Source organism: Cibotium barometz, chromosome 49 (genome assembly GCF_041138505.1).
Source record: "Cibotium barometz isolate CiBa-2024 chromosome 49, ASM4113850v1, whole genome shotgun sequence".
Classification (NCBI taxonomy): Eukaryota; Viridiplantae; Streptophyta; class Polypodiopsida; order Cyatheales; family Cibotiaceae; genus Cibotium; species Cibotium barometz.
In genome coordinates this window covers 1,269,389-1,341,477 of record NC_141094.1, presented here as the reverse complement: position 1 = coordinate 1,341,477, position 72,089 = coordinate 1,269,389, and the positions used below count along the sequence as shown (strand labels likewise).

Here is a 72,089-nt window from a genome sequence, read left to right as displayed (position 1 = left end):
CTTCTTATAGCAATCTGCCTGCACATGCCCAGGCTTACCATCGTAAAAATAGTTTCGTGTATCATTATGCTGCCTTTGCCAAATTACCACGACCTTGTTGACTCCCCCCTGCCTCTAAGCTGGCGTCTTCCACCTTTATGTTGTTGTTGTGAATCCTAGGACTATTGCTGCTCTGCTAACCATACTTTTGATTACCTGTTCAGCCACCTTGGCCACGTCCACGCGGTCTCTACCTCGTCCTCTACCTGCACTTATGTAGAAGGCCTATTGCTCTGAACTGTTTTTGTTTTGCGAGACAAAGACTGTTGATCTTCACCCAAGTTCTTCTCTTCAATGATCAGCATTGACACCAAATCTGTGAAGTTGGGAATGTTCTCCCGAGTCTGAATAAAGTCTTGAACGCCTTGTATTGTGGCTCGAGACCATGCAGACACACTTCCACCTTATCATCCATCATCAAAACAGAAACACTAATTGATGCAAGGGATTCCACAATGCCCTTGATCTTCAAAGCATAATCATTCGCAAACATATTCTTCTTTTCCACAGTATGAAGCTCATTCTTCAACTGAATTTTTCGTGCCTTGGTGTTGGTTTCATACAGCTTAACCAAGGTGTCCCATGCCTCCTTAGGTGTATATGCCCAATCATAGTGTCCTGTATGCTCATAGAAAGCCATACATGACTTTCCTTGCTCCTTGATTCCAATCCTTGAATTATTTTATATCTGTAGTAGTTGGATTAATCTCCGGTATCTTAGGTGCCTCCTCATGTTCACCTTCAATGTAGTCCCCCAACAGTAACCTTTTCCCATCAGTAAATTTGTCAATCTAAACCTCCAAGCATGGAAGTTGTTCTTGTCAAGCTTCTCTGCAACAATCTGATTTATTCCATCATTCGATATCTTTTCTGCAACACAAATTTACCAACAACAACACTCTTGCTTGACCTTCACAAATTGATGTATTCTCTGCAGCGGTATTATACTGCACCCAAACTGTCACAACCAATGACCTTATTTGCATACATACACCTAATGGAAACTTTGAGACCTCTTTACAACAACACACACAATGTCTGCACAACCAATCACTCTTCCTGCAGTTCCAAAAATAGAGTTCTGCGAAACTTACCGCAGTGCTTGTGAACGCTCTGCAAAACTGAAAAACAGAGGTCCTTTGGGTTGAGCTAGTACACAACCAATTGCGAAAATAGAAGTATCTATATGGAAATAAAAGACTATTTCCCAATTGGGGGATTCCAAAATGGGAGCACTTGCCAATGTTTTCTTAAGAGTATCATATGCTTGCTAAAATTCCTCTATCCATTCAAAAACAACCAAGAGCCCCCATAAAGAGGATGAGCTATGTTGGCATACATGAAAATGAGATGTCAGTAATAACCAACATGCCCCATAAAGAGGACGAGCTATGTCGGCATATATGAAAATTAAATGTCGGTAATAACCAATATGCTCCTTTAAAATTGGTAGGGGGTGGCAACTCAAGAATGAGTTGCACCTTGCTGTCATCTATGAAAATGCCATTTTTTGAGACAATGTGTCACAAGATAACTCCATGTCAAATCCAAAATTGGCATTCCAAAGGGTTAAGAGAGATTTTGTAGAGTCTACATCTCTCTAGCACAAACACCATGGATGTGCTCTCCATGTAGAGTTAACACACAAGTCATCCATAAAGACTTCAAGGAATTTCCATAGATACTCCTTGTATGCTATGCACATAACGCATTAGAAAGTTCCTGGGGCATTGGTTAAACTGAACGGCATTATGGGGTATGCATATATGCCCCATTCTTTGGCAAAAGCCGTTTTATGCTGATCCTTTGGGTCGATCAAAACTTGGTTGTAGCTTGAAAATCCATCAAGGCCTCCTTTCTTGCTACATGCTCCAGCACAAGAAGTGTAATAGTGATCTCGTATCATGATTGCATTGACCTTTTAGAGATCCATACGCACTGTTTTTCTTGTGTACTATCATGATGGGTGAGACCCATTCAGTGTGCTCTATTTTCTAGATGAACCCAGCATCTATGAGATAGTCAATTTTCTCACAGGCCATCTTAGAGTAGGATTCATAGGATACACTCTTTGATTTATTGGCCTTACCCCTTCACATTTGAGAGCTGGTTGATCGGCCACCAAAATTAAAGGTAATTGGAACCAAGTGGGTGTGGAAAGCTAAGTATAAATCTGATGGTTCATTGGAGAAATACAAAGCTAGGCTAGTTGCACAAGGTTTTTCACAGGTTGAAGTTTTTGATGTTAGTGAAACTTTTTCCCCAATAGCTTAAATGACCACTATTCACACAGTACTTACCTTGGTTGCTGCTAAAGTGGCCATTTTTTCAAATGCATATAAAATCCTCTTTTCTGAATGGACATCTCAAGGAGGAGGTGTATGTCACTTAGCCACTAGGGTTTTGGCTGCCTAGATTAGAAAATAAGGTTTGCAAGCTGAAGAAGGCTTTATACGAGCTGAAACAAGCCCCAAGGGCATGGTGCCAACAAATAGATACTTTTTTTAAAATTTTGGTCTTTCTAGAAGTGCATCTAATTCTAACTTGTATGTACTTAGAAAGGATGGTAAATATGTGATAGTTGTTCTCTATGTGGATGACCTGATTATCACAAGCAACCATAAAGACTCGATTCAACAAACATAAGAAAGGCTTGGCTTTAAGTTTAAGATGACGGACTTGGGGCTCTTGCATTATTATTTGGGGATCAAGTTTTGGCAAGAGTCTAACAAGATCTTCATTTCTTAATAGAAGTGTGCAACAGAGATCTTGAAGGCATTTGGTATGACAAACTGCAAGCCAATAAGTACACTGATGGAGGTAAACTCTAGGCTTTCTTCCTAAGGACACTTCACCTTTGTTTGACATCAAGACGTATAGGGATATTGTTTTTCACTTGGATCAAATGTGTTCTCTTAGCCATCTAGTGATTCTGCTCATGGTGCAAAGCTTATTCACAAGGTAAAGAAGAGCTTGGTGGTCAACAAAGAAAATAAACTTAGTAGCTAGAAGGTAACGACAAAACGTTTTTACAGTATAGAACATGGCCAATCCTTCTCTTTTTGTGGTTGTGTAATTTCATTCTACTTCGTTCAATTGACGACTAACAAAGCTAATAGAAAGTCCCTATTATGTTCTTTGGGTTGAGCTAGTACACAACCAATTGCGAAAGCAGAAGCATCTATATGGACATAAAATACTATTTCCCAATTGGGGGATTCCAAAATGGGAGCACTTGCCAATGTTTTCTTAAGAGTATCATATGCTTGCTAAAATTCCTCTATCCATTCAAAAACAACCAAGAGCCCATAAAGAGGACGAGCTATGTTGGCATACATGAAAATGAGATGTCAGTAAAATAACCAATATGCCCCATAAAGAGGACGAGCTATGTCGGCATACATGAAAATTAAATGTCGGTAATAACCAATATGCCCCATGAAATGTCAGTAATAACCAATATGCTCCTTTAAAATTGGTAGGGGGTGGCAACTCAAGAATGAGTTGCACCTTGCTGTGTCATCTATGAAAATGCCATTTTTTGAGACAATGTGTCACAAGAGAACTCCATGTCAAACCCGAAATTGGCATTCCAAAGGGTTAAGAGAGATTTTGTAGAGTCTGCATCTCTCTAGCACTTTTCTCAAACACCATGGATGTGCTCTCCATGTAGAGTTAACACACAACTCATCCATAAAGACTTCAAGGAATTTCCATAGATACTCCTTGTATGCTATGCACATAATGCATTAGACAGTTCCTGGGGCATTGGTTAAACTGAATGGCATTATGGGGTATGCATATATGCCCCATTCTTTGGCAAAAGCCGTTTTATGCTAATCCTTTGGGTCGATCAAAACTTGGTTGTAGCTTGAAAATCCATCAATAAGAAGTGTAATAGTGATCTCGTATCATGATTGCATTGACCTTTTAGAGATCCATACGCAATGTTTTTCTTGTGTACTATCATGATGGGTGAGACCCATTCAGTGTGCTCTATTTTCTAGATGAACCCAGCATCTATGAGATAGTCAATCTCCTCATACTTAGGATTCATAGGATACACTCTTTGATTTATTGGCCTTACCCCTTCCACCATGGGGATGGTATGTTTGACCACTTCAGAAGGTACACCATTCATATCAGTGTACACCATCCATGCCTAGACCAGTCCCATTAGCTCACATTTAGTGAGAATTAGCATTAATTAGGTCTCATTTGCCTAATTTTTTCTCTTTTGAGTGGGTTGATTAGAGACCTAATTAGAGAGATTAATTAGGAATGACCACATCATTGGGTTAGCCTAAACATTGCTAATCCATCTATCAAATTCCATGCGCTCTATCACCCTGAGGCACCCATACACATCATCTCCCTTTGTCAGTGCCTCACATGGACCCTAAACCAATTGTGCATACTATTGATTCACCTGTAATAACAAGGAAACCATCTCTTTGATGTTTCCTCTACTAGAGGGACCCCATGGGGTGGCTGAATGTCCTCAAAAACAATGCTTGCCAATGACACCAGAATGTCATGGCTATGGAATCGACCATTACTGCAATAAGTTCCTCACTCCATGGTCGAAGGCATGCCATCCCCTCAATGTGTTGTTCAACATGGGAAGATATCCATTGTCCCATTGAATGTTGTCACATGGTTAATGCAAGCCAAACTCAATAAGGCCAATACACCCAAGCAATCCAACACCTTAGCTACTGAATGTTCCCCCTCCAAAAAGAAACAATGCTCTAAGCACATTGGCCAAGGTGAAGATCGGGTTAACATCCACAGTGGCTAAATAAAGACCACATCCTCCTCCTCTAGGAGTGATGATCGTATGCTGAAGTGCCATGCCCCCATGTAGCCCTCCAAAAACTAACCAAACAACAAAAACGACTGGCCGCATATCCCAATCCCATCCTCGAGAAGCAACATCTTTAGGAGGCCTAAGCACTGGTAGAGCTCTACCTGGCTCAACTTGAACCACCGCTCGTTTTTGCATCCCTTGAATCAATACCCGAGTGCATGCAGCCCCCCATAATTACTTGATGTCCAGGATGAGAACCTGAATTTTGGCATTAGGTAAGGTAGGAGGCCCAACTTACGCTCAAGGTTGAGGAAAATCCATTTGCAATCATGACGTTGACAAACAAAGATCTTGCTCCACCTTTGCCTCCTAATCCTCTAATTCCCATTCCACAGGCGGTCAAGCCCAAATCCCATGTTCACATTGAACATTGTGATGTGAACAGTGACACAGAGTCCCACAAAGACTCACACGGTACCCACACAAAATTTGCTCGCATCTTTTACCCTCCTACGGCACCTAGACCTTGACCTCCACCCCCGTCAAATAAGGACCACATTGAAGTTCCATATACCATTTCCTATCCACCCTATGAGCAAGGCCATGCACATGAGGAAGCTCCTCATCAACGTGACCTTGCCAGCCTCTCAGCCTTTCTTTCCTCCCAAATCCAAATGCTCGTTTAAAAGGCAATCCAAATTTATGGAATGACCTTAGGGATTGGATGGAACAAAAACTACAGGCTTCCGTAAGAGGAGAGAGAGAGAACTTAGATTTCTCGGATGAATATGAGCCCCATCATCTTGAACTACTCCATCACCACAACCCACAACCCAAAGGCGTATTGACAATTCAAGTAAATGCGCTAGGCCACTACTTTGAAGGTGATGACACAAATGCATCCCTGCCCATTTCCTACGATGGACAAGAGGTCAGATGCATCCTAGATGGGGGTGCTGGTGTAAGCATTTGCACATGAATGTGCTAGGAAAATTGAGGACAACCACCCCTAGATCCCACCCAATTGAGGATACGGCTTGCCGGACGGGACATCTGCACACCCCCTTGGCATAGCAAAGAACCTCAAGGCTAGAGTCAATGACATGACCTTTAAACTCACATTTGTAGTCATGGACTTTTGGCATGGGGTAGCTATGATAGCATTCTAGGAAGACCCTTCATGAGACAAACACGACTGGTCCATGAATGGGACACAAATCATGTCTACCTATACAAAGGGACTCAAACTCTCAAAGTGAATTTACATACCTGGCACACACATCCCATGGTCAGAGGTCCCTTTACCAAAGATTATGTGACCACTGCCAAAACCGATGATCTCTTTGTTTGCGATACCTGTTATCAAACCCTGGTGGATGACATGCGCGGGAGCCATCAACACGCTTCTGGGTCAATGATGACGAAGTTGACCATGACTAAATGAACATCCTTGCTACAATTGATACACTCTCCAATCGTCGCAAACTTGAAATGCAATTTGTGATCCCAACTGGCCAGTACCTTCATGAACCCTACATGGCCTTTGCCTTGCTTAACACCCTAAGTGTAAACGTTGCCACCAACACAAAATAACCACCCTTCGGGTATGGTTTGTTGAAATTAGAGCAATGTGATGAGCTATGGTGGATCAAATACTAGAATCAACATCATTAACAAAGTGATTAGAAAATAATTAAGATGTAATTAATGATTAGCAAATAATTAAGATGTAATTAATGATTAGCAAATAGCTTAATGTAGGCATGGATAATAAAAAACCAGCAAATTCTCATTAGGCCAATGCCTCAATTTATAGAGTTTACATCCAAGCATCTAATCCCACTGATTTCTCCTTGATTCTCTCCACCTCTCCCTGAATATCTCCACCTCTTTTGCTTGATTCTCTCCACCTCTTCACTTTTCCCAGAATATCTTCACACTTCCTAAATCTTCTCATGCTACCCTTTATTCTCTCCTAGTAGATTCTTCTCACCTTTTCACAGGTTCTTTCACATTTACACATTCTCTTTTACAGCCTCTAACCAAGGGCTTGTTCCCACACACACCCTATTCATTTGTATATTTCAACACCTCCCCTCAAGTGAATACTCCTTGAACACCTAGACCCTATACCAAGTTTCTCTCTTACTTGCGCAACCAGTGTCTACACCTCCCCTCAAGTTCAACCAGTGTCTACACCTCCCCTCAAGTTAACTTAGCACACCTGGACCCTATACCAAGTTTCTCTCTTACTTGTTTGATAGCCCGCGACCAATGCCTCAAGTCCCTAAACTCATAGTCCTTGACACACTCTCTCTCTCTCTCTATGTGTCCAAGGCTACTACAAGTGCCCGCGACCTTGACTAAAGTGCTCACACATACATCTATCTACCACATGGCCTACATCATCGGTGGCTCAGAGGTGGTTTTACTTTGTTGGGGCAGGTTACATTGGGTTGTGGGGTCTCTCTCTCTCTCTCTCTCTCTCTCTCAGAGATTTTCACATGGCTCCTCACTCTTTGGAGCCTCACATCTTCTCTTGTCTTCAATCTTCTTGTCGTGGCAGCTTCTCTCCACGTGTCCATGTCTTCCTTTTCCTTCAGTCTTCTTGTGGCAGCTTCTCTTCTCATGTCCATGTCTTCCTTCAATGCTTCCTCTAGATCTTCTTCGTGTGGATCTTCCTCTTGGAAAGAGATGTTCTCTTCTTTCATGTGGTTGGGGCCATGAGCTTATTTGTCAGCTCTTGCTCCATGTGAGCAACATGTTTAAATGTTTTGTTGACAGTTCTTTTGGGCTTTTGATGTTTATCTTGTGTCATTATGCAATGCAAACCCAAATTTATGTGGGAGGTCTTACCTCTTGCCTTATTCTGGACAAGGGCAGTGTCTGATCCCATATTTACACTGATGTAATGTGCCCAATACATAATGCATATAGCATTCATTCTTATGCACATTCCCAAATGCAACTCTGGCTGTGAATAATCTTGAATTTGAGTGAGATTTACAGGCATTGACCAAGGGTTAAATGCAAAATGATGATTATCACAAATTTATCAGCACAATTTTACCAGAAATTACATTAACCAATTTGTATGGAATGGTTGGAGTATCAAACCAACTCCGTATTGTAATCTGAAGTTATAGGGATCTGTATCAGATATCTAATGGTTAATTTTAACCCTCAATTGTACCAAAATATAATGATTAGGACTGATTAATCATTGATTATAGCAAATTAATCCACTATTTTGTGTGCAAAAAATAGAGTATGCGAGGAGTCCAGATCTGGTGCCTTAGACTTCAAATGAGCTCAAATGCTTTCAAGGCCATCAATAGCAATGAGTCTAGTAGAGGATTAAGCTAATAAACACAAGATTTAACCAAATATTGAATGCTTAATCTCTGTTTTACGAAAGTCACCTGCTGCTGTGCAGATTTGATGAAGAGCTTGAATCTCACTGTAGACTTGATCAAATTGAATTTTGACTTCACCAACTTATAGAGCATGCTTGAAAACACTTGGGGCTAAGAGAAATTAGACCCATTTGAACTGTGGAAGTGAAGATCTCAAATTTTCTCCCATAAATAGGCACCTGGTAAATTTGTGATTTCTCTTGAACGCGTTGGTGCCGATTTGCTGCGCTGATTTGATGAGCTTGAAGAGTAATGAGATAGCTATGTTGTGCTAGAAGGGTTTGGGCTAATTTGATGTGTGCCAGGAGAGGGTTTGGGCTAATTTGATGTGTGCCAAGAGAGGGAGCTCCTCCACTGGCTGGGGGTGTAGAGGTGAGTTGAAAAATAACTAAAAATTTTATTAATTTTTCATTATCTACTAATCTTAATTAATTAGATAATAGGCTCATAAACCTGATGGATTCTAGGCATGGCTCTGATACCATGTTGAAATTAGAGCAATGTGATGAGCTATGGTGGATCAAATACTAGAATATTTTTTAAAGTAAATTTTTATATTTACTAAATAAAGATATTATTTTATTGGTTTGTTTTGGTGATTTTGCATGTGGATTCTTGATATGGAGATTCGAATGCGTGTTACTACTATTCAATGGACGAAACGACATTGCAAGGAAATTTTGTGAGTTCAATGTTATTTTTTTCTATTTTTGTGGTTTAAAATAAGCATTAATGGAAATTTTTACTAAAATACCACATAATTTACTGTGGATATTTTTGGTAGAATGGATTCCTTGAATTTTTAAAATTTTTAGAAAATTTTTTCTAATTTTTTAGAAAATTTTTGAGCATTTTTATGGTTAAAATGTATTTTTAATGATTTTGCGGGTTTTCCACCACCACGGGTATGTTTTCCATTTTCTGCCAATTTTTTGGTCTGAAAAGCAGTGTGGGTAGTCAATTGATGCATTGGGTTCTCTCCTGTGTGTATAAAGTTCTCCTCTTCCCCAAAATCTAAATTTTCTCTTCTATTTCTCTCATTCGTGTGAACGCCTTTTAATAGGCATGATTTGATTAAATATTAATCATAATTAAACCTTAATTATGATTAATTAAAGATTAATTAAATCTAAATCATCCACCTCTTTAAGAGAGAAGGAGAAGTTGGAGAGAATGGATTGGAGAAGATGAGAGGAGAGAAGAGTGAGGAGAGATTATTCATCTCTACCTCTCTCTCATTTTGGCACACAAGGGCCGGGGGGGGCTGCGCAGTAGCCGCTGCCGCCGCGGTGAAAAAAACAAACCCCCCCTTTAAAAAAAATTTGTAAGCTTTAAATTAAAGCTTAATTAATTAAGCTTTTTTTAAGCTTTAAAAAATTTTAATAAATTTAAAATAGATTTCTTCTTATTCTCAAGATATTTTCAAATGGAAAAAAGCTTAGAAAAGGGAGAAGAAATTTGGAAAAAATATATATATTATTTCTTTGAAATTTTTATTTTTTCCTCTGAAAATTTTTTTCCCTTGAACCTTTTGGCTTTTCACCTTCCGAATTCTGGGGATCTTTTGACCTTTCGGATTCCGAAAACTTTTGACCTTTCATATTTCCATTTTTTTTCTCTTTTCATTTTCCTAAAACTGTTGGCTTTCCGTATTCTGGGAAAACCATTGGAATTCCGAAACTTTTTTTTGACCGTTCGTATTCTAAATGCGTTCGGGGTAAATTAAAATTTTCAAAAAATTCCTAAAAATTAGAAAATTAGACAAAGGTTATTTTAATTTTTTGGAATATTTGAGATTGGTGATTGGCATGTGGCATGTCCATTCAGGCACCCGTGACTATTCAAATTCTTTTAAAAATCTATTTTTGGCCCAGAAAATTAAGAAATCCATTAAAATTTTTAAATTTTCATTGGATTTGAGAATTTTTGGGTGAAATTAGAAATTTCATGGACGATGGGATTCTCATTAGACATTAGGAATATTTCTCTCCCGAGCGTGTGTATACGCTCTTATAAGTGTGTAAGTGACTTTATCATGTCACTTCACTCATTCTATATATTTGGTTGTCTTGCTTATGCTCTTATGCATGAACAACAACACAATAAGATGGAAGATGGTAAAATGTTATTTTGTGGGATATGGCTTAGAAAAAAATAGAGTCAACCATTCAAAGATGTGGTCTTTGTTGAGAACTCAATTCAAGCCATGCACTTATGTAAAAAATAGCAAAATATATTCCCATAGGACATCTTTGATACACTCCTACCTTTCTACAATATGTGGAGAAAATGAATGCTCAACAAGGTGCTGAACGAGATGAAAATATGCTTGAATTGTAGTCCACATATCATCCCATTGATGAGGAAATTATGGTTGATGTAGTGGATAAGGAAAGAGTAGCCATATAGGAATCCAAGAGTATGCCAAAATGGTTGGTGCAAAAATTGTGGGACAGCAAATTATCTCCTTTACCCAGTAGGACACGTGCAGGTTCTTATTATGCATCTTATTCATTTTTGTATCATGCCATATAGCCATATAGGAATCCAAGAGTATGCCAAAATGGTTGGTGCAAAAATTGTGGGACAGCAAATTATCTCCTTTACCCAGTAGGACACGTGTAGGTTCTTATTATGCATCTTATTCATTTTTGTATCATGCTCTCATTACCAGTATATGAAATGAAGATAAATTATTTCCTTTCAGGAAGCATAAGAAAATGTTCATTGGATGCAGGATGAGCATGAATCAATTCTCCAAAATGACACTTGGTATTTGGTAAATTTACCTTATGATAAAAAGGCCATTAGTATAAAGTGGTTTTATAAGCTTAAGCAAAAATCTGATGGTAGTGTTGATGAACGCTACAAAGCAAGTCTTGCTATAAAGGGTTATGCTCAAGAGAAGCGCATAGACTATGTGAGACCTTTGCACCCACAGTTTGCATCACTAGAAGAACTACACACCACAAGACTGAGTAGGAATTCCATGCAAACACATCCTTGAATTCTTTGAGAAGATCAATGAGATCATCCTCTTCTTTCGGCTAGGTCCGTGGTGGTACTATAAAGTAGCTTAGGGTCTTTGTCGAGTTTTAACGACTCTCTTCAACTCCCAAAACCAAGCCCAACAAGAAAAGGACCTATGGGGCTAGAGTGTGCATCTATGCTCACTATCTACTAGGAGCATACAATACAATCTCAATGCTCACTATCTACTAGGAGCATACAATATAATCTATGCTCACTATCTACTAGGAGCATACAATACAATCTCAATGCTCATCAAAGCTATAGACATCTAAGACCACAGCATGTTTTTTAATGTATCATTGACAAATTAAGAGAAATAAGGAATATTATGGTAATATTGCAAGACATAACCAAATAATATACTCATTTACAATATTTCACACATCATCAATCGATTGAGTGTTGTTATATATCACAAGAGCATGAATTTGATATCACAAGAAAGGTAAATAAAATATCTTATCTTGTTGATGCCCATCTTCTTTCACTAAGTGTTGCCAAATTCTTTTATGTTGTCGTCAAGGTTGATACTAAAGTTGGGTGTGTGTGAGTCCTCTCCATGCTCAAGATACATAATCAATAAAATTAAACATTTTTTAGTAGGATTTTTGTCTGTGTGAAATCACTAATGTGTGTGTTGTGTGTCTTCTTCTTTTTAAAAAAAAACTTTGAACACATCTTGTTTTCAACTGGCGACAGTAGCTGGCTTTGTGGTGCACAGTTATGACCTGCTACCATGGCTAGGTTGTATGTGCCCCTTGCACCCTCTTTTGATTGTTGCCCTTCCTTTTGTAACCATACACGACGATGCTTCCCTCAAAGGGTGTACTAAAAAAAGCACCGTTTTGCCTCTCTTCTCAAGAATGCCCCTTCCAAAAATTGCAGGTGTGTCCCCCCTCCTCTTCCTTTGTGGCCTCCAAAGTATTAATGCCTATGCAAGTGCCTCCTCCTTCGCTAACCCCCCAATGGTCTCTCTCTCTCTCTTTTTTCCCCCCCAGCCGCCGCCGCACCCTAGGTTATACAATCCAAGCTTATATTGATTTTTGTTTCTCTTTGGCTCTTCCATAGCCCTAAATCATAGAGCTAAATTTGTATCCAAAATGGCTTTTTCTACCTCATATGATTTAGTGAATGCATCTTCTCAAGTGATGGTGGCCTTGCTAACCTTACATGGATTTGTAATGCTGGTTGTAAACCTTGAATAAAACTCTCTTCTATCATCCTCTTGTTAGAATTAAGGGGATCACAATGTTTTCTTTTAAACTTGGCAAATCTACCCACATAGCTTCTCACTGTCTCATTTTCCCCTTGAAAGAAACCTCCCAAGGCAATAAGGGCATTTAATGGGCTCGGGGAAAATTTCTCAAGTTCTAAAGGCCGCTACAGTCCCTCCTAGAGAGCAATCCTATATGGGCTTCATACTTCTCCATGTTATAGAACCAATTTTTATCTTTTTCACTTAAAGTTATTGGGAGAGTCACATGCTTTCCACTCATTGGGGTACATATATCAAGCTATCATACATTGAAGAATGACATCTCCAATATGAGTGTCTGCTTCCTCACTCCCAACGCCATCATAAGGCTTTATATCAACACTTCTAGGTTAAGAGGAGTCTTGATTGCATCATTGTCTCCTTTGCACTCACATGTTCCTTTACTTACAAGAATATCTTCGGCCTCTAAAGTTTGGTCATCAACAAGGTTATCAAGGAACTCATCCCATATTCTTAGGAAACTAGCCTCATCATCCTCTAAAAAATTATCATGTGCTTTATCAACTTTTTCAATAGTTTGGGTTGCAAAATTTCTAGAACTCTTATGCTTTTGGGTGCTAGCAGTCTAACTATACCACAAGTCCAAAAGAATAGCTAGCAACCTAAAATAAAAAATGTACTATAAGCTCCATATTAAAAAAATTATAGGTTTGCATCACTGGACCACAATGTGAAGGAAAGGGTCCTATCGGCCATGCCACTGTCAATAAATATTCTTTAGCCTAAGCTCCTGGAGCTAACCCAATCCCAAGAACACCTAGCAAAGAAAGCTGTTCAAAACTGACAACTTTCCTCACATCACCCAAAACCAAGTCCAACAACAAGAAAAGGACCTATTGGTGGCTGGAGTGTGCTGCCTCTATGTTCACTATCTACTAGGAGTATGCAATGAAATCTCAATGATCATCAAACCATAGACCACGTAAGACCACATCATGTTTATTTAACATATCATTGACAAATGAAGAGAAATAAGGAATATTATGTCAATATTGCAAGATATAACCAAAGAATATGCTCATTTATAATATTTCATACATCTCAGTTGATTGATAGTGTTTCCACAACAAAAATAGAGTGTTGTTATATATCACAAGAGTATGAATTTGATATAACAAGAAAGGTAAATAAAATATCTTATCTTGTTGTTTGTTCCCTCACGACGCCAATCTTCTTTCACTGAGTGTTTCCGAATTCATTTATGTTGTCGTCGAGGTTTTTGCCGTTCTTGGGTGTGTGTGAGTCCTCTTCATGCTCAAGATACAAAATCAATAAAATTATGCATTTTTTAGTAGGCATTTTATGTGTGTGAAATCATTAATGTATGTATTGTGTGTCTTCTTTTTTAAAGGGGGAAAGCTTCTCATAAATTGCCACACTGCATTGAGATTAATCCCACATAGTATAGATTGGCTTTTGATATCAGGTTATATATTTAACTTTGAACACAGAGAGAGAGAGAGAGAGAGAGAGAGAGAGAGTGCTTGCATCTCTTTGCGTGGCTATGCACTCATTTGCTAGCCGCGCTTGACGTGTCCGTTACTCTTCATACCATTATTCATGGCATCATTGTCCTCATTGTTGTGGCTAGCTTTGTGGTGCATGATAGCTATGGCCCGCTACCGTGGCTGGGTTGTGCATGCCCCCCGTGGCCTCTTTTAGTTGTTGCCCTCCCTTTTGTGACCGTACATAGTGATGCTTCCCTCTTGAAGGGTGTACTAAAAAAAGCACCATTTTGCCTCTCTTCTCAAGAACGCCCCTTCCAAAAATTGTAGGTGTTCCCCTCTTCATTTGTGGCCTCCAAAGTATTAATGCCTATGCAAGTGCCTCCTCCTCTGCTAACCCCCTAATGATCTCTCTATTTTTTTTTGTTTCCCCTGCCGTGCCCTAGGTTAGACATGGCCGTTTCTCCCCCTACAAAAGGGTCCCTTCAAAAGCACCATTTTTTTCTTCTTCTTGACAAAGTATATGGAGTAATTAGCCCCCCTTTCTAGCCTATGTATGTGCTTTTTCTCCCACAACTCCTTTTCTATATTTGGTTATTCAAGTTGCTTTATCTTTTGTCAACTCCAGTTTTTCCAAACTTTGCAAACTTGTTGTCTCTTTTTCTTCATTAGCATCCTTGTCTCCTTTATTTAGAGTCTACACACATTTTTCCTTTGCCAAGATCAAGTGTGAGCATCGGTGTGAGATAAATATTATGCGAGATGCACACAACAACATTTACACGTGCGGATGGAAAACACATACATGCATGTAATGCTCAGACAATAACATGATCCCATGGTTTTTTTTAAGAAAAACAACTACTCCAACCTTCACCCAAAGTTTTGGAGAGCTTGTCAAACGATAGATTGCCCCTATATATTACAAGAAATCATCTTTGCTTATTTAGGGTAATGAGTTGGAGATCTCATTTTTAATGGTTTATTCTCTATTTTCCCTCATTTCTTTTTAGCTTTTCGTATCTTGTTAAAAATAATATCATCAAAATCACTTCCTTTCGGTGACTTAACCAATGGGAAATCTTAAAAAAGAATAGGCATTCATCATGTGGCAAATCTTTCAGTGACTCAACTAGTGGGAAATCACTTCCTTCTTCTGGTGACTCAACCAGTGGCAAATCTTCAAAAGGAATCGACATTCATTATGTAAAGGGATATTTCCTTTCCATCAGCATTCTTGAATTTGGATCTAACTTTGTGTTGAATCACATCGAGGGGGTAGCTTGTTAAACGATTGATTGCCCCTATGTATTGCAAAAAATAATCTTTTCTTATTCAAGGTAAGGAGTTGGAGCTCTCATTTTCCTAATTTCTTTTTAGCTTTTCACATCTTTCTAAAATTAATATCATCAAAATCACTTCCTTCCAATGACTCAATGACAAACCACTGGTAAATCTTCAAAAGAATAGGCACTCATCATTTAAAGGGAGATTTAATTTCCATCGCCATTCTTGAATTTGGATCTAACTTTGTGTTGAACCACATCTAGTTCAGCCAATAGCTATCCAGTTTTACAATAAGATGGATCTAGAAAATAGGAGCTTTCTCTCTTCCCTTGTTTTTAATTTTTATGCCAATCTTTTTAACATCCACATTAAGGCCTTCATTTATGAATTGTTCATTTTTCATAAAGATTTTTCATTCTCAAGATCCAAGATCTTATCATTACACATTAAATAGACACTCATTTTCATAGATTTTCTTGAATGAGACATCATGTCAAATTCTATATCAATAGGAGATCTAGTGATGCTTGGTGAGCACTATGATTGGCTAGGCTGACCTTGATCATTTTCTTGTTCTTTCTCAAATAAATGTTGCTTGTTCGAAATTATTTTTAAAAATCCTAGAAATTGGTTTTTTTTAAATATCAATGGTATTTTGGTAAAATTATTTGCTAAAAAGTTTTTTGCAAAATTATAGGTTTGGAGTGCCATAAGATGGGTTTTGGTGGTTTTTAAAATTAGCATATTTTAAGGCCCTAGAAAATTAGAAAAAATTAGAAAAAAATCATGGTAATTCTTTTTTCTCGAGAATTCTTATTTTCGAGCAATATTTGGTGTTATAGTACATTTTTAATGTACTCACACTAAACAAATGCAGGTTATTCGCATATTATTAATGCGAGCATGCCTTGTATTAATACTTTATTCATTTGGATTAATTCTAGACGATGTTTTCATGATTTTTTAGCCAATATCTAGCCATTTTTCTTATGGGCAGTTGTTTCTAGTGAATTAATTTGCTAGAACTTTTGGTCAAGAGTGGTCAAGAGAAAGGTGAAGAAAAGTTTAATCCAGATTCATAGAGAACTCATTTATCATGGCTCATATTGACTTTTTGGTGAATGACAATGTCGATGACATGAGTGATCATCCCAACTCTAGAAAGGAAGATCTTAAGTTCCATGAAGAAGAAGAGGAGGCGGTAGCAAAGAGCAAATTTTTAGAGGTGATACAACGTCTCGAGGCTACGATTACAAAGTGCCATGATGAGATGGAATCACTTAAGGTGCAGATTTTAACTCTATAGAAAGCTCTTCAAGCCATCTCATCTCTACAGCTACCAAAGCAGTTGCTCCGTCTTTTGCACCAAAGGTGTATGGCAGGGAGAAGAAGGAGAAGACACAAGAATGTGTGGATGCCTGGCTTAACATGTGGAATACACACTTTGCTTTTCGCCCTTTCAATCACTGATGCGCAGAAACTGCAAATGGCACAGGGTTTATTAAGGGGAAAGCTTTGACTTGGTGGAAGGATCTAAAAAAAGATTCTATTCCCACTACTTGGCTAGGATTTGAAGTTGCATTCAAGAAGGAATTTATCCAACCAGAGGATGAATTCGAAGTTATTGCCAAGTTAGTTAAAAATAGCACGGCTAATCAGTCTTTTGATAACTATGTGCAAAAGTTTAGATAGTTGGTTGCTAAAGCCAAGTCTGATCATACTTTGTGTGGTATTTACATCAATGGTTTATCTTGTGATTACCAATACGAGGTGAAGAAGTGCAAAGTTAAAATGGGTGAGGATGCTATTTAGGCTGGTCAGGTTTTTCATAAGACAATGGTTGGCGCCAATTCATCATCAAAACAAGTGAAAAGAACGTTCACTTATTCAAATAGTGGACAAAAAACGAAATTGGTTTTCACACCAAAACCAAAAAATGGTGACAATGCCAGCAAAAAACCAAATGCTTTAGGTGCAAAGAGAAAGGGCATACAAAGAATTTTCTTTGAAAATGAAGCTACAACAACTTCGGCACCTGGGGGCAGCACCAAAAAAGTTTATTCCAAAGAAATCTGTACACATTACAAAGCTTCTCTGAAGTCAATATTTTGCATCTTGAAGGTAAATTCTCTGAAGTCAATATTTCGCATCTTGAAGGAACACAATATTCATATTGTACTTTCAGTAAAGACGTTTATGGTCCAAACAAATTATTTCGTGTTTATAGATCAGTGAAAGGACATCATGTTCATATTTTGTTTGATCCTGGTAGTACTCACAATTTTATTGACAATATTGTGGTACAGAAGATGATGCTGGAAACCATGCAGAATGATCACGTGTACAAGGCCAGGATGGCTGGAGGACAAGTCCAATTTTGGGATAACCATTAGACATCCAATTGTACTCAGATAGCCTTGATTTCCATGTCATGAGCTTGGGTCATGTGGATATAATTTTGGGAATGGAATGGTTTCATAGCAAAAATAAGAACTTTTCTATTGATTGGGTCAAAGATTTGATGTCTTTCCATCACAATGGAAGCCTTGTAATTCTTAAAGGAAACATTGTTGTACCCAAGGAAACTTTTATCAAAGAGCTGGAATAAATGGAAGATATTTTTAACTATGAACTTTTCTAGTTGGTTATGGATCCAATGTCTTCGTGTATTCATTTTGATGCAAACAGTGTTTCTTTTAGATGTTTAGGAAAGTAAAGTGTTAAGTTCCAGCGAATTTCAAGATGTATTTCCTGATGAATTGCCTCATGGATTACCTCCTAAACGAGAGATGGACCATAAAATAGAGCTAGTACCAAGGGCAAAGCCTGTTAGTATTCCTCCGTATCAGCTTAGCCAATCTGAGGAGAATGAGGTAGCCAAATAACTAGCTCAATATTTGAGGATGGGTCAAATTAGACCAAGTAAGTCTCCTTGGGGTGCACCAGTTCTCCTGGTTAAGAAAAAGGATCAAGGTACCTGGAGGATGTGTATTGATTATAAACGTCAAGGTTACAATTAAAAATGGATACCCATTACCTAGATCAGATGATGTTATTGATAGGTTGCATGGAGCTAAGTATTTTACAAAGCTTGACTTGCGAACCGGTTATCATCAGATCCGTATAGCAAAGGAAGATGTTCCTAAAACTCCTTTTAGGACAAGATATGGCCATTATGACATTTTAGTGTTACCCTTTGGTCTCACTAATGCACCAGTAACTTTCCAACAGATGATGAATGATATATTTCGAGATTTGTTAGGAAAATGTGTGGTAGTTTTCTTAGATGATATTTTGATATACAGCAAAACTTTGGATGAGCATGAGAATCATCTTAAAGAGGTTCTAGGAAGGCTCAGGAAGAAAAAATTGTATTATAAATTATCTAAGTGTGATTTCTTTAAAAAGGAATTGTTTTTCTTAGGACATAAGATCTCTCGGGATGGCTTGAGTATAGATTTGGATCGGATCCAAAAGGTTTTGGAATGGCCAGTTTCGCGTACGGTCAAACAGCTAAGATCTTTCTTAGGTTTTGTGGTATTTCTTGGGGGTGGTCAAAAAGCGAGCCAAGAGCAGCGAGCACAAAGCAATGAGTAGAGCTCATGTTCTTGTGAAAGTGAGCAGGTAGGGGCATGGTATGATGTTAAGCGAGCATGAAATGTTAAAGAGAAGAGTGGAACCATAGTGCAATTCTGTAGCAATCAAACAAAGAAGACATGAAATGTTCTAAAATGACCATTGCAATAATTTTTTTTTCGAACCAATGGTGCAGATACAAAAAATCACTACTAAACCCATATTGCTTGGCTCGCTAAAAAGATATTGAATCTATAGTATTCACAATGTTGGAGAGCCATTAGCAAACAAAAGACAATAGACAGGAAAATTTATAAAATAACCAAAACATTTCCAAAACAAGTACTACGGTTCAGCTGGTATGACATGACCCCCATACATATTTCAACTAAAGTGGGTTGCAGGTTCCTAAAGCTGTTGAGGATGACTTCTAATAGACTTAGTTAGCATGTCTTTTACAATTCTCTCAGAAATACAAACTTGATGAATATGCATATTATTGTTCACATCCTGTCCAAGAATCATTAAGAACACAAAGTATATGTGCTTGCATGCAAGATATGGTCTTTTCTTGGCCACTCTATCTCTGAACTCCACACATGAACACATTGGATTCTTCTGAATAGTGACCTCTATCAGAGGTGTGTCTTGGCTCCCATTGGTCAATGGATTAATACTAAATGTTTCCTTTACCCCTTCTATATGTATATGGCTGCCTACAACTTCTGCATGCATATCTAAGGCTGCAGTGATTTGACCAAATGCAGCCTTTGAAATTCCTCGTCGATATGGAAATTGTTTCACCTCCTTGTTTGTCTCGCTAGTGCCTTTTGCAAGCTCCTTTTCTAGAAAAAACTCAAGAGGAATATCAATGTCATATCCTGCTCTAATAAGCTTGCAGGCTTCTTTCACTTGTAACTTGGTACCTTTAGCAATGGGCCAAACACAAGGGACATCCTCTGGTGGATGTAATATTGTCTTTGTAATTTTCCAAGTGTGCCTAACATCTGTATTACAAAAATAGCAATACTTCTCCTTTTTCCAGGAGGATAGTTGACAATCACTCCAAAAACAAGGACTGACATCACCCCCTCGCAACCTTAAACTACACTTTTTCCCTGATGCCCAGTGGTTGCACTCAACTCGATTCACTGTTGGTATCCTCCGCAAGGCCCACTTTGTATCATGCACATCACTTTCAAGGCTCTCTAAAACTTTGCATTGCTCATCGACCTCTATTGCAGGCTCTAACCTCTCTCTTGTCACATAGTTAAACTCAGGCCTATGGCTAGAGTTGCCAAAGTTTTCTTCTGTCGAGTCGTGTAGTGGCCTTTTGACTCGAATAGTTTTATTCTCACCCTTGAATTTTACCCTATTTGAAAACATAGGGGTCCCCGCCATTGCATCATCCACTGCTCGTGAGGTAGCTATTGGGGATGGACTTGCTTTCTGTTGAGAAAGAGCTCTCTCAACCAAAAGCTCCAATGTAGGCCCACAACCTGTGTATTTTCCTTCCAAGAAAGCCAGTTGTCTGGCACATTGGAAGTAAGCATTGATTAGATCTGTCACACAAGCATCATAAAGACTAATCTTTTGCCTATACCCCTCCCCTGCCAACCAGCTTGCATGCTTGGTCTCTGACATATTTGTCCTTGGGACAAGAGCATTGACAATAGGCTCTCAATCCTACAAGAGAGTGGTAGAAATTGATTAAAAACAATGCAGTGCACATAAGTAGGAGGCACACAATAATACAATGAATAATCTCTTACAAACATTACCTTTAAAATGAAATGACCCCATCGACTAACCCTATAGTGCCACCAACTCAACCAGCTAAGAAGCTTAGGGATGTTTCTATCAGCTGCCTTGCCAGTTGCCCACCATGCTCGTATCCTGCGAAATTGCTGAAGGGCACTTTCTTTGTTTGGGGCAGTCCTCCACTTCTCACACATCTCCCCGTGCTTTTCTTGATGTGGGCTATAGATGTACCTCTGCGTGTGGACACGAAGGTTGTCTTCCCAATGCCATAAACATGACCTTTCCCTTTCAATCATCTCCTTTCCATCGTTGAAGACACGTCTCACTGCATTCCAGTTAGCGCCAGCCTCATCCGCCCATAAACCCAAAAAATTTGCTACCTTTCCTGTGTGCTCCACCATTACCAAATTCATATTTTCCCAAAACATGACTTGAGCATCCTCATCCTCTTCTCTAAATTCACAAGTTGCTATTGTCAATAGCTCACCAATCCTGCATGCCACAAATGGAAACAGAGTTATATTAAAGACACAAATTAAGCAATGCTCTCTACCGCTTGTAACTTACATGTGGTCATAAACATGTGCTCCCATTGTATGCCATCCATCGATGCACATGATCAAAGTAGACCCATGCTTGATTAAGATCCCCATTACCATCCTTGTCCATTTGCCGAACAATGTCAATCCCAGAACCAGGTCCAGTAGTAGACATCTTAAAGATAAAGCAACGCTCAGTAGTAGTGGTGGCTTGCAATGGAAATCGAGAACCATGGAAGAACTCAAAATGGCATGTTCTTTTTAGATTAAGAATGGCTTCATATCCTTCACCCAGAGGCCGTGTTGTTTTTCGTGTTTGCATTACCATCTGCTTCACCCTGCATTCATAAAGCATACTTAGTGTATTAAAGATGATAATTGCATACTATTCTTTGCTAAATTGCACTTCCTACGTACTTTTTGACATTTATCAAACTTTGCAACTCTTGCGACATCTCTTGTAGCTCCCTCTCTGTCATGAATTCTCCCTGTGCCTTGTCATCATCAGTGAATGCTCTTAGAACCACCTCCCTTGCCATAATCATTTGTACCTTTTTGGGCCCAGCGTTGTGGTCGATGCCCACTGCACGTGCTACAAAGGCCTTGATATTTCGTATCGATGCTCGGCACATTCCCTTGGAAACCATGTGTGTATGTTTGCCATAATGAATAAATAGTCTGCTATGCATTGATTCTTTTAGCATAAAATAATAGACACAGGCAGGACATTCTTTAAGACACATTGGCACATGCTTGCAGAAAAAACACTCAAGGTTCCCGAAGCTCCCAATTGCTAAATTCCCATATTTTGGAGATTTTATCAGCTGCCCATTCCAATGGAGTTTGTTTGGTTGATTCATACGTGTCCTAAAGGAGCAGTGCTCATTCATGCACTGGAAGGTTCCCCCGAAGAAGCTCTTCCTAAGAACAAAAGTTTTATTGGCCCTAGTTTGCGTTTGTGGCTTTGTCCAAATGTTGCCCTCGTATTTTTGCTCCATCCCTTCCATACCTTTCCCACCTTCAAGCTCATATGTACTGAACTCTGGGTACACCTTGGGAAGCTCTTTTACCTTGCCTTTGTAATCACAATCATGGATTAAAGTGTGCAAGATATCAGTAGGAGGTAACATGCGGATTATTTGAAAGCAAGAGACCGCAGTATCAAACTGAACATCTTCCTCTTCCAAATGTTGAAAGCACTTTTCCACAGGAGAGACCTCTATCTCCTCTTGCAATGACCCATGTGCTTGGACATTGATTTCTTCTATCTCTTCAGTGTCCAAGTCACTGTAAAGCACAATGCTCTCTAATTCAATGCACAATGCAAAACAGAAAATGTCAAAGTCAAAGTTAATGCCACTTACATTGGAGTACTCTTTCGAGAACCGGGAGGAAATATAGTTGAGGGGCCTTGTTCTGGGGTCTCAAAATAATTCTCTGATTTGGCAATATATACAGAGGACAATGAATGCTCCAGGATAAAATATGCCTCGTCTCCAATCCCTGCATACAAGTGTAAAGGACAAATGGGCTCATACTCTCCTCCAATTTCAAGTAAGGCCTCCACATTTATCCCACCCAATAGTTCCAAGGATCATGTTGATTGACACAAGACATTTGCCATTCAAGAAGGGGACTCGGATGCATGCACCCATTGTAGAATGGGGGAGGAAAACACGAGCCTCCCTGCATAATGCAATCACAACAACAATTAAGGAATTTACATTGAATATTAGCCAAAAATATTTTAATACTAGATGTTCTTGCTCTAATCAATAGCATATACTAGCCATAATACAATTTTACCAGGCTCATTTTAAGACTATGGGTAGAAGCAAATAAAAATATTTATTGCAAAAATAGTCATAATGAAGGGTATCAAAAAGAGTACATGTATATATGTATATATGTTTGTGTGTGTGTGTGTGTGTATGTATACACACACACACGCACACACACACACACACACACATATTTGCTTTGTGTTAGTTCTTGCGCTTTTTCATAATCTCCTGTTAGATTTCAAAACTCTACCAGTTGGATGCCATGGCATAACTGTGCTATAGATTTAAAAAAATCAGAAAAATATTGACCAAACCCTTAAATTTTAGTGTTGAAATTCATTAGTGTTAGGATAAAAAAATTTGTCCAGTGCCTAACTTAGGATTTTTAGTAGTCGGCTACTTCTTATGAAGCAATTACTTAAGGCTTTTAGTCGTCCTCCACACAGAAGCATCTTCCCTCGAACACACACGCAGAGAAGCGATCATGAAGCATCATACGTCTCCCCAGCAAAGAAACGCTGATCTCATGCGTAGGGCCCTCTCCCCACTCCAATCTTTCTCCCCAACAAAGAGACACATAAAGGTATCATCATCCATGAATTTGTGCTATTTTGCCTGAATGAATTTGTGCGCTCAGCGCACAAAATAATAGGATGTTTTGCTGCCGCCACACTCCACACACAGTAGTATGAGATGTGCGGCGTTACTTCTTGCTATTTTTCTTGAATGAATTTGTGCGCTCAGCGCACAAAATAATAGGATGTTTTGCTGCTGTCACACTCCACACACAGTATGAGATGTGCGGCGTTACCTCTTGCTATTTTTCTTGAATTAATTTGTGCGCTCAGCGCACAAAATAATAGGATGTTTTGCTGCCGAGCATTGAAAAAATCATCACGATTTTGAGTTCGTTTCAAGCTTCGGGGACGCTGCCCCCGAACTCCCCCACCAAGGGGGGCCTAAATGGCTGCCGCCAGCCCCCCTTGGATCCCCCCGGCGGCAGAAATTTGGAGAGAGTAGTGTAAGAACATGCTATCTATATGGTGCTGTCTCAAACACATTGCATAGACTGTCTCTCTTACTACTGTCTATATTATGCAGACTTTGTGTATACAAGAAGCTCAAAAAACTCACATTTGATGTCTTCTTGGTTGAGAAACGGCTCACACAGTCGAGAGAGGAGACCAGCAAACATGTGCATCTAAAGAACAATAGCACAAAAAGAAAAAAGTTTGTCCTTAAAAAAGTGTTGGATTGCGAAATATCACTTCTAAAGTTTATTAGTACTCAATATTGAATGCCTTCAGATTTGGGCTACCGAATCTTTATATATTTTTCAATAAATTTGAATGCCTTGAATTGAACACCTGAAAAGGGCTCCGTAAATATTTTTCAATGGAGATTTTTTTAAAATATTCAATACGGCTTTGAATGCCTTGGAATTTGGGCCAAAGCACTCCATATGATAATCTCAAAGATATTCTGTTCGTTATAATGAGTTGGCCGTTTTGTTGGATAGTGAATGTGCCACCTTTGTTTGATGATTGTGTTGCAGTACTGAATTTAATCTCTTTAGTGAATGTGCCACCTTTTCTTTAAGTTGTGTCGTATTACTGAATTTGCTGTTAAAATAATCAGTTAATTATACAATACGAGTAGAATACTATTTGAAGATTTGTTCTTGTATTTTTACATGGCTATCTGGTTTTCAAATGAGTTCGAGTCATTTCACTAGAGCATCTTGCTTGAAAGGTTCTTGTTGTGCAAAAATGGATGAGTTACCTCTTGCTAAGCGGAAAAAGAGTGTGCAGGTTGGCCCAGGTGAGAGCTCATCGAGACACACAAGGAGGCAAGCTGATTTTTCTAGCACTTTGGAGCAAGCCGCCTCCTCAAACCCTACTACAGAGCATGCGGTACATATCATAGATGACACTAACCTGGAGGTGGATATGGATAGGCAGCATCTACATAGTGATGAAAGAAATGAGGAGGATGGACAAAATGTAGTGGGGGCAATTGAGGAAAATAAAGGTGATCAAAATGAGGGTGAGAATACTCAAGGTGGTGATAATGAGGATGAAGGTGAGAATACTGAGGATACTGGGAGAGAGATAGAGGGGGAAGAGAACACACATCCACTAGAGGATCAAGAAGAAACAGTTGTCACAACCCAAACTGAAGGAAGCAAGCAGAAAAAAAATAAGGTTGATATTTTTGGGAAGATTCTAGAGACATCTACTCCACAAGCCTTTTTAGATAGGATAGGAGTCAAATTTAGGTCTCCACCTCCACGTGTTCCTCTCTGTAGGATGATCCAGACGGAGGCAATCCAAAAGGTTTCTCCCTCAACAGATAAGTCTCTTACTCGAAGCTTCAAAAAACTAGGTGGGTACATTGAGAGCATGGGAGCTTTCACAGTATCAATTATGGACTTGGAAGGGGAGGAGACACCATTGACACAAGAGAGGGAGGAATCTTGGGATGAGCATTGGAGGACTGTGAATCAACAATTTGAGGAAACTCTTGCACTTGACCCCGATTGGGGTCCGTACTTGAGCCGAAAAATGGTGCATATTCTTGATGGTAATAATCGACACAATGCTTGGATGGACTGCATTTCTACAGGTGAGTTCTCATTGGGATGTTATAGTTTCTTATGCTTCTTTGTCCTTCCTAATTTTGTGTTTTATTACAGGGTTTCAAGGGGATTTGTCCATGCATTGTTGTGTTCTCTGTAAAGTTTATGTGTTCGAGCGGAGGGATGTGGGTGAGCTTTTGTTTTCATTGTCCAGGTTGAACAAGTAAGTTAATTTGTTATCAGAGTCTCCTTCTATGTCAAGTAAGTTGTTTGTACTCAAGAATATTAACATATTTTTTCTTTGTTTTGTAGGACGCATGATTATGCATTTGTGCCAACCACATTTGGTGATCGTCTATTTCAACTAAGAAGATTGGGAGAGTCCGACCTAACAACTCTCATGGCACATTTGGACAATGAGGACAAGCTATGGGTTGAGAGAGAGATGCAGAGTGCATCTGCCAGAGGAAGGCCTAGTTGGCTTCATTTGCCAATCCAGATTATGACTTGGCTCTTGTTCAAGGATGAGATGGAGCAAAAAATTGATGAGGCATCAAATGGACTACTTGCCGAGTCTGCTAGGGAGAATGTGACTCGAAAGGTAGAAGTTCTCTACAGAGGAAAAACATCAAAATATGCAAGGATTGCTGATCCCTCCAACGGTGAGGCCTTTTGGTGTGCAGTGCTCTCCCTCCCATGGCACGCGTCAACCAATCATGTGGCCACAGAGGAAAAGCTCAATATGATAGGTTCTGCTTGCATCAGAGACACAGATAAGGCTCACATTGTCAAGCTATTGGACAACTCTCAGGCTGCAGTGCGATCACTTGAGGGTATGCCAAATGATAAGACAAAGGTTAGGGAATGGCTGCACATGTACTCCTACTGGCTTCAGATCACGGAGCTAGGTTTGAGAATCCAAAATGATATTAAAAATGCCGATCGAGTCAGGTTGCCAGGTGAGAGCCGATTCACCTCTTTTGTTGTTCTATGCAGAAGAAAGTACTTCAAAAGGGCTTTCAAAGTGCACGAAGGAGGCATAAAATTTAGCCATGATATTGACCATCAACCAGGCCTACAAAGTGCTGCACGGCGAGTCGTTTATAGGTTTTCCTACAACATAACCCAGATATTCCTTGTTAAAAAACATGCATGCTTCTTTTTGTGTGTTGTTTTATCATTTGGGCTTTGGCTTGCAGATGGTTGCTTTCTGAAATTGAGGAGCACCAATTGGATATTTTACCCCCTCTCGCTAGTGTGTGGCTTTGTGTTGACAATCAATCTTATATGTATGCCGATTTGAAGCTTGGAAGAGTAAGTGATTGAATTTGTCATTTTGAATCCATGATTGAGAAACATGTTCATATTGAGGGTGAGTTGTGTTTACCCATGTTTGTCATTGAACAGGCCATGTCAAGCATAGAGTCTCGTTTCTGCCCGTGGTGGTTGGACCTTGAAAGAAACCATGTGCCTGAGGAGGAGCTTGATCTGTATCGCCAACATAAGTCTATATTGGAGCTTCGTAGCCAGCAAATTGATCATAATGAGGCCACATCCACATCACATGCAACATCGATTGCATCGGCTTCTTTTCGTAAGTCATTGCCAGTGAATTTAGGGAGGGAAATAGTGAATCGTGCATTGGAGGTGAATCGAGCAATGGAAGCAAATAGGGAGCAGAGTCAACAACAGACATCCAATAGTAGTGCAGGCGGGATACAACCAACTGACATCATAACCAAGACATTGCAAGCTCCAGGTATGTGAGCTTCCTACCTCATCTCTATCGTGATCCGATTGTTTTGACTTGAGACTGTGTGTTAAATGTCAAAAACCTGTCTATAGGAACCATTTATGCCTTCAATGTCAGTATTGAGGACCTTGCAGCTACTTTTGTGAACATGGAGGATGCATCCTCATTGGGAAACCAAGTGCTTGATGCCATGAATGTTATTTGCACAGTAGGGAATGTCAAGAGTAGAGGGTCCGATTACTGTGTGGAGTTGATATTTGCAGACTTCCCCTCAAATATCATCATTGGAGGTTGTGTTGCAAACAAGGTTCCATATTGGAATAAGATTGGGGATGGCATGTACGACTCTACTTTTAAAGTTGTTGATTCTTGTCTCTCGGATTGAGGCTTCTTTACATGCCTTTACACTATGGAAGAAGGAGTGACCATTGAGCAGGTTGCACAGAGCGTTGGGTTTGGCATTTATCATAGACAGGTTGTGAGGTGTACTCCACCTATTGGGAAGAAGATGGGGCAAATGATTACTACCCAGGTATTGGTGTTGTTCTCTTTGGGGCTGTCATTTGTGCAAATCTTCTTTGTCCCATTTAAGGTGAAAATGTATGAACAACCAATGTGTCTTTGCTTGTAGGTCACTTGTCTAATATTGGCTGTTTTTGTTCGCTCAACATCTCCTGCTACAAGCTTTGTGATGCATGGGGATCAACTAAGGGATTTGGCACTAGGTGATGATCTTGATGTAGGGCAAGATCTTATCTTTGACATGTATGTATGCATTCAAATCAAGATAGAATTTAAAATGATTTTCGGTGATCTTTATGGCATATGGTTAATGGTTTGTGTGCATTTTCAAGAGTGCCATCGGAGGATCTGGTGAAGAGAAAGGGTAGACCATGGCGGGGCGGTTGTCAGAGAGGTCAGCGGCTTAGCAAATACATCGTCTCCGTCTTCAGTCATCCTGGGGACACGATTTTGGATTTGTTTGCTGGCACTCGAACTCTTGGGCTAGTGGCAGCATTTATGGATCGCAATGTCATAATGTTAGACAAGGATGAGCGGATCTATGATCACCTGTTAGAACCATACTCAGCAAAGGTATGCATGTTGAAAAGATAAATATGTTAGTAGAGAATAATTTTGTATTGATAAAGCTTATTTTCTTTTCTTTGTGTCTCTTGCAGTTATGAGGATCACATGTCTACATCAGAATGCCATTAGAGATAGTCTTTTTTTTAATTGAGACAATCATTTTTTTGGGACTATTGGAAGTAATGTTTTGATGGATGTTATGCTTCTGAATGTTTTTTACAATAGCATGTAGCTGATTGTTGGACAATTTTTATTTGGATTATAAAATTTTTAAATCCTATGGTTATGGTTTCTAAAGAGTATTATATTGTTGTGTCAGTGGTATGGCTATTAAAATTGGTGTGCATCTTAATGGCTTGATTTCTATGCTCTCTGCTCGCTGTGGTTTCCATGTGGTTGCAAACAATAGTTTGTTTCTATTAGTAGCTCAATGACCAATTCAACGTCTTTTTAGCGAGCCAAGTAGTATGAGTTTTGTAGTGATTTTTTATATCCACACCATTCATTTGAAAATGCTTTATTTGCAATAGTCATTTTTAAACTTTTTTAGTCTTCTTTGTTCTGTTCATTATAGAGTTGCACTATGGTTTCACTCTTCTCTTTAACATTACATGCTCGCTTAACATCATACCATGCCCCTACTTGCTCACTTTCACAAGGACTTTATTTCTACTCACTGCTCTGTGCTCACTGCTCTTGGCTCGCTAAATAGACGCACCTGTATTTCTTCAAAAATCTGTTAAGGATTATTCAAAGTTGACTGTACCTTTTACCAATCTTCTTAAAGGAAAAAATAGAAAGTCTAATTCTCCAATTGGTTGGAATGATAAGCTACAAGAAGAGGCTTTCGAAATTTTGAAAAATAAAGTTCAAGATGCTTCTGTGTTAGCTTTGCCAAATCCTAGCAGACCTTTTTTGGCAGGAAGTTTTCAAGAAATTGGAAACAACTTTAAGTTTGAGTTCCTCAGATCATCCGCAGTCTGATGGGCAAACAGAGCGGGTGAATCAGGTTGTAGAGGATATGCTTCATGCATATGTCTTTGGAAAACCATCAAATTGAGAAAAGTATCTTCCACTGATGGAATTTGCCTATAACAGTTCTAAACATATGACTACAGGTTTTAGTCCGTTCATGCTTATGTATGGGGATCAACCCAGGGCACCTATTGATGTCAGTCTTAAGGACATTGAGCTTGATGCATCGAGGGATTTCTTGCATGATATGCAAGAAATGCTGATCAAAGCTTGGGATTCTATCAGGAGTGCTCAGGATAGAGCACGGTTTTATGCTGATAAAGGACGCTCGTCTCGGTCTTTTGAACCAGGAGCGTTGGTTTATTTAAAAGTTCCTAAAGACTCTCAAACTTCAATGGGAAAATGCTCAAAATTATCTCCTAGATATTGTGGTCCATTTCGAGTTATACGTCGAATTGGCACGGTTGTGTTTGAACTAAAACTGCCTCCACATGTTAAAGTTCATCTAGTCTTTCATGTCGATAGATTGAAAGAGAAGCTGGGAGGTGAGGATAACACAGTTACTCCTCAAAAACTCGTTGAAGTCGAAGATTTATCTTATGTTCCACACGAACCTAAGAAGGTACTTGAATTCAGGGAAAAGAAACTTCGTAGTCGAGGTTAAAATTTTATGGAAAGATAGGGAAAGGATTCGACTTGGGAGTCGGTTGAAAATGTTCAGCGCAGATTTCCTTCTTTTCATTGCAAGAGTGCAATGTTTTGAGAGAGAGGGGAAGTATGTTATATGCACATTATATGTGCATATACTAGGAGGCTAACCCACATTAGGCTTGTGAGCATGGGAGCATGGGAACAAGCTCTAGTGGAGCAAGGGTTAGGAATAACCTTAAGGGTTAAGGTTAGGGTCAGGCATCCACCAAGGGTCACACATGGGAAATGGAGAGTCAAGAGTCACTTGAGGGCCCTCCTATATAATAGGGGCATGGAGCACACTCAAGGGATGTTCTCTTGTGTAGAGGATTGTATCTACATTCTTGCCATTTCACTATAGAGCTGAGTGATGTTGTATTGGAGTCATACCTCTTGGTGGTATGGGACACCAAGGTTAAGGTATGTGGTACTCCATTATTTTTCATGTGTGCAACCCTTGGGCTCGGGGGTGGTAGAGTTTATGCCTGATTTATGCATGTTTATGCATGTTTATGCATGTTGATTATCTAGAGATATCTTAGGGTTTTAACAAGAACTTCAAGGCCGGATTATCATTGGAAAAGAGTGGATTCATGCCACTCACTACCAAATTGATTGGCACAAAGAAAAGGCCATCATGATAGTAAATGGCAAACAAGCCATTGTCCTCTTGTGTCCCTAAGAGGACATCCCACACACACCCTCACCCTCAACTGCCCTTCCCTCCCATGCCCCATCCTCATAACTGGGGAAGTTTCCCTTATTCCCCCACCCCATGCCTCCCCAAGGCCGATCGAAAGGGCACTATTGACACCCTCCAATAATGACAATCAAGCCTCGTCGTCGTCATCATTCAATAATTCCTCGCAACTCTACATCCTCAACCAGTCACACCGTAAGCACCCCGGCCTCTTACCTTTATCAAGAATCAATTGTGGGTGCCCAAGAATCTCCTCACAACTCAAGAATTCTATGATCGCTACTTAAAACTCTGGCTCCCAAAACGGCCATCGCTGAAACCCAAGTGTAAGAAGAAAACTAAGCCAACAAAAACCAACCCCATGCCAGAGCTTCAACGTTGGCTAGTCCCCGACTGCCTACTCAGAGAACAAGGCTACTATAAAGGCAACACTCACCTTTGGTTACCCAAGAATGCCGCATGTGCTCATCCACCAAAACAACTCCCCAAGAAGCTACGATGCAAAAGGCCCACGGCCATAGGTTAGGCAAACCCCAAGCACATCGAAGCCAACAACGATGTTGGTTTCCTACCAACATGCTCAAAGCTCAAGGCTTCCATGAAGGAAACACACACCTGTGGCTCCCAAAGCCCCACAATCAAAAACCTATCCTCAGGATCGACAACCTAATCGTAGCTCAAAGCTTGACAAAAAACCAAGAAGCCTCCTCAATCATGGGCCTTCATCACTCAAGAATGATGGGTGTCCAAACGTCTCTTGGATGCCCAAGGCTTCCATGATGGTAACTCCATCATTTGGATCCCAAGCCATACCCTTTAGTTAGCCCAAACCACACCAACCAAGCCAGTACCTATCTAATCGACGCAGATGGTTTGGCAACCAACGGGCAAGCAAGTCCCCCCTTCATCAACTAAATCCTAAGAACCTGCCCACACCCAACCCATGGGTACTCAAAAGCTCGATTTTCCCATCCCTTTTAACCAAAGGAGCCTCATCCATGACGCTCCACCTCTCGTCCCTCAACTTCGTTCACCAAACCAAGGGATAGTGCTACAAATGTCAAAGCTTATCCAACCACTCAAAGATAAACTCAAGGATATGCTTACAAATCTAGCCAAATGGGCTAATCAATACAAAACCCTCTTTAGGATTGCTTACCAATAAGTGCATGTAAGTCCTCACCCCCATGAGGACTTACATGAGGACCCCAAAAAAAAGAGAGTCTCTAGTGGGGTCCTCACCCCCATGAGGACCCCAAAAAAAGAGAGTCTCTAGGTGATTAGAAATATCTAGGTGCTTAGGACCAAGGGCACACCTTTTGCCCTCGCATATAAACAACACTTGAAATTCTCACTGGGCTCTGTTGTATGCGCACACACTATGCAAAGCCTCAGCATAAATCGACAACCATCCAAGTATATCTCTATATGGGGGAACCATGGTGGTGGGCGCAAGCCTAGTCAATGGTACGACCATCTCCTGGATCTTCTTAATCACCCCCGCTTCACCCAATAACTGTGCTTCATGCCTAATCCATCCTACCCATAACTTCTTCTTATTCTCAACACATCTCTGGATCCTTGCCAATCAACTAACTCTTATCAACACAAGATCCTAGTTCCATGAGCTACAATGAAAGAAGAAGACAAAACACAAAACAAAAAAGAAAGAACACTGCATCTCGATAACTCAACACCCACGGGAGCCAAGATACTCCTCAGGGTGTCTTGATGAAGATGCTAGAGCTGCATGTACATCGCCATTGAAATACAACATCTTAGAGAATAAGCAGTTTCCATGCAAGTTACCTCCTTGTCCCTCTACAATCAACCCCTCGCCCACTTACTTAGCACCATTGTTTCACTAACCCCTCCTTAATACCACCACCTACCACTTGGATATTGGTCATTAAGTATTCCGTGCTAGTTAACCAAGTACTTAACTGCTCTCAAGAGGATTTCCAGCCGTAAAGACAACAAAAAAAAGAGAGTCAATTGGGCACATCCAAGAAAGCGGATTCATAAGAGCCCATATGACTAGCCAGATACTTACTCGTCGCGTGAGCACTCCACTAACTTCTTTCCATCTTACTAATTCCCCCAACCCCTCTTATTTCTAGAGAGACAGGAGAACCAACCAAGTGCAACACTTCCCAGTGTCCCTCGACAAACTCTTACCGATCATCACAAGGACACGATCGAGTTTAGGAAGGGGAGTATGTTAACCACATATTTGTTAACACATTCCTACGACAACTATGTCTGCACACTTATGTAATCGATGTGTGTACTATATTGTAAATCCCATCATTTGATGAGGGAAAGTCCCCAAAGACACTCCCAAGTATTGAGCTTCTCGAAGGACAGATAAGAGGAGCTTGGTCAATTGGCCAAACCATAGAGAAAAGCCTTGTAACTATGTTTTGGGAGCCTCGGGCCACTTACTCTCGGGCGGCCTAGTGGGAAAAGTCTTGGAACTGTAAAAGCCAATTTCTCTTGTTTGTAACTCATTCTCCCATTTGTGCAGTAGAAGTGGAGCATTCTCTCTCTCTCTCTCTCTCTCTCTCTCTCTCACACACACACACACACAACTCTAATCTAGCATGTGGAGTGCTTAGATTTAGGCTTTGGGAGTGATTAGTGCTAATCACTTGTTCTCTTGTGCTTCCCTCTTGCTTCTTCTCTCCGTCTTGCTTGAGTGATTAGGCTACCATAGTGATCTTCATGAGAGAGATTACACCACCTGTTGGATTAGCAACCGCCTCGGTATGACAACGAGTGCAGGAGGATGGTGGTGATGAGCAGCTACAATGGAGCTCTTGAGCATTGCTTGAGCTCAATGGATCGATAACTTCCCATGACATGTTAAGGTGAGCTTAACACCAATCATGGTGATAGAAATTGATAATTTAATAAAAAAAACATCTGGAATAGTTACTAGGAGTATTAAGGGAATAAAATAAACATTCATTGAACTTGTTTGGGTGAAGATCATTGTCATGGCTCACGATAATGATTCTTGACTCTGTAAGATCATATCAACTAATATCATAAATATCACCATCAGGACAAGTGCATAGGGGTAATTCTAAGGTCTCCTTGATACCAAGGGAACTAGTTGCAGCTAGGAATAAACAAAAATTTATCGTGATCACATCCATGGATTTTGATCTTCACGATCATGATTCTACAAGAATCTGGCAATTGTAGACCTAATAATTCCAAGTGTCTCCAAATCCATATTTTGGAGAGTTAAAACCATTTCATGCACTCCAGGTTGGGAAGGCTTGTGTGACGAAATTACCTCTAACGATAATGCATCTAACCAACCAGGATCCGCAAGCTTAAGGTCAGCTCACTCAGCCAGCACACAAAGGAGTGTGTTTGCTTTGCATAGGCTGAATTCTTTTAAATTATCAAGTAGTTAACAAGGAATTGGCAAGGGAGAAGGATACTCCTCCACCCTCCAACACTGTCTGGAGGGTTCATGGTCCTTGTTGCTTGCAAATGAAGATCAATACCAGGATGCAACAAAAACGATACTTAGGGCTCTTGAAAAGAGTTCCACTTTGTAGATGAATGTGGGAGAGGGTTTGATAATAATCCCACATGGGGACTTATGGGAGTCCTAGAATTTTTGTATAAAAGGTGGCTCATTTGAGAGCTTTATACACTTTGGGCTTAGTTCATGCAAGAGCTCCTTTGAGAGACCTACTCTCCCTCTTCTCCATAGAGGTGAAGACTTTTCTCTCACCCCATCTACATTATTGTATGAGGTAAATCTCTTCATTGAATCATTAGCAATGTCATGAGTCTTTCTCATCCTCTTCTCTAATCATTTTACTCTTATGCATGCTTTTAGTATTTCATTTTTGAGTACATGGATTGATTTGAAGCTTTCATGGAAGCTTGATGCTTGAATGTGTGCATGCTTGTAGGAAGATAGGAGTGGAGTGAGGTCTTTCTCTTTGCTTGAGTGCATAGTGATTGTATTCCTCTTGCTTGTATTTGTGAATGAAGGGGTGTGTAGGAATGAGGACAAGTTGAGCTTGTGTGTATGCTTAGTCTAGTGTCAAGTGATGGTAGCCATGAGCATTCTCTCCATTTGTGGATAAGCTCTTGTGCACCGGTACGGGTCGAATCCCTAGCTCCGACAGGGATGCAAATCCCATTGGATTGAGCTACACGTGGATCGTGCTACTCTTACTACAAGTGAGAGAGTTTTTCGTCTCTCCATTGGCGCCGCTGCCGGGGATCGAACCCGGGTCACCTGCGTGATAGGCGGGTATACTCACCACTATACTACAACGTCCAGATAACTCCTGATGGATATTTGGCGCGATACATGTCCACCATGCATTGACCCCGATAGTACTCGACCAGATCATCGCGGGGGTTATAGTGCTCCTCCATTTCAAACACATTCTAGGTATTTCTATGCTCCCTTAGGTGAAAGTTGCTGTGGGCATCACTTTGTCACATTATTCTATCAACAGCATCACCCATTTCCACATTGTCAAGAGTGTGCACGGCTTGTATTAGAAGAAGCTTCACATATTTGTTGGATATGCCGCTCTTACTTTAGACGATATGGCACGGCCTTAATGAAGCAAATTGTGGGAATTACTCCCCAACGCCATAATCTTCTTAATGTGAGAATACCAGAGAGGGGACCAAATCAACGAAGATTACCTGAGGAGGTACAAGCACAACAATGGAGGGATACAAGCTTAAATGACTTGCAACTACCAATCTTGCAAGCCCTCCTTCCCCAACCCTCCACATGTCAATATTGGATCAATATGAGTACCTACATTGCACAGTTCCAAAATCAAAACTGTCTGACTAACCTTTCCATAGAACCAATGCCATATTTCAGTGAGGAAGCACTCCTTCCTCTACCACCTTCTCCAGAGGCCGGTTTTTGTGAGGGGTTGTCTCTGCATCCTGAGGAAATTGATACCATCTTTCCAGCAGACGAGGACACGGACCCACCATCAGCGCAAGAGTAACTCAGTGACTCCACAATAAGAACGACAAGCCAGGGCACTTTTCTCCCATTGGGTTTTTTCCCCTCGGCTATATTCGGTGTTTGGCACCACTAACAAATTTTATTCTTTTGTTTTTTCTTTGTTTGTTAATAAAACTTTGTGCAGCGATCTCAGCTTAAGAAGAGCATCAAATACGCCCCTACAGTCCACCTATCGTGCACACAAATTAGGAAGGGGGGAGATATGCTATGCCTACAGGGATCAAGGAGAAGCAATCTGCACAAAATCAGCAATTATTCAAGGCAAACGAACAACATCAACAGGGCACTACAACAGGTGTATGCAAATCTTAATCTTTATTTCTTTAAGTGCTCTTATCTTTCGAATATATGGTTTGCATGTACACAATATTGGCTGGTTTGAGTTTTTGATTTGTAGTTAAAATATGGTGAGTGAATTCTAGAGTCTTAGAAGACTTAGTAAAAGATATGTCTATCCAAAGACAGTGTAGGATATATACCAAGGGAGTATGCCAAGTACTTATGTCTTCAAGGTATATTAGTTATCCCTAGTGGTAGTTATCTCTTAGATATGAGCTAGGTGCTACGAGTAATAAAAATTTATGAAAATATACCCTACAAAAATATATATATACAAAGTGAATTGCGACATGAAGTGTCTACTGCCATGCGAAGTGCTTGGTAGGACCTGGGGATGTCTCAGCACCTTGGGGCCGATGCCTTGGTTTCCATGGGGTGAACACTGATGTCTAAACACTTCAGAAGAAGAACTTTGAGGAATCTATCGCCTTGATAGATGTTGGTAGGACTCGGGGGTACACTATGGGCCCTCAAGACCGATGCCCTCATCTTCAAGGGGTACTCCTTAGGTCATAAAAGGAAAGAAAAAGGGTCTGTCGCCCTTGAGATACTTAGCGGTCTTTGGATTCTCTTGGCGGAGGTCTCTTGGCCATTGCTTGGGTCTCATGGGGATAGAAACTTAATCTTTATCACCTTCTACGCACATATCAAAAAAAAAAAAACAACAACAAGAGAGAGCTCCAATCACCTTTGCTCATATTTAGGAGTAGGTTTGCCACTTAGGAATAACTTAAGTACTGGTAGGACATTGAGACTGCGGTCATAACCGGCGGTGTACTAAGCACATTTGCCTTTGCATAGCATTATCTACCACTCCAGTCTCACTTTGACTCATCTCTACTCACCTATTTTAGTACTAATTAAAACTATAATCAGCCCTGCACTTGTATGCTCACGTGTGAAGTCATCATTGCTGATTTTTCTTTTCTTTTCTTTTCTTTTCAATAAAGGACTTTACTCGTATCAATGGTTTTTTTTGTTGCAGCTCTTGCTACTACCGCGCTCGAGGACGTGCGCAAAATAGGAAGGGGGGAGTGTTGCTTGCAAATGAAGATCAATACCAGGATGCAACAAAAACGATACTTAGGGCTCTTGAAAAGAGTTCCACTTTGTAGATGAATGTGGGAGAGGGTTTGATAATAATCCCACATGGGGACTTATGGGAGTTCTAGAATTTTTGTATAAAAGGTGGTTCATTTGAGAGCTTTATACACTTTGGGCTTAGTTCATGCAAGAGCTCCTTTGAGAGACCTACTCTCCCTCTTCTCCATAGAGGTGAAGACTTTTCTCTCACCCCATCTACATTATTGTATGAGGTAAATCTCTTCATTGAATCATTAGCAATGTCATGAGTCTTTCTCATCCTCTTCTCTAATCATTTTACTCTTATGCATGCTTTTAGTATTTCATTTTTGAGTACATGGATTGATTTGAAGCTTTCATGGAAGCTTGATGCTTGAATGTGTGCATGCTTGTAGGAAGATAGGAGTGGAGTGAGGTCTTTCTCTTTGCTTGAGTGCATAGTGATTGTATTCCTCTTGCTTGTATTTGTGAATGAAGGGGTGTGTAGGAATGAGGACAAGTTGAGCTTGTGTGTATGCTTAGTCTAGTGTCAAGTGATGGTAGCCATGAGCATTCTCTCCATTTGTGGATAAGCTCTTGTGCACCGGTACGGGTCGAATCCCTAGCTCCGACAGGGATACAAATCCCATTGGATTGAGCTACACGTGGATCGTGCTACTCTTACTACAAGTGAGAGAGTTTTCCGTCTCTCCAGTCCTAGCCTGAGGAATCCTAGGATATAGTTATGAACCTAAAAGAGAAACTCTACAGGCTGCCAAGGGATAGTTTGGAAAGAGAAGTAAGGATTAAAAGACCTAGAAGCACAGGGCAGCAAATGAGGGAGGAATTGTTACCAGGGGGAGCAATCCTTAACCCTCGGTACAACTTACTCTACGAATTTCAAGGGAAGGAGGAAATTAACAAACTCATTGCTATAGATTTCACTTACAAGATTGAGCACACGGATTGGGTATCACCGATTGTGATTATACCCAAGAAAAATCAATTGTGACTGTACCCAAGAAAAATAAGAATATTCTCTTTTTAAAGAAGGTAAATGTGACAACCCACCACAGAGATCATTACCCATTACCATACACGGAGCATGTTTTGGAAAGGATAAAGAGTGCGCAAAGACTTATAGTTTTTTGAACAAATTATCAAGATACAACCAAGCATTGCACCAGAGGACCAACATAAATCTACTTTCACCACCACACACGGGAATCCTTTACATACAAGGTCATGCCATTTTGGGCTGACCAACGCTCCTGTAGATAGGGCCTTGGGCTCATTGTAGAGATCTTTTGATCATTCATATCTTGGACACTTACATGTCTTCTTGGCTCCTTTTATGGAGATGGACTTTCATGGTCTAGGGCTCATGGCAAGCTTGATAGCCATCAACTTCCAAGTGGATTACTTCATCCTTTGCCAATTCCGGATGGGAAATGGACTCACATTTCTATGGAGTTAATTACAGTCTACCAAGAACAAAGCATGGATGGGATCAAATATTTGTGGTGGTGGATAGACTCACAAAATTAGCCCATTTCATTGCTTTAAAGATTACTTATGGGGCCTCTCACATTACCAAGGAATTCATAGAACATGTATTCAAGTTAACATAGTTTGTGACAAGGATACCATGTTCATGGATACTTTTTGGAGGACATTATATGAGATCTAGGGAACCCAAATCACTCCATCTACAACCTATCACCCTCAAAAAGATGGGAAAATGGAGTGCACAAACAAATGTCTTGAAGTGTATTTGAGACACTATTGTCACGATATGAAAACATCTTGGGATGAGTGGCTCTATCTTGCTGAATTTTATCACAATTCAAGCAAGCACTTGAGTATCGGGATGTCACCTTTCAAGGCTCTTTATGGGTATCAAGTACATGTGCCATTTATTTTCTTTCATGAGGACAAAATGGTTAATCCTTTGGCCAAGAAGAGTTGGAAAGTATGAGATCGTTTCTTCAACTTTGTAAGGACAATATGAAGAAGGCTCAAGATGTCATGAAGGCAAATGCGGATGAGCATAAGCGTAAGATGGAGTTTGAAGAAGGTGGCTATGTGCTATTGAAGCTTCCTAATAGCCTTCATAACATCCTCAAGGGATCTTCCAATCCAAAATTAGCTCATAGATATTATTTTCCATGCATGGTAGTCAAGAAGGTGGGTGACTTGGCTTACAAGCTTGATTTGCCTTCTTCTACAAGAATTCATGAATGTGTTTCATGTGTCCAACCTTAAGAGGTTTGTAGGTACTCTTCCATAAGATATTGAAGAGCTACCACTTATGGACAAACAAGGGGAGATCATATATGAGCCAGAAAGGATTGTGGACAAGAGGATAAGGGAGCTGAGGAATAGGAACATTGAAGAATTCCTTGTTAAAGTGGAAGTAATTGCCCATGGATGAGGCTACTTGGCAATCTTTGGTGGAGTATGTGCATATGCATGCTGTAATTTTTGGATAGTTTTGGTAAGGTCCATTGTGGGGGTCGATGCTCTACTCTAACAAGCTTCATTGGTCTCATAATGGAAGAATATGATGCAGGACATGATTGGCTAAGTGTATGCATCATTTGTAGCCTATTCCATGGAGTTTTCATGAAGAAACTTTCAAGGGATTTCATCTACAAACAAGGGTTGCCATAACATTCCCACACAAGGGTTGCCATAACATTCCCACACATATGCATTGGAGATGAAGACTTATGGACTTCCTTACATTTGGAGAGCATATTTGGGCCTTCACCACTTCCCATTGATTTCATTTGAGTCTATGATGAATTGTAGATATCTTGTATGATTTTGAGGACAAAAGCTTTGAGAAGGGATGGTTTGTAATGTAACAAAACTAAGGTCCAAAATATGTAAATAATGGGAAGGGATGGTTTGTAATGTAACAAAACTAAGGTCCAAAATATGTAAATAATGGGCCATGGGCAAGGCTACTATAAAGAGGACCTTGGGTTCATTGTAGAGATCTTTTGATCATTCATATCTTGGACACTTACATTTACTCTTGACTCCTTTCATGGAGATGGCCTTCCATGGTCTAGGACTCATGGCAAGCTTGACAGCCATGCTCATGGTGAGACGTTAAACCACTTAGGCCTCATGCACATACCTTCTTTGCTACATGTGCATGTGGATTTCTTCTCTTTTCAGAATAATCACATGGATTTCTCATATGTTTTTGATGCTCATCAAATGGATGCTAGATTTGGACGTTATGCATTGATTTCTTTGATATTTGGTCTAGATCCATTTCACAAGTAGACAAATGGTTACTCCCGACTTGTGAAGGAGCTAAGAAAATAGTCACTGATAGGGTTTTCTAATTCCATTTACCTTGAATAGAATCTTTTTCATACTCCTAGTTAATAAAAATGAATAATAATTTTTTCCCCAAAACTAAGTATCCTATTCTCAATATATGGATCCAATTAGATAGATTCTTCCTTTGGGATTTGACGCTACTTTGTGGGTAGATAGCTAAATGAAGCTAAGATGAATTATACCAACCGAGAGGGAAGGATTAGCCATGGTGTATATAATGAAATATTACAGACACTACCTGTTGGGCTAATAAGTTCATCTTCTTTGTGGACCATCAAGCTTTGTTGTATCTTGTCAGAGCAAACCTTACATGATGGGGTGAATTACCCACTAGTTGTTGCAATTGATGGAGTTTGTCTTTATTGTCATATTAGGGAAAGATTCACAACATGTATTAAGAGACCACATGTCAAGAATACCTAATGGAGAACCTACCACTAGTGTTGACGATGAACTACCAGATGCTGATTTATTCAAATTAGATCTGGTACCGAAGTGGAGTGAAGAAATCTCCAAGTATCTTGCCTATGGATTTCCACAAGATAAGCCATTGAATAAGGATAGGATGCAGCCACTTATTAAGTTGGCAACACCTTACCAATTAATAGCTAGTCAATTGTATAAGTTACACAAAGATCACGTGCTGAGACGGTGTGTCAGGGAGGATGAGTTCCTAACCACTTTAGAAGAAGCTCATAGTGGAATCAGTAGAAAATTAGCAGTCGAGGTAACTACTCGAAAAACCTTGCAAGCAGGGTTATGATGGCCAACTATGTTTGGTTGTGCCATGGAATCTCGTCAAACACAGTTTCAAATATCAACACTTTAACATTCCCCATGGGCAAGACATAATGCCTTTGGTCCTAATCATTTTATGTAACAATATAGGCTTTGTTGGACCCATTGTATGTAAGAAATAGGAAATAGACTTTGTTGGACCCATTAGCCTAGTTGTGCAACAAACACAAGCCCGATATATAATCATTGCCACCATCGACTATTTCACATAGTGGGCAGAAGGAGAAAGCCACACAAAGAGCAGATGCTTGTACAACTACTAAATTCCTATACGAGCATATTATATCAAGGTTTGGGTGTCCCATATAGCTAGTCTAGCTAAGGGTTCCCATTTTATTGATGAGATCATTGAACATCTTTTGACTAGATTTATGGTGGTGCATCGAAAGTCATCACCATATTACCCTCAAGCTAATAGGTAGGCAGAAATTACTAATAAATTCCTTTGTGGTATCCTGACCAAGGCTGTAGAAGCTAGTCACATAAGGTAACGAATGGGAGCATAAGCTAACAGCAGCAATGTGGGCCTATAGGACTTCCTATATGGTAGCCAAAGGACAAACTCCTTTTTGGCTTGCCTACTCTACATGATTGAGGCAATGATGACTATGGAATGTTTAGTGTCCAGCTTCAGGATAGAAATAAAAGGACCTCTTAGGAAGAATGCTCTAGGTGAGAGGTTGATTGAATTGAAAAAGTTGGATGAGACTAGATTAATTTCTCTACATGAGATGATAGTGGAGAAGCTCAAGCACAAACGAGGGTTTAACCAAAATCTAAAATCTAAAGAGCTACACAAGAAGGGGGCCTAATACTTGTTGGTTCTTCCAAGAGGAAAAAATTGAAGTATCGAGGGCTAGGGCCATTTAGAGTTGCGGAGCTCACCTCCTAAGGAGTAGCTCGCAATTGAGACCATTGGAGTTGAGACGCAAGGCTACATAAGTGGTAGAAAACTCAAAAAATACTATGGATGTTATGCAAAAAGAAACAAGAAAAACTAAAACAAGAAAGGCTCAAGAAGGAAGACAAAGAAGAGGCTAAAGCAAGGGAAACCAAAGCCAAAGAAAAACAAAATGGGATAACACTCCAAATAAACATGGTTGGCTACTCCAACCCTAATAAGGAAGAGGACCTTGAGATACAACCTCCTCAACTCAAAGTTAGACTTTCTCTAGAAGGGAAAACAACTAATCTTCTTACAATGATTGACTCGGGAGCAAGTCACAACTTACTCTCATACAAAACATAAGTGAAGCTCAAGAAACCAGAGTTGGAATCAACATCAACCAAAGTTAAAAGTGTGCATGTAAAAGAAATAGAGGTCTTGGAAAGTTTAAAGGTTAATTTTTCCACCAAAAATAACCCTTGGCCGTGTAAGGTTTTTGTCATGTCTACAAGTGCCTTAGAAGAGGAAATGTTTCTCCGGCGAAGTTGGATCTTAGCTATGGGCTCTGAAGTAAATTGGGAGCAAAAGACTACACACTTATCATCCAAGGGTTGTAGATGTGGAGTGCCTTAGAATTGAGCAACTATAATCTTAAATCTGAGCAACTGCATTCACCTAAAGTGTTATTATGTCTTCCTACACCAGAAGCTCCACAAATACTCTAGGGCAAAGAGGCCAATGTGTTAGGAAAAAGTAAGAATCACACCCCACAATGCACCTTTAATAATCAACAACCTCATATTCATCAATGTTGGGTACCCAAACTGCTATTAAAGGCATAGGGATACTATGAAGGGTACATAAAGATATGGCTCCCCAAACAACAAAGCCATGAAGGAAAGCCATTTGTGTAAAAACCTTGTCATCAACCAAACTACCACATCCAAACCAGCTACGAAGAATTGGAAAAGAAAAGGAAGAAAAAATGGGGTTCTGATAAAAAACACCATCCTTCCAAGACAAGTAACTAAGATGTGGGTGTCCAACAAGAAACCAAGTCGAAAACCTGAGCACACTAAGTCTGACCCCACAAGGTTGAAACATGTGGAAATGGTGATGGAAAACAATGCACACTAAAGATATGACTAGGAAGCCACAAGAACCTAAACAAACACCACAAGAGCCTTCCCAACTCAACATTACAGAGATGCCAATCAAATTGGGGTAAACTAGGTGAATTACACAATTCCTTGTCCCAAGGGCAAAGCTATCATATAGTAGACACACAAGAACACATGTCCAAAAAGGACATATTCACACAAGAACCTGCTACAAATTCTCTAAACTGGCTGATTCAATGGATGGAGCAAGAGTTGTTGTGCTCCACAGAAGAACTGTAGAGGTTAATACATGCACGTGAGTCAGCTGCTTTTGCATTTTGCCTCCACGAGCACAACTAGGTAGGAAATCATGATCCCTACTCCTTTTCTTATTTACTCTTGATTAATTCCTACACTATGCTAGTAAACTGGGTAAGGACATTAGGTTCAACTCGCGCAATCCTCTTTTTCCATCTTTTGTTTCAAAATCTCTCTTTCCATGGGATGCACATCATTCACTGTTCCCAAAACCCATGATTATGCAGTCTGCATAATCACAACCCTAACGAACGTGATTGTATTATCATGGCCCCACATAACATGTCAAAAATGAAAACTAACCCTTCTACAATGACATTCAAGGTGCTGATTTCCCTTCATAATTTAATGAAATTTATGTGCAGCCATGATTCTACAGTCTGCGGAATCACAGCGCGTGATTGCCACATCACCAATCACACCTCTTGAGCCACGTCACTAATCTCTTGAGCCACATCACCAATCACAGTGCCACATCACTAATCATATTTCTTGAGCCATGTCACCAGTCATGATACCACATCATCAATCAAAGGGAACCCATTTATATGACTTTATTGGCTACACAATGAAGAAACACATTGTATCATTACCGTGATTCTGCAGTCTGCGGAATCACGGCATATGATTGCCACATCACCAATTACAGTTGTTGAATCACAATTGTGATTGCCATGTAATTACGCCACTAGCCCGTGACTGCACGATCATGAAAATTTATTCTTCATGCACAAATCCAATCCTTCACCCTTTTTTAGTGCTAAAAAAGGGTAAAACATGAAGGTTGTCAAACCATGATTTTGTAGTCAGTTGAATCACGACTGTGAAAAGATACAGGGGAGAAGAGAGCTTGGGCTCTTGCAAAAGCACACACACACTCACATAAACCCTAGAAGAGAACACACAAGGTGAGAGGCTAAAAAATCTTCCTCTTCTTCACACAACAAAAGAGGTCTACAAGGAAGATAAAGTCAGTAACACACATAATAAAGTATATACAAGCAGTCCATAATGTGAACACACTAAGTGGAGTGGATAGGTGTGGACTAGTCGGTGTAGTCCAACTATATAATCTCTAGTGAAGATATGTCGGTGCTGCCAGACAGCTACAAAACCCGCCGGTGATGTAAATGTCAAATGATCATGCAGGCACCTCATGAGTGACAGCTCATGTTGAGCTTGACATCTCAGCACTCACCCTCAAGCTCAACTCCAACTCATGAACTCCAATCATATCTCAAAATCTGTGGAGCTTCTCAGCTCCCAAGGCCTTCGTGTTAAAGACGTCAACAACCTGATCCTGTGTGTTGACGTAGGCCAAGTCGATGTCACCTGCCAAGACTCTCTCCCTAATAAAGTGGTAATGTACCTCAATGTGTTTCATCCGCGCATGGAAAACTGGGTTCCTAGCCAACTGTATAATGCTAAGATTGTCACAATATATGATAACCTTTCTCTCCACATGCAAGCTTACGTAACCAAGCTACCTCACACGATGCCACTGTAGTTCCTCTGTACTCTGCCTTTGTACTCAACAAGGCAACTGTGGGCTACTTCTTGCTGCTCCATGTCATAGTAGCACTCCCCAATGAAAACATAAATCCATTGGTAGATCTCCTGTCTGAGATGCTACCTGCCCAATCTGCATCTGTGTACCCATATAGCTCCAATGGTATACTTGTTGCATAAAACAATGCATAATCAAGAGTGGCCCTCAAATACCGAAGTGTGCATCGCACACTGTCAAGATGTGGTTTGCACAAAACTTACATAAACTGGCTTTCTAAGCCAACAGTGCAAGTCAAATCTGGCCTGCTGATCGTGATATAGATCAAACTCCCCACAATGTACATGTACATAGTGGGATCCTCCAACACATAACTTGCATCCACACTAAGATTGCCATTTTGATCTAATGGCACCAACATTAACTTACAATCAATCATCCCATACTTAGACAACATGTCCAATACATAATGTCTCTGTGTGACAGCCAAATAGCATCAGGTGTGCGAATGACCTCAATTCCTAAAAAGTAGTGCAGATCTCCCAAATCCTTCATCTCAAACTTCCTTTTGAGAAGACTTTTCACATGCTCAATCTCATCTAAGCTGTCACCCCCCCAACAAATAAGATCATCTACATAGATGGTGTGATCACAATACCCTCATCACTCTTGCGCACATACAAAGAGTGATGTGCATCTGCCATATGAAAACCAATAGTGACAAGATATACTCAACAATCTTGTCATGCCGTGCTCGTGGAGCTTACTTCAGCCCATACAAAGCCTTACGAAGTGACAAGATACTTAGCAATCTTGTCATGCCATGCTCGTGGAGCTTACTTCAGCCTATACAAAGCCTTACGAAGCTTACATACATACTCCAGGTGACATGTATCCTCAAAACGAAGTGGCTGATCCATATACACTTCTTGCAAGTCACCATGCATGAACACATTTTTTACATCCATCTGATGTAAAAACTAGCCTTTAGCTATAGCAACCGCAATCACAACTCTTACAGTTGCCATCTTTGCAACCAAGGAAAATGTCTCCTTAATCAATCCCATGTGTCTGCGCATATCCTTTGGCTACCAATCTAGCCTTGTACCTGCTTATGCTACCATCATTGTCATGTTTCACCTTATACACCCACTTCTTACAACCAATACCTTTCTTGCCTTCAATGGCACCAAATCCCAAGTGTCATTTTCATACAATGCAAGCTTACATACATACTCCAGGTGACATGTATCCTCAAAACGAAGTGGCTGATCCATATGCACTTCTTGCAAGTCACCATGCATGAACACATTTTTTACATCCATCTGATGTAAAAACTAGCCTTTAGCTATAGCAACCGCAATCACAACTCTTACAGTTGCCATCTTTGCAACCAAGGAAAATGTCTCCTTAATCAATCCCATGTGTCTGCACATATCCTTTGGCTACCAATCTAGCCTTGTACCTGCTTATGCTACCATCACTGTCATGTTTCACCTTATACACCCACTTCTTACAACCAATACCTTTCTTGCCTTCAATGGCACCAAATCCCAAGTGTCATTTCCATACAATGCATCCATCTCCTCATCCATAGCTTTCTCCCAACACACATTTCCAATAGCCTCACTGTGGGTTCTATAACCTGCACAACTTTTGCCATATAAGCATAATGATGTGCCACATAACCATCATAAGTCAACCTGTGCGTAGGGTTTTTGACTCTTCAGTAACGTTGCATTCATGACTTCCATAGCCTTCTTCACATCAGGTGTCCTCATTGCTAGAATCCCAAGCTCCTCATCAAGGCTCATCTCTGAGCCACTAGACTCTCCATCAACAAGAGAATGCCCTGCAAAACTATCAGGCATACCAAGGGGCTCAACCATTTTCTCTTTGCCTTTATGTGATGTACCAACTACATTTCTAAGACTGGTATTATGATGCAGCCTGCCACTCCATGGTCTATCAACATAACCGCTAGGATGGGGACTCTCTTGGTCCACTCAATGACTGTGATTGCTGACTTGCATTTTGTGCAACCACGTTTCCACTTAGCCCCAACAGTATCTTTTTCAGCAGCATGCCCGCTACTCATCTCATCAAATACAAAATCCTTACTTACCCTCAATTCACGTGTAGCAGGATTATAGCATCTATATCTCTTTTTCTCAAAAGGGAATACCCAATGAACACACATTTTTTTGCCTTTGGATCTAGCTTAGTACATAACTCATCTGGCGCATGCACATATGCAATACATCCAAAAACTTTCAAGTGAGATAAATTAGGAGTCTTATTCATAATATAAATTGTTGTAGACACAGCCTCAGTCCAATAACTATGTGGCATATTCTTCTCTGCCACCATCAATGCTCGTGCTATCTTTGCAATGTGCCTGCTTTTTCGCTCAGTAACTCCATTTTACTGTGGAGTGTATCTACATGTAAATTTTCTCTAAATGTCATTCTTTCGCAAGAATTTAGAGAACTCATAGGAGAAGTATTCTCCCTCTCCATCTGACCTTAGGCACTTCACATGCTTTCCTGCCTGTTTTTCAGCCACTCTGAAATTCTGAAAATGAGTAAACACTTCATGAAATACACCCACACTTTCCTCGTGTGGTCATCAATGAATGTTACATAGTACCTACAGCCACCCATAGACATAGTCTTTTGTAGAACCCCCCATACATCTGAATACACAACATCTAGTATATTCCTGGTCACATTTGTGTCATGTGGAAATACATTCTTTGTTTTCTTTCCAAATTGACATACTTCACATACTTTCTGTATACCTTCAACTTTAAACTTAGGCAACCCTGTCACAATTTCTTTAGTCTACATAGACTTCATTCTTTGCACATTTACATGTCAAATTTTTATATCTGCAACAACTCCTGAACCATTTTCAAACATTGTCACACTCACTTCAGGCATATTTACATTTAATGTAAACATTATGCCCACTCTGTTGCCTTTTGCAACCAACCTGCACTTATCTTTAAAGTCTTCTACATAACAGCCCCAAACCAGACCTGCAAACCCTGCTCAATCATTTGGCCAACTGAAACCAGATTCTTTGTAATGTTCAGAACATGAAGAACATGAAGTACATCTGCAGGGTACTTCATGTTCGGAACATGAAGTACATCTGCAAGGTACTTCTTTAAAGTCTTCTACATAACAGCCCCAAACCAGACCTGCAAACCCTGCTCAATCATTTGGTCAACTGAAACCAGATTCTTTGTAATGTTCGGAACATGAAGTACATCTGCAAGGTACTTCACCTTACCATTCTACATAGACAATGGCACATCTCCAACATGGGCAATCGGATGAGCAATGTCATCCCCTATTTCAAGAAACCCGGTCTTTCAAGACTCTTCATTTCCTTAAAATTCACCATGACTTGTCACGTGGTTCAAAGCATCTGAATCAACATACCATACATCATCCTTACATGATGCTACATCATTTCCAGACACAACATTAACACCATGTTGCATAACAAATAACCTTTCATTATCCTCATTATTTCTGCTAGAGAACGCATAGTTATTTTGTTGCACTTTTTCATTTCGCATATCACTATGTTTCTTATAGCTATTTGCCTGCACATGTCTAAGCTTACCACAGTAAAAACAGCCTCGTGTATCATTATGCTGCCTTTACCAACTACCACGATCTCGTTGACTCCCCCTGCCTCTAAACTGGCATCTTCCACCTGTGTTGTTGCGAATCCTAGGATTTTTGCTGTGCTGACCATAATTTTGATTACCTGTTCAGCCACCACCTTGGCCATGTCCACGACCTCCTCTACCTCGTCCTCTACCTGAACTTGTGTAGAAGGCCTGCTGCTCTGAACTATTTTTGTTTTGTGAGTGAAGATTGCTGATCTTCACCCAAATTCTTCTCTTCGATGATCAATATTGACACCAAATCTATGAAGCTAGGAATGTTCTCCCGAGTATGAATAAACGTCTTGAACACCTTGTATTGTGGCCCGAGACCACGTAAACACACTTCCACCTTATCATCATCATCAAAAAAAACACCAATAGATGCAAGGGATTCCATAATACCCTTGATCTTTAAGGCATAATCATTCACAGACATATTTTTCTTCTCCCCACAGTATGAAACTCATTCTTCAACTGAATTTTTCGTGCCTTGGTGTTGGTTTCATACAGCTTCACCAAGGTGTCCCATGCCTCCTTAAGTGACTTGGCATCCTACATATGCCCAATCATAGTGTCATGTATGCTAATAGAAAGCCAATACATGACTTTCCTTGCTCCTTGATTCCAATTCTTGAATTCTTTTACATCTTCAACAGTTGGATTAATCTCTAGTGCCTCCTCATGTTCACCTTCACCTTCAATGTAGTCCCAGTAACCTTTTCCCATCAAGAAATTTGTCAATCTAAACTCCAAGCATTGAAGTTGTTCATATCAAGATTCTCTGCAACAATCCAGTTTATTCCATCATTCGACATCTTGTCTGAAACACAAATTTATCAAAAACAGCACTCTTGTTTGACCTGCACAAACTGTTGTATTTTCTACAGCAGTACTATGCTGCACCCAACCTATCACAACCAGTGATCTCAATTTGCATACATACACCCAATGGAAACTTTAAGACCTCTTTATACCTCCCGACAAGGGTGTAGTAGCCGGCACAAAGGGGGGAAGAGTAGATGAAGCTCTTTCGCTCGTACCGCTTCATGTGCTTCTCTTGCCTACCGCTCAACCCTTAGCATGAACCAGGCTATGATACCATGAAAAGATATAGGGGAGAAGAGAGCTTGAGCTCTTGCAAAGCACACACACTCACACAAACCCTAGAAGAGAACACACAAGGTGAGAGGCTGAAAATTCTTCTTCTTCACATAACAAAAGAGGTCTACAAGGAAGATAAAGTGACTAACCCACATAATAGAGTGTATACAAGCGGTCCATAATGTAAACACGCTAAGTGGAGTGGATAGGTGTGGACTAGTCGGTGTAGCCTAGCTGTAGAATCTCTGTGTGTGGCGAAGATATATTGGTACCAGCTACCAAAAACCCGCCAGTGATGTAAATGTCGAACGATCATGCAAGCACCTTGTGAGTGTCAGCTCATGTTGAGATTGACATCTCAACAAGCTGTGAGACTGTGAATCTAGAGAGCTGCAATTCATTTCCCACTATACACTCACAGTTTTGTACTAACACAACATTCTAACTTTTAAGCTCTAACAAGGGAATGTGATCTTATCAGTCAATGGACTGAAAAAATATTCTCTGTTTTAGTATTATGGTAGGAAAGGATATCCCCTTTGACCCATTGTATGAAGAATGGGGGTCACCAACTTCCTCTCATCGGCGGGAGGAGATGACAGAACCTCAACAAGCGGTCCAAGGAAAGGCAAATCCGGTTCACCAAAAGGCCAGCTATCTAGGACCACTCATGGACCAATGCTAGGGCACCATCCTCAACCACACCGAGATGGTGGGGACAACAAGAAGGTTTACCTTCAGTATCATTCACCCTGATGCATGTAGCTAGTGGATGACACCGAGGTAAAGGAGAAGCTAGACGAAACAGGGCTCGGGAAAGCTCTACGTTTTAAGTTTTTGGCTTCAAACCAACAAGGCTCCAAGAGAGGCATGGTCAAAGGTACTAATGGAGCAAAGAGGCCCATACTTATCCACAAAAAAACTTATTAGAGATGCCCTTCAACGGCCATTTGGAACCAAACCCATACGCTTCTCTAAGAAACTGGATTTCTTCAACATTTGCCTACCCAACAAGGTCAACAATAATGGAGCCGAATTCATCGCTCTCAAAGCTCCCAAGCTAGAGAAGGCCTACAGGGTTGCCTCCATGATTCTACAAGTTAAGCCGACCAATATAATAGGGTGGACATATACAAGGTTTATCGATTGCATAAGGGTGAAAATAAAGATTGGGCAAACATGATCCACTGGGATTTCACCCACTACCTCAGTAAGCATGGCAAACATGATCCATAGGGATTTCACCCACTACCTTAGTAAGCATGGCAAAAAAGTGGTGAATCCCTACATTCTCATACAAGTTTTGACCAATGCTACAGGGATTCCATTGTCGAAAGATCAACCAAAGAGCCCAACGTGCCCCCACTCCGATAAGGAAGAAGTAAAAGAGGTTTATCTGAGAACAAGACCATAGAGACCAAGGATTTAATGGCAAACCTTGGCTTGGGTTCTGCGGAACAGGCAACAAAGAAAAGAGTAAAGGCCACCCCCATATGCCCCATTTTTATTTCTCCACCCCCATCCACTTCAACTCATGCTAAGGGACACGAAAGTACCACCGAGGAGGTCCTCCACCACCATCTTCTCCAATTCCACATGAACCTACCACTTTGGAGGTGCAAGAGGAAGCCACTCTCCCCAACATGCCACTCCAGGAGCCTACAGTGTAATGGATAAGGCACAAAGCCAATAGCAAAGCCAGCCTTCATTGGCCCTATTAGAGATTTTCTGTGGAGAAATGGTAATGGGAAAAAAAGAGTCTCTACATGCATGGCTTGCTTGGGATAAACTTTCAGTTCTTTAAAAAAGAAGAGGGCATTGGTATTATTCACATGCCCACTCATTGTGCTGCCAAAAAGACTAATGCTTCCCAGGTTTTTATCTCAAAATGTCACTTGGACTCTAATGATGAGGAAACTGGTGGAGCTTGTTGATGTTATGGCTAATGGCAGATGGGAGATGGGAGAACCTAAATTGGAAGGATAAACTTTTCTAAGATCACATGTTCATATCTTGTGCAAATTGCTATGCAAATGTTGGAAGGACAACTTGGGTTTCATGGTCTGGGATGGAGGTGGAAGGGTAACATGCAATTCCATGCTTTACTTTGGATATATGATGGACTCATAAGTTTAATCCCCCTTTAGCCCTACTTGATACATGTGTGGCAAAGAATCTTAACAATAAAGGCATCTGGCTGACTATTGGGATAGCGATCTGGCAAGGTGGAAAGATGTGAACCTGTTATCTGTGGAATTTCAACTAGTTAGGAGGGAAAGAGATCTGATGGCTCAAGTTTCGAAGATGCTTCATAGGGAATTATTCTCCACAACTACTGACACCTCAATCTAGATCAAGGATTGGTCTTGGCTCAATGGTGTCAAACTTAAGGATGGCAAAACCAAGGACATTTATGCATTAATGAGAAATGGGGATGCCTATGTGTTGTATTGCAATAAAATCCGGAATGTAAAATGGAGCTCCTCCAACTAGAAAAAGAGTTGGAATTTGATCTAGGATTGCCAGATCCCTAGGAAGTTCCAAGTCTTTCTATGGAAGGCTTGCATGTGGGCATTACTTATTGGCTCCAAACTACAAAGGAGAAATATTTCTAGTGGCATCTGCCCCAAGTGCATCAATTGAAGATGACAAACATGTGTTTTGGGAATGTCCAGCTATTAGGAGTATCTAGTCTAAAATGTCTAAATGGATAGAGAAGAGTCTGAGCATGCAAACATATTGGGGAGATTAGATCTCTGGTAAGTGGTCAGTTAGTGATGAACACAATGGACTGGTGTTCAATATTATCAAAGCTTGCATCCTATGGAAAATCTGGTCTAACAAGAATGTGATTGTTTTCTTGAGAGCAGCATGTACAAGCTTGCAAGATTCAGAGCTGATGCATAAATGTGTGTGCATGTGCTGGTCTGTGTGTAATGTGAATAAAACTAGATGTCTTGAGATGGATTTGTTGATTCAAAATCTGCAAAGGAATATGCTCTAAATGTTGCCCTGATTCATTTTCAGATGTAATGCTGATGAGCTGAAAATGCAAAACAATACCACTGTCCGGACATGTCAATTGCACATTTCCAGTCGCGTGCGTATACAAGGTCACGGACCCATTCTTACAAAAGATTTTGATGGGACAAAATTCATGCATGACCTAGTACGTGCGAAAGAAGCGTTCATTTGTGCAGCCATCATCATTATCAGAAAGGTTTTTTTATTAATGAAAAGGCTGGAGCTCATATGCTCCTATAGAATCCAGAATCCAAGTATGTCCAACTACCTTTGCTCTGAACTCAGATGCCAAGGAATTGGCCTCCAGGCACCTCCTTCTGATGACTTCCTGTTGATTGCACACTCCAGCACTACAAGCCAAAGTGACCTTGTTATAAATCACAACTTTGCACATCTCTAACTCTACATCAGGAGCATTTTGAAGTGTAGTGAGGAGCCCTCCTCCAGCAGCAACGATTAGAGCTTGCAAGTCTGCTTTGTAGGCACCAGCAAAATCCCCCAAAAAGTAGAACCCAAAGCCTTCAAAAAGCTCGTGTGTCTGCATTATATTTAAAAAGTGGTTCAAAGAAAGTTTAGTGTATGATTATCCTAATGCTATATTTTAGCATAATGATATGTGTGTCCATAAGCAAACCTAACCTTTGAAGCTGCCATCAGACGCCCATGCCTGGGTCCACCAATCATACCATGGATATCTACATTAACTTCAAAGGGTTGCTCACTAACAGGTTGGCATGCTGCCATGCATGCATCTAACCCTGTCACCAGAATCTTGTACAAATTAGAGGATGACACTGGAGAAAAACAAACTGCCATGTAGCTCAAGTTATACTCAACTCAGCCAACTGAGGCATAGCCCAGCAGTGAGAGGTCCTCAAGTTCAAATCCCTGCAGGCCCACGCGCTGGTATAGGGGCCACAATGGCCAGTATACCAACGACCACAAGTCGTAGCACCTTTAAGCAGGAAGACCAAGCCACCTCTAGGCAGACCAAAAAACCTTTAGCTACACAAGGATCTACTCATGGGCAAAAAAAAAATTATACTTGAACTCACAATCAACTTTCAAAATCCATCTCCCTGCTAATGTAGCCAGCAAAAACTTCAGTGTTCTACTGGCAGCACCCATCTCATCTGTGCCAGCAATAAGGTGGGTAACACACGGGCCCCAAGTTCTAGTGAATGTCACTCCTGTGTAACACACAAAAGATGCCAATAGCTCCTGCAATCAAAAGGACAGGCTCATTTTGATGGATTACAAGACAGGTCACAGTAAAGTGCATCCACAAGAGAAATACAAAGGCACATTATTCTTACATATGCTTTGGGGTTCAAACCAGAGCAACATAAAACCCACTTGGAAGCAACACCAGGTGGCCATCTTTTGGGAGAAATTTCTGGGGTCTTTTCAGGTTCTGGTAGGATGAATGGTCCTACTGTTGCATTGCCCCTTTCAGCTTCACACTCGTTAGCATCCACTGCTTTGCTTCTCTTTTGTCTTAAGTGGGTGCCCTTTGATTCATGCTCATTGACAGAAGTTCCCTCCCTTCTTTGATGTGTGCTCGGGATGGGTTCATGCTCATTATCAATCGTTGTTTTGCCTTCCTTCGCACCATCACTTGGAAAACTCAGAGATACATGTTCAGGGCAAAGAACAAGAAAGTTAACCTGCAATCAAGAGTTGAGATGAGTGGTGCTTCTGAGTATGAAGCCTTCCTTCGATTTACAATTTATTACAGGACTTACATCATCCCATCTGCATGAAAGAGCACGAGCACATGGATAATGATAGCTCTTAAGGCATCGCTTTACCAAACAACCAAGGACTGCCCCCTTCAACCCACAGCAGCTGCACTTAAGCTTTTGACCTCGGGCTACCTCTTTCATGAGATTTTTGGCTACATCACCCACATAATACACATTGGGTGCCCTGGCCAGTGGGGAACAATCATATTAACAGAGGCTTTAAACCAATCCAGTAAGGTCATTGCTCTACAACACTCACCACTCCGCACAATACTGATGTACACTCAAAAGGCTCCTTATTTTTTTCCCTGCCTTCACAGGGATCCCCTTTTCATAATGCATTATTAGACCTGCCACCTGCATTACAAAGTAACACCCACATAAATGTGGCAACTTGATGCCAAAGGATTAAGGCAAACAAAAGCTCCTCAGAAGCAGGAATTACCAAAGAATCATTTGAAGTCTGACAAAAAGCACAGCTGACTTGATCTAAAGCAAAAGACTTCTTTGATTTGCACACTAGCAATGCCTCATGCCTGAATCTTTCACCTGCTTTTCGTTCTAAAGCTTGGCCTTCAACAGGTTGGGACCCAACATCCTCACCTAATGCAGAAGGTTAAATTGATGTTTCAAGCAACAACTGCACTATGCCTATCAGCATATGTTTGTTAAAAATGAATAAATCCACAAAATCGATTTAGGCCCACTTGTGTCAACAAGTCAATTATTGATAGTTACCATGACTATCTGGAACACTTTGGGCTTGATTCAGATCTGGCATAGTACCTACTACATTTCCTAACACCAGGCCTCCCTGTTCAAAGAAAACAGTGATGTACAGTTACATTGATAGAAAGGAGGTCTTTCCTCAAAGCACACATACTATAAAGACTTAAAAAGATCTGAAGCAACAATCCTCACAAGTCTAAAGAAATCAGACTTATCATGTGTGGCTTTCAGGATGTAAGCAAGCATCAAAGGGTGCATTTACCTTTGCATCTTCAAAATGTAAGCATAACCGGTCTTTCAATTTCTTAGTAACAGCCATTCTGGCCAAGCTTGGTTCTTCAAGCTGAAGAGGGAGAACTCGTGTCTCAACCGGGTCATAGCTATCAATCTTGTTGTACAAACTAACCTCAATATTAGCAATGCCTTCTACAGTCAAAGCTTGTGTTCTTTTCGAAGCTACGTTTTCTTCCTGGCCACCATCATCATGTGTCTTTTCAGAAAAAGGACATGGGAGTTGCACACGTTTTGACATGGGCGGCATTCGTCTGCAAGAAGCCACCCTTTTTTTCTCCAATGCAGTGACTGCAACAGTTTTGGTTGAGTTGGCATACTTTTCGTCACTATCAAGAATCTTTTGCCTCTTGAATTTGGCAGGACTTGGTGAACATCCATCCTCATTAGGACTGGAGCTGGCAAAACCTTCCCTCTCCAAGCAGTTCTCTTTCTTGAGAATTTTCAGGCACTGCTTCCCGGCTCCTACAATAAAGGAATGACAATCAGTACACAAGGCACTACATACACAACTTTTCCATGCAATCCAGAATTTGAATCATTGTTCTTAGAGAGCTTTCAAACTCTTGATATGGTTCACTCTGTAAGTAGTTCACATTTTGCATTGCAGCCTCCCTTCAGCAACAAGAATTAACACTTAAATATGTAGCGCAGCTTTTGCTTTTTGACAAAAACAGAGCAATCATAGTCATCCTTAACCAATCATTTGATAGTTATCTTTAGAGTTTTAGTATCCCCTCATGAAAGAAATCACTAATAAATTTCGCATTAAAGAATATGTTCCACATGATCATGAAAGTGTAGTCAAAGTTCTAAGCACCACCACACGAGTCTAGATACAAGCACAAACTGCATACCTTCAGCAGTATGTTGAAACTCAGATATTAGAGTTCATTCTTGATAGAGTAAATTGCACTCACAAGGACGCTTTAATCAAAAAGCTGAATCTAATGTCATATAGGCTGAACTGGAAGCAAAACCAAGAGAGACTCTATCGTGATGAAATGACTCGAAGTACCACGAACTAAAGAGAGAAACCTATACATGTACTATTTCAGCCTTGCAATTGATGTTGCTGATAATCATGCATGTATTCCTAGAGCTGAATCAAAGATGTGATGTGGGCATGTGTTGATATAGGCAACCTGATGTTACCCCCTCAGGCCATACAAGGAATGCCTGCACTGTATCAAATACTGCATACCCAAAATGTCCATGTTCCCCTTATCATTTGGATAATGATCACTAGGCTCTGACATGTCTTCATATAAGTCGACTGCACTCCCATTCACACAAAAGACTTGTCAACACATGTTCGAATGTCAACATTTAACTTCCCATTTGAGAGACCCGGGGGTGTAATATGATGCATCAGCAAGTAGCACTTGTTTTCATATATAAAGCAAAGGAGAGAACTAATCATCCTAAAGTTGCAAAAATCACCCAAGTATTTCAACATGTGCAAATAATATCTTTACTCCTTAAAAAACCTGCAAGGCAACACATCTGCTACTTGTGCACAAGTCTCGTAACGTAAATGTTCAAAATAAGCATTAACTATTGTTGCCCTGATTCAATATGATGTGAGAGAGTAGTTATAGATTGATCCCACCTAATTAAGAAAATGGATTCAAAGCTTACCTGCATCATTTAGTTCCTGCAGGGTCTGTTGAAAGCAGGAGTTAAGATTGGCAGCAGCCACTTCCAGGCCTTGGTAGATATTAACAAGCCTGTCAAACTCAGGAGAGAACTTTGCTTCTGCACACAAACATGTATGTATGTTTTTAGTAGGAGAGGAGAAATAAAGGCTTAGTAAGCTTTACTAGTCCTTACAAGTACCTTAGAGGGACTCCCCAACACCTCTCCAAAAGAGTTCTGATGTCACCACTACTTCACAAAGGTCAGACTCGGCACATGCATAGTCACAGGAAACGGCCGTTTCAGTCCCTAGAAATGCGTTTCTCCGTTTCAAGACCCTATCCATTTCCATGGCCGTTTCTCGTTTCCCAAGTGCCTTTGTCACAAGAAACGAACATTTCCACCCCTAAAAACTCATTTTCCTGTTTCTCATTTTTGGTGACTATGAGCACGTGTGATGGGTTATGACACTTGATGTCCATGGATAGTTTAACATGGGGTTATATCCGTCATCATCTGAATCAACGACGTGTAAAGCCCCCCTTAATCCAAGGGGATTTGAAGTAAGCAAGGTCAAAAACGATTTTTTTTTATGAAAGAGGGAAGTTTTCAATAGGTAAGAGGAAAATGTTTATGTTCTTGCTTACACATACTATCCACACTTCTTCAAAAAAGGGTCTTTACACACCAAGTGAAAAGCTTGAGATCACCCACCCATTCTCATGAATGAGGAGTCTCATCCACCCACCCACCCTAGAAACTTAACTCCTTGATTTTGTAAAGAGGCCCGCCGCCCACCATCCCACTTAGCTCATTTGACTGAATTTTACTGCAAACTGGTAGCAATAAAGGTGGAGGGACCTTAGCCACCGCGAATAAAGCTTAGACCTTGCATATTTCAACATTTTAGTGGGAGTTCGATAAGTAAGGCGATTAAAAAAGAACCTCCCACGATTAGTATTTCTTTTTCCCTGCTACCCCTGTTAACAGCTAAGCGGGACAGGGCTCTAAACACCCTAAGGGGCTGCATCCCACACATCCACATAAGACTTGTTAAATGCACAGCTCTCATTCATAGATCCTTGCAAGACTTTAGAAGTATTGTTAAAAAATAGCATTGGAAGGACTAACCACCGAGGGATGAGCATTTACTGCATCTCCCCTTTTTTGATGACTTAGGTAGTCTGCAGAGCGCGGGAGTAAATCCCTCCCCCCTACCTCCACACACAAAACCCACCCAAAAAAAGATATGCATTGGCTGAAATGTGCGCAATTACACAGAGTTCGGGAAAGAAAAATTTAGTGAACCTCCTGATATGAATCCTTTTCACCATCAGTTCAAAAGGAAAAGGCAAATTTGAACAAGCATTTCCTTCATACTTTCATCCAATTACTACATTTTTTTTTGAAAAATTAAATCTCCTTACGTCGCTTGGTGGCTGGCAGTTTGCATTTCGGGCAACAAGCGCCCGTTTTGCTCGTGGAATCGAGTATACAAACCCTGCACGAGATCAAAAAACAGAAACAAAAAGCATCAAAGCGATAGCATTTTGTGCGAGCTTAATTTAAAAAATTCGAACCAGAATCTCCCAGTTTTTGCTTACATGCAGAAATGGTGGTTGCAACAAAGACAAGTGGCCTGGTTCAAGAGGCGATGGCTGCAAGGCAGAAAGGGGGGCAATTTCTTCTTTTCATTTTTTGAAGGCAAATGACACAGTTTAACCAAGCAAAAGAAAAAATGGAGTGCCAATACAGTACCACAGGGAGCACGTGAGGAGTTGCTTGAGCTTGCCCAGGTAGGCATGGAGGTCCTCTGCCGCCATATTGCCTTCTCTCAAAAACTCCCACGCGGCTCTTATAACGCCCTCAAAATTCGAATTTTGGCGTCCAACTTTTGTCCCTTGCTCCCACCATACTAGAGTTTGGGGGAGAGAGAGCAAGGGCCTGTTCACGTGGTGTGCCGGGAAGGCACATTTCGGCCACCATTTAGAAGTAGGCCTATGCGAATTATACAACTGATGATGTCATGGTGGCCACGTTCTAGTTGGTTTTGACCAAGCCCCAATTTTGGGTCCTAGAGTGACCTCGTTGTTTGGTCCTCATGGCATGCCTACTTCCTATCCTTGCTACTTTGGCTCCTTCAACTTGTCATTTACATTATCCTAATGCATACAACAGCCAAGGTAGGCTACCCATGGATGCTAGGCCAATCAAGTGCAGACAAAGGGATGCACTCCTTTAGTTATTGTCTTTGATTTCCCCAGCGGACTCCTTTAGTGTCTTCGATATCCCCCTCGATAAATACCAAGGCACAAGGGGCAGTGTTCCCGAAAAACCAAATTTGATTTGCACCAAAAAACCCTCTAACTTTACACTTGCAAAACAAAAAGAGTTTAAAATTGCAAGTTTTAATATTCTCAAGAAAAAACCTCTAATCACCACAAAACCTTTTCATATCAAAACTAAACTTAAAAAAACTTTATATTGAAAAATTAAAAATTGGACAAAGATGAATGATCATGGAATCCATGTTGCATTAAAACATTACATAGTAAATTTGATACAATCAAGTTTGGCAATCACTTCAATAAAAAAACATAACATTTTTACTTTGATTCAGAACTTTGATTCAATCAGATATCCCAAGACACGTGTGAATAAACATGTCTTAAGGTCTTTGCTGCAGCTCTCCATAAACCAATAGCATTTGTAAAATCAAAGGACATGAGTGGCAGTCCTTCAATAGATATGCGTATTAATATATCCATGCTCTTGGTTTCCAATCGGTTCCTAAACTTACTTTTGATAATGTTCTGCATACTAAAACCTCTTTCACACACTGCAGTACTACTACATTGCAACATTACAATTTGAGCTAGAGATAACAATGTAGGATACTTCTGACGCCACACATCATTTCTCCCAATCAAGCACCAAGTGTCCTTGAGCTGATGCACCTTGAATTTTGAACACATGAAACTCTTTTCTTAAGCATCTCTCATCTAACATTGCATTAATATGTGTACCATCTTCTAACGTGACTTAAACGTGACAGCATATCCATAATGCAAAACCAAGGCATCCAACTCAACAGCACCATAGTTTTTCAACTCTTTGGATGATGGAAATCCAAGAGGAGCAAGAATACTAAAATTTTTCATTATAGAAGAATCAGCAAATCTAGCATTCAAGTGACTCTTAACTTCATTGCAAAATTCCATTAGAAAATCAAGAGCTGTAGCCAAGTCACTTCCAACAGCACCTCTCTCAATCGTTACCCCATAATACATATCACCTTTAATTGCCTTACACATTATTCACAACCAACCATGTTGGCAACCAAATTCAGCAATGTATGGAAATCCATAACCATCATGACCTTGCAAATTCATCTCTATATAGCATGGACCAGTTGAAAACTCCACATCTATAAAGGCAATTGTAGAAGATATCAAGCTTGGTATTCTTGTCACATCCACAAAACTTTTTTGAAACCTAGTGACAAATTAGCCAAGTGATCTAACACATCTACCAAAAAATGCAACATGTATATAAACTTAAAGTGGCAAGTGTCCTATACAATCTTTCATTCTCCTCTTTTAGGCATAGGAGAAGTGGCTCAAGTACTTCAGATACCTTTACAAGAACTTTATGCTGACTTAACCACCTGAGTTTATGGATTTTCTCCATCTTAAGGTGTGGACAATCCAATTCTTCTTGCAATTGAGCTAACCTTGCTGAACGTTTAGAGCTCTTCTTGAACAAAGCAACAATCTCAGTTAAGGCTGTATCCATAAAAATAGCATGCTGTGAGTTTTTGAATGCATCAAACACACACAAATTTGTTCTATGAGCAACACAATGGATGGCAGTCATGAAAGGACTCCTCTTTTTCAACAACGCAGTAAGACCATTAGTTACACCTGTCATTATTACTGATGCTCCATCTGAACCAAAACTCACCAATTTTGAGCGATCAAGACCATATTCATCTATCAATCCCACCAAGTCAATTTCCAATCCCTTTGCTGAACAATCCATGACCTCAAGCAAACCCAAAAAAGATGTTTGTACATCATTATCATGCATGTAGCTTGCATACACTGTAAGATGCTCCATAACAGAAATATCTGTCGATTCATCAACCATGAGACCAAAGAAAGGGAAAGCCTTCACTTTTTGGATGACAGACTCGCATATGGATTCACTAATGAATGAGGCAAACAAGGCTGCAGTCTTATCATTTTGATAAAGCTCTTTGGGAAGAGCTTGCACACCACACATAGACATTAGTTCAACAAGGTTTGAAAACTTGTTAAAAGCAAGATCCTCCTTGGCAATGTAATAGGCACATTGAAACAAATTCAAAACTCCCAAGTCCACATCACCTTGTTGCCGCTTTATTCCTTCTTTCAAAGCATTTTTGCCATAGTTAGCAGAGTAAGTAGCCCATTTATGCTGGTGTGAAGAGGCATGCACTCTAATAGCACTTAGCTATATGTTCACTGATCCACATGTGCCAAATTCACTTCTACATTTTCTCATTTTTTGACACAATGTGCAAAATATACAACCACGTTCAACATCAAAATGAGCCCAATCAAAAGGTATAGTCCATGCATCACTCCACATACTGCAGGCATTTTTAATTCTCTCTACCTCACACTCTTGACTGTTACAAGAGACACCTTAAGAGTCATGCAAACTTGAATCTCTTTGCTTCCTAGCCTTCTTTTTGGATACAGGCAACGCTAATAAAGTTGATTGCTTATGCACCATAGCTATTAAAAAAGAACATTCCAAATTTTAATAGAATTGTACAAAGTAACAACTATTCTACATTTATAAAAAATCAATGTCAAAATCACTCTTTTTATACTTCAATTAATTAACTTTTTAGTATTTTTACTCTATTAAGATAAATCCCAAAAAAATATCTTTTTGGTATTTTAACTTTCTAAAGATAATCCCAAAAACTAATTTTTACATCAACAATGAACATTAATTTTTTGATAAAAAAAGGTATGATCAAAAACATAATTAAAATCTAGAAAAATAATTTACTAATTTTTAAATAAAAAAGGGTATGATCAACAACACAATTAAAATATAGAAAAATAATTTTCATGGTATATACTACATATAATTCAACTTAAACAAATAACTTACAAAGAAAAAAAACAATAGAACTTATGAATAAAACACATAAAAAAACTAAGCATGATTAGATTAATGCATGCAAGCTCTCTGAGCCTCTCTCACAAAAGCATGCATGCAAGCTGCATCCTCAGGTGTAAATATAGGGCTGCTCATGGCCATGGAACAAATTTGTTCCATGGCCCTAAGAGCCTCCCTTGCAAGGGAAAAACAAAAGGGCACAACAAGAGAAAAACAAAAATCAAAGACGAACACAAAAAAACACTCTCAAGAATACAGAAGAGAGGCTTACTACTACGCATGTAACAATAGCACAAACAAATCGTACAAACCAAAGGCATTCTACGGATAAAATGACACAAGCAAACGATTGGATGAACCGTGCTTCACGCTAATACAGACGGTTGAACAACAAAAATCAAACAAACTGTACGCTAATATAGAGTCCAAGCTAATACAGAGTCCAGACGCCAAAACAACAGATGCAAATAATATATTGCAAACAACAATAATCGTAACTAGAGGAATACTACGCAGATTATTTGAAACCCTGTAACGTTCACAGATAAATTGAAACCCTACTAAATGAATGAACGTAACAAAAGCAGACGCAATAAGCGCAGACGAATGAGAGGAACGATTGCATCACTGTTGTGCTCGGATATGCAGCGGCTCCCTCATGAACCAGTGGAAGGAGCCCAAAACCCTACCGTACAAACCACAAGAAGCCCTACAGATCCATACAAACCACAAGCCGGAAACACTGAAACGAAAGAACGTAACAAAAGCAAACAAATGCAACAAAAGCAGAATAAAACTCACCTGTAAACAAAAGCAGATGCAACAAAAGACGCAACAAACGTAGACGAAGGAGAACGATTGCATCACTGTAGTGCCCGGCTGGCTCCCTTATGAGCCAGTGGAGGCTCAAGAGTTGATTCAGCCGCCGCTAGCACAGAACGATTTAGCCGCCAGCACAGGAGCCGATTCAGCCGCCACAACAGAGAAGGTGATTCAACCGCCAGCACAGGAGCCGATTACCACGTGAAAAGGAAACCATGCAAAACAGTGGTGAGGACTCGAGGCAAACAGTGAAAAGGAAACCATGCAGAATACCACGGCTCACCATGCAGAATACCACGGTCGCCCACTCCCAGGCTCTAGCGCTCACTTGTTGTGGGGGGGCATGGTTGGTAACTTGGTAAGTGGTTATATATAGCAACGGCCGCCCAGCCTCCACGACTCCACTCAGCACTGCTCCAGCCGCCCACTTAAATGAACATGCAAGCTTGCGCCGACACCGTTCACCTACCACATGGCATGCTGCCAAAATTCCAAATTCCAAATTCCAAAAATTTTCCAAAATTACTCTACCTACTCTACCCAGTGCCCACTGTCCACTTATCCATATATGATTGGCACCTTTAAACCCTTTAATATCACCTTAGAAAACCTCTTTTTAAAAAAAGATACCATTCAAAACCTTCAATTTTTTTTAATTAATAACTAAAACCTTGAAGTTATCTAGTGTTAAGTAGATTGACTTCAAGTCACAACTTTTGCAATTTTACAAAAATTGCAAATTTTACATTTACAAGTGAACCCCAAATGTTTGCAGTTTCATTGTCAGTGTTTGCAGGTTTTCTGTGAACAGTGACAAGGGGGCACCTACTTGTAGCAAGAAAATTGATTCTCATCATGCTAATGTGCATTCATGTCTCACCACATCAACTCCTACATGTGGCCCATCCAATGCTTACTTTCAATGGTGTCCCCATCTGATGCCCATGGTTAAATATCCTTGCACATGGAGGGGATGTATCCATTCTTGAATAACGTGCAAAAGTTGAAAAATGACAAATATTGATTAGGATCTAAAAGAAACTAAGGTGTTAACTAGCATGCGGCTTGCTTTACAAAGTTAGAGGATAGTAAGAAGTTGACTTGTTGATGTAAAGAGGGTGGGGAGCACAATAAGGGCATGTTCACAATGCCTTAGAGGATAGATATGCGAAATCTCGGGCTCTTAATCCAAGAGATTTCCATGTCGACACCTCAACTCCATCCATTGGTTTGCTTTGAAGTCTTATCTTTGTGCATTGACTATTGATGAGGTGAAGATGAGAATGTGTTGACATATATCCATTGTCAAGATCTTCCATCATTTGTGATGAGGAGCTTGTAGATCATTCCTCACCTTAGCCAACTCTTCCATCTTTAAAGGAGAAGGCTACTAGAAAGAAGTAGAATCGATGTGGCCATTTTATCAAAACTATTTCAAGAGTAGTAATATAGAGCTTGTAGGTTTCTTTGTTGGTGTGGAGGGTCCTCTTTAAGATCGCTCAAGGAGTTTAAATCTACTCATGATTTAAATGTTAGTGGATGCATATATATGCATTAGCATAGGACACTAATATGGACATTATTTGCATTTACATGGTCATTGAACCTTAGGCAAAGATACCCCTTCATATCCCACTTTTTATGTTTTGCGTACATGGAGAACAAGCAATGTGATTGATTATCATTCATGAAGTAAACGATGGTTCATGGAGTTCTCTGAGCATGCATCTTTCATGTTGGCAATCGGCTGCCATAACACTTGGTGACCACAATTATTCAAATTCCCATGTTGGCGAAGATGGCGCTATTTCATAAAAAGGATGACACTAGGGCACTTAAGGATTCGACCACTGCCATGGCAACCTTATTGCTCTAAGTATGTGCATTGCATGATGGTAGGCTTACAAGGGAGGGCTAGCTTGTTGTTGCTGATGGCCAAACACAAATATCTTCCTACATTACGGGACCTGGTGGCGATACTCATCATGGAGAAGGGGTTTAGGCAGTTTTGAAGGTGGCGGTTCCTTTGGAGCCAACCGGCGGTTCTTTAGAGAAGATGATGATCCAACATGATGGATCAAATGTGGTGGCATAGGTGTCGGCATAGGTCTCGCAAGCATGGTGAAGATGTTGGCCATGGTAGATGCATCATCATTACCCTAGGTGGCAGCACAGGGGACATTGGGGGCTTGTAGATAAATAATGCTAGCGAGATTGATACGTGGAGGCTATGTCACACCAACAACAACAGCAGCAGCATGGGTGATGATGATGTCATTTGGTAAGATAACAGGTGATCTTGCCGATGGTAATTCACATCATACGGGGGAGACACAGACTTGGTGGCACATTCTGATGGAGTAATCCATGCACTCGACAGTCTAATGTGGCCTTCAGCACCTTCTAGTGGTCTCATCTGACTATTGATAGAGGCAACTCTAGTGGCAAGGTGGCAGACTAGCATAGTGATGCACTTTGCATGGTCAAGGAGACAACCTATCTATCTAGCTAGGCATTTAGCTAATGTCATTCGAATCAAAGGGTTCTCCTGATTCCCCACATCATCATCTGGTCCAGCACCCATGACTACTCCTGCTCTTGGATCTTGTTGTTCATTGGAGCTCAAAAACCACCATTTCTAACTCATCCCCTCTCCTCCACAGTATTGCTGCTTCCTCCTCCAGTCTTGCAATGTTGTCTTGCTGCAATTGCCTTAGCAAGTCCTAAGTAGCGGTTTGTTGATTGTGCTGCTGGACTTGCACTTTCATGATCTATCCTGGACTTGCACTTCCATGATCTATCCTGGACTTAAGTGGATAGCTGCTGCACTTGCACTTCCATGATCTATCCTAGCGAGTCTTTCCTCATTCTCCAGCTTGTCCATGACACAATTTGCTAAATTTTCTAATGTTTTGAGAATGCTCTGAGTGTCTAGGTCAATTTTTTGCATCATCATGCTCAGCCTATCACTTAATGTGGATGGTGCTTGTTGAATCTCCCCCCTGTGTTGTTTCGTCTATGATCTGTTCTCTGCTAGGGGACAATCCACATTTCACCAGATGTTTGTCTATGCCTTCAAGTTGTTGCTCCTTGTTTTGGTTGCTTGGGCCTCCTTTTTCTTCTTCGGCTTGAGAGTGGTAATGTGTTGAGACCATTCAAACTTCCTTTTGTTAGATTCTATTTTGCTGGAAGTCTCTTCCTGAGTTTTCTTTTCAGCTTCTTTTGAGACTATGCTTGCTTTATTCTTGTTTGCTTCTTCATGTTTGGCAGATTAGGCTCCAAGGCATTTTTGTTCTGCCTATGTTGTTGTTAGCTTTTGCCTTTCGGATTCCTCCACTTGTCTCTTCCTAGTTGCTTCTTCTTCCAACTTTTGCCTCTGAGACTCCTCCTCTTGTCTCTTCATGGCTGCTTCTTCTTCCTGCTACTACTGCTTCTTTACTCTCCTGTTTTGCGACTAAGTCATCCTCCTCTAACTCATCGAGATGTGCCAAGGCTTTTAAAAGTGACCCGCCGTCTTTGTGTGACCTCCTGATAGCCAAAGCTTTTGAGCTTGTTGTTGCATGTTTTTGGTCACCATTGCTACCTAATTCACCTTTTATCCATGTCCTGTTGTTGCCAACAGCCTGTAGTTGATTCTGTTAATGTTGGTGTTCTTGGTGAGTAGACAGATCATATCTAGGTAAAATATGAATTGTTTTTGCTTGTCGGGATTAGAACAAATGACAACAAGGTATTACTTTACTGACTTTAGAGAGCTCCTCCTCAATGTCCACGTCATAGGAGTTGACATTGGTGATGCCTTCAGTAGGAATATGGAATGCTTTAGCTATGTTTTTTGGCGTGACTGGCACAGCATTGCGCCCTTCCATCTTTATTGTGTTGCACAATAGTTGGGGTGGGGTTTAGCCACATGGTAGGGTTTCTTGATTAGGGCTGCATTTTCGAGGTATTTTCTCCTTCCCATTATGATTACCCCAAAAGTGAGGTAGTCGCCCAAGAATGTCATGATTCCCATGTTGTGAGAGGATGGAGCTGAGTTCTAACATGATGAATAGATAAAGAAATGTATATATGATAATGTGTAGAATATCCTTGGTGGTAAAAGCAGCCAAGTGAATATGCACAGGTTCGAAAGAAAAAAGAAAGAGCATGGGAAATTGAGGGAAACGGGTAGCGCAACTTTCTGGAAGAATCTGTTGAGATATCGAGCTCAACTAGTGCTATGGTGGACATTGATGACCCGCCTGGGTGATAGCTTCCGCATCTACACCATTGGCATGGTTGGTGAGATTATGGGTGATATGTGGCCAGTGGGATGACAGGATGTGTGATAGCCATTTTGGATTACTAGAGACTGGCGCATAGTTATAGCGCCAGCTCATTTAGTCGGGTTCATATTATGGACCGACCCTTGTATGTTGTAGTAGTTGAGTACTAACCCATATAGTGTGTACCCTTATCTTTTTGTTATGTTGGTTGAGTAGAGAAGAAGAAGATAGAAGAAAATTCAGCTATCCATCTCTCTCTTGTGTCTTGCTCTGTGTTTGCTTGCTAGGGTTTGAAGCTCTCCCTCTCCCCACATTCTCTTTATGGTATTAGAGCCTGGTTCGCGTGAGAGCTAAGGAGGCAAGCAAGAGGCAAGAACAAGCAAGGAAGGAAGCGGTCCTACATGCGTAAGAGCACCATCATCTCTTTCCCCTTATTGGTTTAGGGACAACACACATCTCCGATTGAGAGCTATCTTTGCAGGAGAAGAGCTACAAGGTAAGTATAGAAAATTGTGGAATCCAAAGAAACTTGGGTATTGTAAAGAAGGCAGTAAAATAGGTTTCAGTCATTATCTTGCATCAAACTTTCATTTGTATGGGAAAGGGGATATGAAAGAAGATTTGAGTTATTTTCTTGTTGGGATTACTTAAGTGATCATAATTATTTAGTTTAACATTTGTGTTTATTCTTCACGCGATAAAGTAATTTGAGCCAAGCTTGTGAAGCTTTAGACACTGCCCTTGATTTTACAGGAGTTAAGACCTTGCTTTGGCTCCTAGTGAGTTGAGAGAAAAGTTAGAGGGCAGAAATTTCACACTTGGCAAACCAAGGTAAAGTTTAATCTCATGAAAAAGGGCTTGTGGAACATTGTTCAAGGGAAAGAGGAAAACTTACTACTAGAGAGAGTAGTGCACAATGAAATTTAAAGAATGATAAGGCACTAGGCATTATAGGGTAACACTTGGACGACACTTTTGTACATCACATTTACACTTGTGATACATCTCAAGATGTATGGGAAACCCCAGATAAATTATTTGGTGCTACATGTAAACATTCCAAGATTAGTCTCCTATAGTGAAGTTCTTTGGGCTACAAAAGGTCTCCACAACTACTATGCTTGCCCACATTAATGATTTTAAAAGCCTCTTAACACAACTCATAGGAATAAAGAAGGAAATAGAAGATGATGATAAAATTTCTGTGTTGATTAAGAGTTTGTCATATCTTGATGAATATTCAACCCTTTTCACAACTCTTTTAAATCTTCCTACTCCATCCCTCATTGGACATTGAAGCTTCTCTCTTGGAAGAAGAGAAGAGGATTCTAAAGAAGAGAGTGTACCATGTTGATGGTGCTTATTTTGTCAAAGGGAAAGCCTCATCCTTGAAAGCCACTCTCAAAATCAAGAAGACCTTCAAATGCACTTTTTGTGGCAAACAAGGACATGTTAAGGAGTCTTGTTTTGCAAAGAAAAAGGCCCAAAAAGCCTATCTTACCGAAGAGAAGAAAGAAGAGGACTCTCCCATTGAAAGGCCACCCATGAGGGCAACCTTTTCTTTGATGACTATGATTATGCCTTTTGATGGTCATGGATTTGGCCCATTATACTCTCACATCTTTTTTTTGTTTAAGCTTAGGTACACTTTTTATGACATTGTAAACCAAGAGTTTTTATCTGATTAATCGTCTTTTATATGGACATCTAGCTTAGTGAGATGGCCACTTTTATGTATGGAAAACTCACCTTGGTCATCATAATCATTGTATCTCCAGCTTTGTACCTACCTTTAATTGTGGGAGGGCATTCAAGTTTAGGTCATCTTAGACCTTTTCAACTTTACCCATGTTTGTTTCATGGGAGGGTGCTAGAAATAATGCCCAAACATGTGCTAAATTTCCTAAGGTTGTTTTAGCAATTATAGGAGTCATTTAGTAAAACACTTTGACCGAGCATAAAAGGGGAAACTTATGAGCATCTAGTATGATTGAGAGAATCAAGGAGCTAATTTCATGGAGAAGATTATGAAGGAGAATATGTAACTTGCAAATCTAATTGATGAGATGAACCTTTTGCCTACAAAGAAGGAATCAACAGTTGAGAAAGGCCAAAAAAGGTATGAGTAGAACTTGGCAATTTTAGTGAGAGAATTCCAAATTGGGGCATGCATGCAATCATGTAGAAAGCAGAGAAGGAAAAACATGACGAGTTTGATAGGAAGAGAGAGAGCTTGGGATGTTGGATGATTAGAGGAGCTGAAGAACAGGGGATGGGAAATTGGATGATCAGAAGAGCTGAATTATGGGTGAATTGAAGAATTGAAGAGAAGGAACCAAAATCAGAAGCATGGGTGAAATTATAGAGGGATTTGGACATTTTGATTGTGGGATTCAGAAACAGAGCAGAGGTGGTTGAGTTGGTGAAGGCCCAGGAGAATTGGAGGACCAGATCACCTATAGGACACTCTATTGGAACTTGGCTCTTCCCCATGCCTTTTTTTAGTGATTAGAGATAGTTTCAGTTGTGGGATTGTTGCTATTTGCTCGGAGTTCATCACAGAGGGCTTCATCTTCTTCAATTTGTTCGAGCAATTCAACATTTAAAGCGTAAAGTTGCCATTGTTTTTTATCTTACTGTTGAAAGCTCCGAAATGGTGTTGCAGAGCACAATAAATCACGCTATTGTGGAGATGGCAAGGAGTATGCTTAATGGTAGGAATCTACCTAAATCCTTTTGGGCTAGGGCAATTAACATGATTGACTATATTCTTAACAAGAGTACAATAAAGGCCGTTAAAGGGATGACTCCATTATAGGATTACATCAAGAGTGTAACAAAGGCTGTCAAAGGGATGAGTCCATTACAGGCCTACTCGCGTAAGAAACCTACACACTTGAAAGTTTTTTGGTGTGAATGTTATATAAATGTTCCATATGCTTAGAGAACTAGGGTAGATGCCAAAAAAGAAAAATGCACCTTCTTAGGTTACAACATGGAGTTGGATCTATGACCCTCATACAAAGAAGATCATAGTAAGCCATGATGTGGTCTTCCCATAGGGAAGCCATGCAAGTAGAATATGACTCCATCCTCAAAAACCACACTTGGAACCTTGTAAATCGTCCTTCAATACACAAGGTAATTGGTACTAAGTGGGTTTATAAAGCAAAATGTAGATTTGATGACACTTTAGAAAAGTACAAGGCACGGATGCACACCAAATGTTTTACATATGTTAAAGGTCATGACTTTCAACAAAGACCTTTGCTCCTACAACCCTGCTCATATAGCCAGGTTAACCACAATCCACACTATTCTTGTATTGCGCAAGGGGGATAGCATGTTCTTCAAATGGATGTAAATCTACTTTCCTCAATGGAACCTTGAGGAGGAGGTATATGTGGAACAACCACATGGTTTCGTGGTTACCGATTCTGAAAACAAACAAGTTACGGAAGGCACTCTATAGGGTGAAACAAGCCCCATGAACATGGTACTAGAGGATTGACGGTTACTGTGACTTTGTGTGTTAGTCTGTTACGCATGTCTTTTGTGAGTAGGGAAAGTATGTGGTCATTGTTGTCTATGTAGATGACCTCATCTTGATAGGGGATCATGAGAAAAAGAACTCACAAACATAATGGATGTAGAGTTTGAGATGACAAACCTTAGGCTCATGCATTATTCTTTGGGGATGAGGTTTGGTGGATGCAACATAAATATTTTTATTTTAAAAATTGAAAGGACACCGAAAGCAATAAGGTACGGTGACTAGCTTGTTCAAGCCAAGCATAACGTAAGAAACACAACATAAATATTTTTGTTTTAATTTTTTTAAATAGGTTACATTCTACACTAGACCGTTATGTCATAATAGTCCACACATGGAGTAGTTAGACTTTACTCTTGGACACCCTGCCTTTGTGAGAAAGAAGAGATAAGAGAAGAGACAATGTACTCAAGAACTCATCAGTGAACCACTAGCCAACTTGATTAGAAATGAACTACAATGCCTCATATATATAGGAAAGTTCCTCCGCCCTTTCCTCCACCCAAAAAATGTGTAAATAGGAAAAAATGGAAATGAATGCTATAAATTCCAAAAATGCCTAGAGGCTAAAGAGTGTGCCACTAGCGTGACACCATCTGGAGATGACACCTATCCAACACCTCCTCTTCAGGTCCAGATGGGAGGACCAACGCCAACACGCTGAAGAAGATAATCCAAGGTAGGTCGAGGAAGAGGCTTAGTAAACAAATCAGCAACATTATCTTTGGTAGGACAATACTCAAGCTGAATGCGACCTTCAGAAATCCAATCACAAACAAAATGAAAATGAACATCAATGTGTTTGGATCGTCCTCGAATAACTGGATTTTTGGCTAAAGCAATCGCACTCTGTGAATCTGAGTAGATGAGTGTCGGAGTAGATGAACATCCAAGGTGATTCA

The 72,089-nt window shown here is 40.3% G+C and overlaps 2 protein-coding genes, 1 long non-coding RNA gene, 1 other non-coding gene and 1 pseudogene across 5 annotated transcripts; 2 read left to right on the top strand and 3 right to left on the bottom strand.

Annotated features, from left to right (window-relative positions):
* Positions 1–26,176: 26,176 nt before the first annotated feature.
* LOC147610185 (uncharacterized) lies at positions 26,177–27,024 on the top strand. The gene is made up of 3 exons (XM_086786647.1): positions 26,177–26,503; positions 26,744–26,858; positions 26,952–27,024. The coding sequence occupies exons 1-2, from the start codon at positions 26,287–26,289 to the stop codon at positions 26,845–26,847; spliced, it is 321 nt and encodes a 106-aa protein (XP_086642773.1). The 5' UTR covers positions 26,177–26,286; the 3' UTR covers positions 26,848–26,858; positions 26,952–27,024.
* A 1,098-nt stretch (positions 27,025–28,122) lies between these two features.
* LOC147610184 (uncharacterized) lies at positions 28,123–28,625 on the top strand. Its single transcript, XR_015264030.1, has 2 exons — positions 28,123–28,392; positions 28,479–28,625. It is a non-coding gene; the product is annotated as an uncharacterized LOC147610184 (long non-coding RNA).
* Positions 28,626–34,991: 6,366 nt separating this feature from the next.
* Positions 34,992–35,063, bottom strand: TRNAD-AUC (transfer RNA aspartic acid (anticodon AUC)). The gene has a single exon. It is a non-coding gene; the product is annotated as a tRNA-Asp (tRNA).
* A 17,893-nt stretch (positions 35,064–52,956) lies between these two features.
* LOC147610182 (BRCA1-associated RING domain protein 1-like) lies at positions 52,957–59,253 on the bottom strand. Of its 2 annotated transcripts, none has more exons than XM_086786236.1 (13): positions 59,125–59,253; positions 58,971–59,024; positions 58,794–58,867; positions 57,370–57,486; positions 55,700–56,193; positions 55,447–55,522; positions 55,154–55,311; positions 54,968–55,065; positions 54,709–54,892; positions 54,280–54,630; positions 54,019–54,184; positions 53,603–53,721; positions 52,957–53,501 (listed from the first exon to the last, which is right to left on the bottom strand). In XM_086786236.1, the coding sequence occupies exons 1-13, from the start codon at positions 59,187–59,189 to the stop codon at positions 53,169–53,171; spliced, it is 2,289 nt and encodes a 762-aa protein (XP_086642362.1). In that variant the 5' UTR covers positions 59,190–59,253; the 3' UTR covers positions 52,957–53,168. The 2 variants fall into 2 exon arrangements, with proteins under 2 accessions (XP_086642362.1, XP_086642363.1); XM_086786237.1 differs by lacking the exon at positions 52,957–53,501 and adding an exon at positions 53,801–53,866.
* Positions 59,254–60,398: 1,145 nt separating this feature from the next.
* Positions 60,399–67,235, bottom strand: LOC147610181 (uncharacterized; annotated as a pseudogene).
* Positions 67,236–72,089: the final 4,854 nt, after the last annotated feature.

Coding starts and splice junctions, on each gene's coding strand:
- LOC147610185 (XM_086786647.1), top strand. CDS start 26,287: ATGATAGGTTCTGCTTGCATCAGAGACACAGATAAGGCTCACATTGTC. Junction 26,504..26,743: donor CGATCGAGTCAGGTTGCCAG/GTGAGAGCCGAT, acceptor TTTGGCTTGCAG/ATGGTTGCTTTCTGAAATTG.
- LOC147610182 (XM_086786236.1), bottom strand. CDS start 59,189: ATGGCGGCAGAGGACCTCCATGCCTACCTGGGCAAGCTCAAGCAACTC. Junction 55,312..55,446: donor AAGTGTTCCAGATAGTCATG/GTAACTATCAAT, acceptor CTTCTGCATTAG/GTGAGGATGTTGGGTCCCAA. Junction 54,185..54,279: donor GTTTGAACCCCAAAGCATAT/GTAAGAATAATG, acceptor TTTTGATTGCAG/GAGCTATTGGCATCTTTTGT.